The 72,089-nt window shown below is 40.6% G+C and overlaps 1 protein-coding gene across 2 annotated transcripts; it reads right to left on the bottom strand.

Annotated features, from left to right (window-relative positions):
* Positions 1 to 26,732: 26,732 nt before the first annotated feature.
* On the bottom strand, positions 26,733 to 51,949 carry pcgf5a (polycomb group ring finger 5a). 2 transcript variants are annotated; one of them, XR_005008559.1, is made up of 10 exons: positions 51,909 to 51,949; positions 47,887 to 48,145; positions 43,101 to 43,197; positions 42,957 to 43,012; positions 41,045 to 41,104; positions 40,774 to 40,925; positions 39,247 to 39,345; positions 34,790 to 34,879; positions 27,780 to 28,277; positions 26,733 to 27,485 (listed from the first exon to the last, which is right to left on the bottom strand). XR_005008559.1 is itself a non-coding variant. In XM_036593762.1 (9 exons), the coding sequence occupies exons 2-9, from the start codon at positions 47,996 to 47,998 to the stop codon at positions 28,230 to 28,232; spliced, it is 714 nt and encodes a 237-aa protein (XP_036449655.1). In that variant the 5' UTR covers positions 47,999 to 48,145; positions 51,909 to 51,949; the 3' UTR covers positions 26,733 to 28,229. The 2 variants fall into 2 exon arrangements, 1 of the variants encoding a protein (XP_036449655.1); XM_036593762.1 differs by having other exon boundaries at positions 26,733 to 28,277.
* Positions 51,950 to 72,089: the final 20,140 nt, after the last annotated feature.

The raw sequence follows: 72,089 nt of genomic DNA, 5'->3' as shown, positions 1-72,089 counted from the left end.
TCAAGGGGAATTTCACCAATTTTTAAATTTACAATTTTTCTGCTTGAATCAATCTTTAAAAGTGGTTTGATGTAAAATGCTGCATTGTAGCAACTCAGATTTACAGTAGTGGTTATAGGAACCAGACGTCTGAAGCATTTAATGCCTCTAAACTAGCGGTTCTCAAAAAGTTGAGGGGGGGGTGTGGGTGGGTGGTGAGGGGACATTAGGGGGCAAAAGAAATTTTTCAGGAATTGTTCATTTGCACATTTTAATGTACGATCACTGTTTATTTGCTGAATCTAACATATTGAGGGAAAAAATACATCATAAAATATGATATGATATGCTGATCAGGCATAATGTTATGCCTGATCGGTGTACACGCCAACTTAACAAGTTCTCTGTAGTGTCGTAGAACAGAGCCATGCCAGGTCAGCAATAGCTGCTTTGAAAGCTAGCAAAATGGACAAAGTTCTGGTAAGACGTGGTCCTCGTGAAATTAATGACCTGTGTTTATGAGGTGCATAATTCTGAGATAAGGTTTTGGCCTAAAACATTAGAACAAGGGGTGCACAACTTCAGTCCTGGAGGGCCAGTGTCCAGCACAGTTTGGTGCTGTACCTGCTGAAACACACTTAATTCAACTCATCATTAATTGGCAGGTTTAGTGGGTGTGTTTGAGTAGGGAATTCGCCAGTCTGTGCTGGACACCGGCCATCTAGGAGCAGATCTGTGCACCTCTGGACTGTTTTTATCTAAAATCCATTCGTCATAGAGAGATGCATACAGGGTGTTGTAATAGTACCAAGGACACATGTAGGTTCACTGGTCATTTTGAATAGTAAATAAAATGACTATATTTGTGATGTAGATGTTGCAACCACTGGGTCCTACAAGCACCACTATAAAGAAATCTGATTAAGGCCCAATCCCATTTCTTCTTTTTACCCCTACCCCTTGTTTTTGAGAGACACCCTAAGTGTTTGATTTCAAGTGGTTGAAATCTTGCCCTACAAAATGGGACAAACCTCAAATGAAAAAAAAAAAACAAAAACATCACTTCATTAACAGCTACTAGCGCTGCTCTGTAGGCGACCCGGCCCGTCTTCAGTGACAACAGAGGAGGGTAAAGTTCAGCTCCTCACTGCTGGGCTTTAGTTACATTTAGGGCATCATATGCCTCCAAAGAGAGGGGCAATTATTTATTATCACCCACCCCTAATTCTTCAGTGATATGAAGCTGAAGTCAGATATTCACCAGCTTCTTGTTCGAATTTTCCCGTTCCACCTTAAATGGTGCAGCAGCTACATTCTGGCATTTCAGGCATCAGAACTGCTGGACTATTTAATGTGGAACGGGAAAGTTAGCTAGCTAGCTACCGAGACATTAGCATATTATTAGCGAATTATGAAGAAAACAACCATAATACACTGAAACGACATTAAACTAAGATAATACAGTGATTATCGTAATTTTTTAACAGAGAAAATTCTCACATTTGTGTGTTTCTTTGGTCTCTTGTTCTCCATCTTGCTGATTTTTCTTTTTTTCTCATAACTCTCTGTTTGGAGTCTCTGAAAAACCTCTGTTTGGAGGGTCATGTAGCCCCAACACTTCACCCCACCCCTCTATCTCAGCAAGAATCAGGACACCCTACCCCTAGACGTGAACACGCAAAACAGAGGGCTAAGGGCTAAGTGGTAGGGGTGAGGGGTGAAATGGGATTGGGCCTTAGTTTCTCTACATTGAACCATCTCATATCTCACACCATGAACCATCATGAATTATACAGCAATTTTGAAAAAAAACAGTGCAATTCCCTTTTAATTAGGACCATGTGGAATTAAGGGAATTCTGATATTGTGCTATGATAAGTGGTTTAAATATCAAAAAAACTACTAAAATTACTGCTCCTGTAGAAAACACATCATTCTCAAATCATGGCAGAAATGTTTGTTGGGCCTAGGACGCTTGTTCAAGTCTGTCTGATGGTCATAGTAGTGCAGCTTTTGATAATGAGCCCAAAGGCTGCATTAACAGCTTTTAATGGCAAGCAAAAGAGTTATGTGTGTCACATTATTGGCACCGAATGTAAAGGCCCAGTGAGTGTGTGAGGTGACCTGCAGTCTGGCGTTGATGATGTCCATCTCATTTCGTCAAGCAGCAGGCAATCCAGGCATTTCTGTGGCACAGTAACCCACCAATCACACACTTATAGTGGCACACACACCACATAGTTTGCCTAATTTAACCCCACGCATCTGCCTACTCTTCTATTTGCTGCATAACAGTTGCACAATGCTTGTGTCCGTCCACTCATGCACTCAGTTCACCTCTTGGCCGAAGTGGCTGCAGAATCGTGCACTTGGGTGACTGACCATAACCTGATCCAAATGATATCTGATCTGGATCAGCTATCGTTTTTGACCAGTGGCAGAAATAACCAAGGACAAAGGGCAAAACTGCTCCAGTACTGAAAGGTTTTGCCCCTTTAAATTCAAATACAGAGGCAAAGATCCTCTAAATCAACAGCACAGATGAAACTTTGTTCAGAATTACGTAAAAAATGGACCATGTTATACGGTCACACACAAAAAGGTAAATACCCTTGTCAAATTACATGTTTTGTTGATTTTCGGTTTGAACAAAAGTTAACACACCCCCTACAGGGAAGAGTTTTGACATATTTCAGAAAAATAGTGCCATAACTTTTGCACAGGCCACATATTACTTTTATTCCCGCGTTCTTAAATTCAGCAAATAAACAGTAACTGTGCATTAAAGTGTTAGAACGAGCGTAAGTGTATTCTCAGTTGAAGAATCAACAGTCATTTGACTAAAGGAGCCCAGACTTTTGCATATGACTGTACAAAAAGTTGCAGTAAACAACAGCGTCTCAATCCACAAGCATTCCCTGCCACCAGTTCTGTTGTGTCTCCAATAGAAAGGGCATTGAAGTTATAAATCACAATTTAATTTATAATTTTTTTTGCTGCTGTCTAGTATTTGGAGCACACCTATGTTCCCAGGATCATATATTCCCTCAGCTCCTGATACGGCTCATCAGAGTGAAACATAAATCATCAAGACCTCTGCAAGAATGTTTTAAATGCTGCTATGCATTTTTCATGCAGATGATACTATTATCTATTGTTCTGTTACATCACCATAAGAGGCTCTTTCAAATTTACAGGACGCATTTGTGACGTTCAGCACAATCTTAGTTCTCTCTTGTTCTTAATGATCAAAAAACAAAATATATGTTATTTTTTAAAAACGTGATACAGAGATCATCTTTATACACTGCTGGGCAGACCAATAGAATTAGTGTCATGTTATAAATATTTGGGTTTTATATTAGACGATAACCTGTCTGTTAAATTGCATGTGGAACAATTGATAAAGTAGTTAAAGTTTTATTTTAGGAACAGTTTTTGCTTTACTGAACAAAAACTGGTTGAAGTTACTTTTTTACCTATTCTAGATTACGGTGATATATTTATAGGTGTACTTCAAAGACAGCACGGCACTCACAGGATTCTGTTTATCATTCAGTATTACGATTTATAACAGTGCTAGATATTCAACTCATCACTGTGAACTTTATGAAATGGTTGGATGGCCTCCACTTTCAGTGCGAAGACAAAAATTCATCTGATCATTTTTGTCTATAAAGCAATAATTGGTCAGCTTCCTTCATATTTGTCTGCTTTCATATCGACAAATAAGTCTCGATACAATTTATGTTCTACTAGTTTTAATTAAGCTGGATAGTACGGTCTGAACACGGCGAGGCAGCTTTAGGCACAGTGCTCCATCTGCATGGAATGATCTGCAGAAACATTTGAAATTGGAGCCGTTTATCTCCCTGAGTGAGTTTAAGATGATTGTTAAAGAACTGAATCATTCAGTTTGTTCTTGTTTTTAGTTTGGTTTTGACCCTGATTTGATTCTGTTGGCTGTGGTCGTGTTGTTTCTTTGTTGATTGTTTAGTGTGCTGCCTTCTTGGCCAGGTTTCACTTGTAAAAGAGATTTTTGATCTCAATGTGATCACCCTGGTTAAATAAAGGTAAAATAAATAAAGATAACCTTTCAAAGGCTTCCGAAGGTCAGGACTAGGGTCCTGGTTCATAAAAGTGGCCACTGAAAAGCAGATTTCACGATTTACCAATAGGAAAACTCGCCCTTAGCTAGGCTAGCTTTAGCCTATTAGCTAGCTAAGCGAACATTTGTAATGCAAACCCTTTTTTGAAATGTCAGAACTAGCAGACATAAACTTTGTATGCTCTGAGTAATTTGCTTCACGTGTTTTAGGCATAACTGGCCTTCTTTTCTGTTGTCCCTAGCTCTGTAGCTCTTACCTTGCTAAGTAGCAAACTAGCAATTTTTCTAATGCAAACAATTTTTCAATAGGAACTGCACTTGCTGTCAGCTAGGCTAGCCTTAGCCTCTTTAGCCAGCTAAGCAAACTTTGTAATGTAAACAGTGTTTTGGAAAAGCTAGCATAAATAAACTTTGTGAATGGTTTGCGTCGGCTAGTTTAAATATGCCACACTGCCCTTCTTTTGTTGTTGTTGCTTATTGTCTAGCCCTGACCTTGCTAACTAGCAAACTTTGTAATGTAACCAGTTTTTCAATAGAACTGTCTACCCGTCTGGAAAGAGCTACAAAGCCATTGCTGAGGCTCTGGGACTCCAGGGAACCACAGTGAGAGCCGTTATCCATAAATGGAGGAAACTTAAAACACTGGTGAACCTTATCAGGAGTGGCCTGTCTACCAAAATTTCACCAAGAGCGAAAGAACCTAGACAAAGAAAGAACCTAGACAAAGATCTAAATATCTGCAGGCCTCACTTGCCTCAGTTAAGGTCAATGTACATGATTCCACAGTAAGAAAGGACTTGCCCTTGGCTAGGCTAGCCTTAGCCTAATTAGCCAGCTAAGCAAATTTTGTCATGTGAACAGTTTTCGGAAAAGTCAGAGCTGGCATTCATACATATAATAATTCGCTTTACTTAATCAAGGAACTCTGCCCTTGTTTCTTGTTATTGCAGGTTGTACAGTCCTTAGCTTGCTAACTAGTGGATTAAAGTAAAAATGTACATTAGCAGATGTGTAAAACAGACGGACTGACTTGCTAAACCCCAGTTTAAACGTAGCAAATCAGACGTCACAGTATTCAGGTATAGTCTTGCAATGTTGTTAGCATAGTTCGTATTAAATCATGAGTAAAAATCCTGCTTCAAATCAAATCCTGCCTCAGAAGTTAGTCTTATTTTCATACTGAGGCAACATGCATGTGAAACATGGGGCCATAGTGCTGTGTCCTAGGTCAGTGTTTCTCAACCCCGGTCCAGGAGGCCCACTGTCCTGCTCTTTTTAGTGTTTTCCCTGCTCTTAACACACCTGTTCTAACTAATCAGCTCATTAGCAGCCCGATATTGAGCTAAAGTGACTGTGTTAAAGCAAGAAAAGCACAAAAATGTAGCAGCGGGCCTCCAAGACTAGGGTTGAACACTGTCCTGGACATTTCAATGAGCAAATAAAGGGCTCCAGCAATGTATAAGATGCCTCTGGACTGATTAAGTCATTTGAATACTTTGTGACTTGTCCCCATTTGTGTATAAAATGCTTATAAAATTTACTTGGTGAGGTCAAACACTGCCGTAGGAATTATCTCCTAATGGTTTTGACTAGGCTTGTGTGCATATTTGACTATATGGTTTGACCTGTGTTCAGTTCTGCACTGTAAAAGTGAACAGCACTGCAAGACAGTTGTTCACAAATCGGCTGATATTTGGAGTTACAAAATATTAAGACATTCTCCAGCACACAGAGAATGAATAGTCTTTCTGTAAGAGAGGGAAGGCAGCAATCGGTGAAGCCTGATGTAAACTCTAGCAACGGTGGCGTAAGCAAATAAAAGGGCAAAAGAACTCTGTCTCCCCCTGGTGGCAGGGACCACAACTCTTAGGCTCGGGATGCGTAGGATGGCCTTCTAATGGAGGAAATTCTTTCACTTTATTTTAATCCACAAAAGGGAAATGCCTCAGCCACTGGAGACACAGAGCTATGCTAGATAGAATTTATAGGTCTTGCTTTGGGAAGAGTCATTTCATGGAAAGGGTTTGAGTCTACAACATTTGACGCGATGAGTAAAGGACAAAAACCTGCATTTTTAAAGTTAAATATATTAATATATTTATATAAAAATATAATAATGTGTTAGTTCAAAGTTTCTCAGTAGCATTGTGTATGAAAAATGCACATTAAAAAGGTATGCTTCTATTTATAATTTTACTAGGGATATGGGCATTTTAACGTATGTATATAGACGTTAATCAAAGTTCCATCTCAGATATTACAAAATAAAAGCTGATTTAACATGAAGTCTTTGCTATGCTTAATTGTGTATCAGTTTCTGTTTATAAAGTATATCTATACAGATATTGTTTTAATAATATAAACAAAATGTATGTACTTCCTCCAGGGGATGCTGAGATCCATTCCTAAAACTTCAGCTTCAGTAGTTCATGGTGTTTTGGATCACTGTCCTGTTTAAGACACCGGCCTTTTTTCAGTTTCAGTTTCTTGACTGACACATTTTCTTGTAGAACTTGCTGATTTCATGTTTGTGAAAGCAACGCCGAGTAGAATGGTGCACTCCTGTGTCAGTTAAACCTGCAGATCCTTTGCTGTCATATGGGGGTTTTGCTTTGCCTTTCTGGATAGAATATGACCTTCTTCTTGGTCTTCTAAATCTCGTCTTCACTTCCACAGTTCCCCTTAACTGCCATTTTCTTACCAATGTTTCAGACACTGTATATTCAGAGCTGGAAGCATTTTGGTGCTTTGAAGGTATCCATTAGCTTCAATTTCAGATCCTCAGTCAGCTGCTTAGAAAAGGTTGTCGAGTGTTAGCAGAAGGTTTGATGGGTCAAAGAGTCTATTACATTCTGGAATTGTCATCATAAAGAACAGAGGTGGAATCATCAGATATTCAGAGAATTTTCCTACAATGGTCTTTGTGAGGTTCTGTTCATTGATTTTGATCTCAGGGGGTATTTTGGATACAAACTTGAAGACGTCTGCAAAGAAACTGCTTAAACAATATCAAACAATATCAAACACATTGAGTGGCTTTTGGAAAATGACAGTGTTTAAATAGTCGGTGTAAAATAAATGCCACTTGGTATGACATTTTGTTGCCTAATATAATGGACGTAATGCACTATAAGTATGGCACAGACGTCCAAATACTTTTTGCTCCCGAAGCCCCCATCTACAGTGCTGTGAAGAAGTATGTACCCCCACCCCAATTTCTTCTATTTTTTCATATTTCACACTTGAATGCTTCAGATCATCAAACTACATTTAATTTTAGACAAAGATAACACAAGCAAACATAAAATGCTGTTTTTAAATCATGATTTCTTTCATTGAAGGAAAAATGCTCCTCAGCCCTACCTTGCCCTGTGTGAAAAAGTAATTGCCCCATTAGCTACTAAATCAACCAGTTAACCAAATTTAATTGACTCTTGGGTTTAATTTCACGAGCCACACCCAGGCATGATGAGAGCCAGACCTGTTGAATCTAAACATCATTTAAATAGAACCTGTCTGGCAATGTGAAGCAGCTAGTAGGTCTCAAAAAGCAACACATGATGTCTAAAGAGATTCAAATACAGATGTGAAACAAAGTAATTAAAATGTCTACCTGTCTGGAAAGGGTTACAAAGCCATTGCTGAGGCTCTGGGACTCCAGGGAACCACAGTGAGAGCCGTAATCCACAAATGGAGGAAACTTAAAACACTGGTGAACCTTATCAGGAGTGGCCGGTCTACCAAAATTTCATCAGCGTATTGATGAATCATCCAGGAGGTCACAAAAGAACCTAGAAAAAGATCTAAAAAACTGCAGGCCTCACTTGCCACACTGGGCAAAAATGGCATCCATGGGAGAGTTGCAACGCGCAAACCACTGCTGACCAAAAAGAACACAAAGGCTCATCTTGCATTTGCAAAAAAAAAGAAAACATCTAGATGAACCCCATGACTTTTGGGATAATATTCTGTGGACTGATGAGTCAAAGATGGAACTTTTTGGAAAACATGGGGGCTGTTACATCTGGCGTAAAGCTAACACCGCATTCTACCATAAGAACATCATACACACTGATGATCTGGGGCTGCTTTGCTTCTGCAGGACCTGGATGACTTGGAACCATGAATTCTGCTCTCTATCAGAAAATCCTGAGGGAGAATGTCCGCCTGTCAGTTTGTGACCCAAAGCTCAAGTGCAGTTGGGTTATGCAGCAGGACGATGATCCGAAAGCACACAAGCAAATCAAACCACTTAATGGCTCAAAAGAAACAAAATGAAGGTTTTGGAGTGGCCGAGTCAAAGTCCTGACTTGAATCCCATTAAGATGCTGGGGCAAGACCTTAAACTGGCAGTTCATGCTCAAAAACCATCCAATGTAGCTGAATTAAAACAATTCTACAAAGAAAAGTGGGCCAAAATTCCTCCACAGTGATGTAAACGACTCATCGCAAGTTATTGCAAATGTTTGATTGCAGTTGTTACTGCCAAGGGTGGCACAACCAGTTATTAGGTTTGGGGGGCAATTACTTTTCACACCTTCAATAAATGAAATGATCATTTAAAAGCTGCATTTTGTGTTTACTCATTTTGTCTTTATCTTATATTAAAATTAGCTGTATGAAATATTTAAATGTGTCAAATAAGCAAAAATAGAAATCAAGTGAGGGACAAATATTTTACACAGCACTGTATCTGTCTGTCTCTCTGACTGTGCATCTGTCTGTCTGAATATCTTTCCATCTTAAAGCGCTGGTCTATTAGTGAATCGAAAGTGCAGATGTTAAAGGCTTTTAAAGCTCTTAGATTTCTCAGAAATGAAACAGATCAAAAGCTTTAAACCTCAAAGTGCTGCTTTTTCACATGTCTATCTCTCTAGAAAGTGAAGATGAACTCACTTAAGTATAGTGGAATCATATGAGGCCATTCCTGTAAGGTTATCATTTTGCTTTATATATTCTAGATTTAGATAGGGACATATTAACAGCACAATTCATAATTTTAGCATTTCATACTAATTGAGGTGATAGAAGCAACGGAAAACATCTAAACACGGAATAAAATCACTTTCACACCAGCAGAGCTCACACGTCCACTCCAGCAGGAGGCGCTCCAGGTACACAAATAATGCCTGATACTAGCCAGTCTAACTTGCACTATGGCCAAAAGTATGTGGACATCTGAACATCACACCTACATGGGCTTGTTGGACATCTTATTCCTAAACCATGGACATTAAGTTGCCCCCTCCTTTTACAGCTATAACACCCTCCACCCTCCTGGGTAGACTTTTCACAAGATTTTGGATGGAAATTTGGGGAATTTGTGCCCAATCAGTCAAAGGAGCTTTTGTGAGGTCAGGGCTCTGTGCAGGCCACTGGAGTTCCTCCACACCAAACTGGTCAAGCCATGTCTTTATGAACCTCGCTTTGTGCACTGTGGCTCAGTCATGCTGGACCAGAAAAGGACCTTCACAAAACTGTTGCTATAGTTGGAAACATACAGTTGTCTAAAATGTATTAGAATTCTGTAAAATTGCTTTCCTTTTGGCCAAATAATGTCCCAATTGACCATTTTTGGCCAAAATGTTGGCTTTTAAACTGTACTTTTAACTGTACTTTATGGAATTAAATATGTATATTGGCTAAATTTAGCATTAAGATTAAGTGACCCTTATTAGTCCCACAATGAGGTCATTGTGGGACTAATAATTATAAGCATTTAACCCATCCATGCAGTGAAACACCCACATACACACTTGTGAACACACACACACACACTAGGGGGCAGTGAGCACACTTGCCCGGAGCAGTGGGCAGCCCTATCCACAGCGCCTGGGGAGCAGTTGGGAGGTTAGGTGTCTTGATCAAGGGCACTTCAGTCATGTCCTGTTGGCTCAGGGGATCAAGCCAGCGACCTTCCGGTCACAGGGCTGGTTCCCTAACCTCCAGCCCACGACTGCCCCCAAAAAACAAACAGAGAGTTATGAAAAAAAAAAGAAAAACTGGCAAGATGGCTGCGCGAACGACCAAAGAAACCCACAAATGTGAGAATTTTCTCCATTAAAAATGACAATAATCACTGTATTATCTTAGTTTAATGTCGTTTCAGTGTATTATGGTTGTTTTCCTCATAACAAACATAAAAAAATCTCTAATAGCATGCTAATGTCTTGGTAGCTAGCTAGCTAACTTTCCCGTTCCACCTTAAATAGTCCAGCAGTTCTGACGGCTGAAGCGCCAAAATGTAACTGCTGCACGATTTAAGGTGGAACAGGAAAATTCGAACAAGAAGCTGGTGAATATCTGACTTCAGCTTCATATCACTGAAGAATTAGGGGTGGGTGATAATAAATCATTGCCCCCCTCTTTGAAGGCATATGATGCCCTAAATGTAACTAAAGCCCAGCAGTGAGGAGCTGAACTTTACCCTCCTCTGCTATCACTGCAGACGGGCCGGGTCGCCTACAGAGCAGCGCTAGTAGCTGTTAATGAAGTGATGTTGATTTTTTTTATTTTGTCCCATTTCGCAGGGCAAGATTTCAACCACTACCCCTTGTAACTCAGTTCCAAGGGGTTAGAGTGACACTCGAAAACAAGGGGTAGGGGTAAAAAGAAGAAATGGGATTGGGCCTAAGAGTGACCTCCAGTGGACCACAATCGCTGTAAATGAAAGAGAAGTTTTGTACATTTGAAGAAAATCAGGAACTTTGATTCATCATTAACCATTTAAATCTACACCAGCTGAATCACTCCAGCACCAAATCTGTAGGAAAGTCTACCTGTACCTTTTGAATCCTCCCAGTAGAGGGGGCTGTATTTCCATTGTACTTACAAAGGTGTCGGTCTCAACAGCTTTCAGAGGGATATGGATGTTTCATGCATTCACAAAATAACAAACCAACAGCAGATGTTCTGTGTTAAATGTGTGTGTAATCCTAAAGAAACATAACAGTGTCATTTCATTCAGTGTCAAAATTGTCACAGGAGTGGCCTGAGGAGCTGTATTTTCATTCCAAGTAAGCGATGAAATGCTTCTGTCAGAACAAAAACCTCGTATCTCCAAAATGGTAACTTTACAGGAGAAGCAAAAAACCTACTTTACTTTTAATGTGAGAATTTTTTCCAAGCCATTTTGAGCCGTTTCTTTTGGTCCATTCCTTATGAAATTTACGTACAATGTAAAGGGCAATTATTTTCAAATTATGCCAAAAACTGAAAAATGGAGATACGAGGTTTTGTCCCGACAGCGGTGTTTTATTAAGCAGGGATAAAAACAGAAATAAAAAAAGACATATATTAGAATAAAGTTCAAGAGGGCGGGAATAGAAGTATATCTATTTTCATATTTACATAAGCATATGAGACAGAAAAGCCCAAAATGTTGGGAAGCTGAAGAGCGGAGCCTGATTTTCTTTAAAATACTGTTTATTTGATGGTGACACTTTGGTGGTCTACCAAGTCTTGCATGATTGGTTGTTAGGGGTCTAATTTTCGGTTTTGGAAGGGGGTTGTCTTACGTCTAACCTCCTCAGACATTTTTATATTTAATTACAAAACGTACATTTTAACAGGAAATCAAACTTGTTCACTACAAGATATTTCTTCTCCACAGGCCCATGTTGACATACGACCCTCCATACCCTGCATACGTACACAGAGACACACAGGGCAGCTCAGACACTGTATTTAATAGTTTCCTCATGACTGTTCAACTGAGGTTACACATGACTGAGATGCTGGTCTGTCATCTTTGCAGCACCAGCAGCACAGAACTGCCCCCGGCACCTGTTACCGGCACGGCTAACCTTCATTCATCTCACCACAGACACAATCTGCCAGGTGTCGCAGTCTATATAGTTGGTGTGACCTTTGCCACAGTGGCGATGTCATCGCTCAGGCAGGACACGGCATGTTAAGATCTCATTCCCTAAGCTGACCTCGGTGCGTAGTGATGTCACCTCTTAATATGGACAGTTCGGTGAAAGAAAGGGTTCAGTGTACCGAGGGACATGATGTCATAGACCAGCAGGGCTGGCCGGAGCCCATGACTGGCATTCACCTTATGGGGAGAGATGAATGGATGATTGACATCAGCCTCCTATACAGCCATATATAGATCATCGCTGCTGTCAGAATCAGTGCCAGCGCTGCCGGAATACGTTTAGCTCCAATAACAGCCCAGTGACAGAGCTATAAATGCTAGAAGCCGTGAGTCAGCTAACAGGCCTTTGGGGAGGACTGATATAATTAGCCTATAGATGCTAACTGGCTAATAAACAGGCTACAAAAGGAATGATGCAAGACAGAGCAATAACGATTGCGCAATACTGGCTGACGGGGGAGTGAGAGATGAGACCACTCGTTTATTATCCTTTTGATTACGGTGCTGAGCCCAACCATTGTGCCACTGTTAATCCTGGCCATAAGCACTTCATTTGGGGTGATCTAACTGCCCAAGAGACACCACAGATATTCAACTAACTATAGCACTCCACTGAAAACAAGAGCCAAAGGTGGCTGAAGAAACTTGGCCTTCAGCACCATCAAAACACAACTGCTCCAAAGCAAACTGTCACAAATGCTGGCGGGGAATTCGTACTCTAAACTGAGCTACAGTTTCCTGGCAAACAGGAAGTAAAACCAGCCTGCTACTCATCATACTGACCTAATGTCAGCCAGTAGGGACCCTTAGAGCCATGCAGGGCTCCCCTATGTCGCATGTGCTAGGACGAGGGCTGTCCAAAGTACGGCCCCAAGGTCTAATGTGGCCCGCAGACAGATTTAAATTGGCCCGTGGCCTCTGTTTTAGAGTGTGCCATAAGTAGCCCGCCAGCCAATACATTGCAGTTTTTCCGTTCACCTGATGGTGGCAGTACTGAGAAATGATATTATAATGCACTGAACAGTGGGAATGAAGAAACAAAGAGCTTTCTTCTCTGACTAGATCTGCAGCTTAATAGGCCCTTTTCACATTCCTGCCTTTTTTCTGTTGTAAGTAGTTGTTGCAGGGCCCGAAACATACTTCACTCAAGGATGCGAACGCAGACACTTTGAGCTACGCAGACGGGGTTTCACGCTTAGTTGCATTAAAAAATGTATCACGATGCATTTCATAACGCGACGCAAGCGCGAGCTGCATTCTGAGCATTACAGCAGGGGGCGCTAAAACAACAGCCAAGCCTGACCAAGCGTTCTCGTACCACCAGCGTGCTTCTAAACTGCCATAGCAGACAAGCAGTTGAGTCTCACGCAAAGACGGCATAAAAATATGATTAATTATCTCATTTCCAATCCAAGTGAAGAGGGAAAGCAGCTCACTCTCCTCTACTGCCCACGTTTAGCTGTTGAGGCTGTTGGAATAACAGTAGATGCCTCTCTGATTGGTCCTCTAGCGCCCCCTTCAGTGCTGAGTGTTTTAATCTCCACAGCAACATAAGAACACAGGGTGAGTTTGCAGTGTGTTGGCCGAGCGATGTCCTTGCATAAAGTATGTTTCGAGCAAAAAACAAAAAAACAAACTTATCTCAGTTTCAGTGGTTTGTCTGCTGAATAAGTTTTTGCAATTAACAAACAAGCAATCTTTTTCATACGGAGTAAAAGAACCCCTGTGTCTGTATTTCAGCTCTGCTGACTAACGTTAACATGCAGTTTGTGCTGTAAAGTTGCTGCTGCAGCCGCTTTCAGAGGAACAGTTTTCATTTTCTCTCTCAAAAGCTGTCAGTATCTGAGAGAGTGAGTGCTCAGCGGGGAGCAGATGTTCGTTCACTGGAGCCGGTTGTCATAGAAAACATCTACAGTCGCGCTACGGACCATGACGGCCCAGTGCGCCCCCTGTCGGCATGTGTGAGTGTTTAGCTTTTTGCCAACTAGTTTATTGTTAGAATGACGAGCTGTAGAATGACCCAAATACATCCAAGTCAGCCCTCCCATTGGTCAGGGCTTCAAGAGCTGAACTGGAGGCCTAATGTGTCAGATTACCTACCAACATAATTAGGAACATTAAAGAAATTCCATTTTGATTTCCGATGGGAACAATTCTGTGAGAAAGAATGTCACTTCAGGTCTTCTGGAAGCCGTAGACACGCCACTGACTATGAGAAGCAGCCTAACCAGGTTTCAGTCAGTTGTCAGAGATGAAAAGCAGCAGAAGCGCTAAGCCAGAACTCTTCACTGAAAGACTCACTGGAAACTGCAAAGGTAAAAAGTAAGTTCACATCTTTTTCAAGCTTCAAATGTCCACATTTAATGTAAAAGGGCAAAAAGTTAATATGACTCGACATTAGCTTAGCGCTAACGTACTACCAGAGGGGCTCTAGCAGAGATCACCATTAATGTAGAGGTGTTTTAGTCCTTATTTTTACCTGAGTTTTGACATCTGTCCCAAACTGCTATCAGCTATCTGCTCTCTCACCTACTCTAACCACGAGTGTCCTTCATCTGACCACCTGCTTCTCCAAGCACGCTGCGGTCAGCTGATTTGGACGACACATAGCACAGAGAGCACTCTGCAGTAAGCTGCCATACCAAGCAACATCAGTGGTGGATGTTTAGCTGTTGACGTAGTGCTAGAAACTGGCGTGAGTGACATTTGTACCTGTATCTCCACATGAAACAGCACAGACCAGCATTTCATGCTGGTCTAAGCCGGTCTTTGGTCATCCAGTGCTGGTCTGGTTCTGGTTTAGCTGGTCACCCCAGCATGGTCATGCTGGTTCGACCGCCATACCAGCATCCAAAACACAACATATGCTGATTTTGCTGGTAACCAGTCATGCTGACATATGCTGGTTTTTCTAGCAGGGTTCTTCACTGTACAGATCAAAATACAGGAGGCAAGTTGAACAAGCGTTCTTAGGAGCAACGCTGTGAAAGAGCCACTTTAGGTTCCCTAAAGAACCTTTCAGTGAATGTTTCTTTAAAGGACCATTAGAAAAATTCGATGGATCTGTAACTGGGTCTTCAGTTTCAGGTGCTTCTTCAATAGGTTTGATATGAAACCAAACCTAATGTTACACATAATTAAAATAAAGACCAAGTTCCAAATAATCTCTTGTCTTTATAAGCCTAAAAGCTCGAGCAAAGTTCAAGAGATCTAGCCAGTGACATACAGTACTGTGCAAAAGTCTTTTTAAACCTCCAGTCAAAACAGCCAATACGGTTCAGGAGATACGTCTGTGGAGGTTAGATATAAGATAATCCATTTGCAAAATGAAGGGGACAGTCAAAAGAAAAATGAGTGACAAAAATAGTTTCCAAAACTTTAAGGATATATGGAGAGAAAAGAGAAAATACAGAGAAATTAAGACACTTTGCAAGACAGCAAACAGATTTTAAGAGGCTAAAACTACTGATAACCAATCATTCTGCAGATGTCATTTTAAATGGTCAACATTTACAGTACTGATTGATAAAAACATGAATTGTCATGTCAAATTTCTTAAACTGCAGATTTTAATCAATACTAATTTCTTTAGTTGTTCAAAATAATGTTTTCTTATGACTTTGTTGAGAAAACAATTAATCCTTTGTTGAACCTTAATATCAGCCAAACTATATACCTAGTTAGTATCCAAGCTTTTGTTATATAATCACTTTTCCAAAAAAAAAAGTGGGGAAAACGCAAATGAAAACAGAATCTGATCTGTAAATTCTATGACCTGTATTTAAAAGAAAATAGTACTAGATACATATTTAATTTTGGACCTTATTTTGGACAGTCATCCTAAAATTGATCCCAGCAACACATTTCATAAAAAAGTTGGGACAGGGCTTATTTAAAACTAAGAATGTTGTTAAATGTCCAAAACATCTAAAACAATTATGCTGATTATTATGTTGATGCAGTTATGCTTTGGGTAATAAGGGAAATATCAACGTAAGGCCAGGTCCTTTATGAGCAAGCATGGGTCGATGCTCGCCGATTTACGTCAGCAAATAGTCCAACAGTTTAAGAACACTGAGTGTTAAGGAGGACTCTTTGGAAGACCTGGTAGACACCAAAACTGTCCCCCATCAGATAAACAGCACTTAAAGCTTTCATCTCTGAGAGAGAGGAGAAAATCAAGCTGCTTCAGATCTGAAAACATCCACAGGTGTTTCTGTCCATCCTTCCACTGTGAGGAGACGACTCAGCACTGTGGGTCTGAAAGGACGTGTAGCTGTCAAGAAGTTGTTACTGAGTAAAGAACACTGACAAAAAGAAAATGTGCACTAGAACACCAAAACTGGACATCTGAGATGTGGACTAATGAGTCTTTGGATCAAGAGAAGCAAAAGATGGAACAAACTTCTAAGACTGAACTTTGGATGTGTGTAAAAATAGCAAGTCTCCTGAGAAGAATGGAAGCTGTAATAAAGGCAAATAGTGGACACAGTAAATACTGAAGATGTTTTATTTTGTTCAGACCACATGGTGGTGGTAGTATGAGGGAAGACTGATTGAGAGAGGGAGGAGAACTCTGAGAACCTGGGCTGGAGTTCTAGGCAGCTTCTGCCTGTAGCTAGAAGGCTGGACCCCCTCATAGCTGTATGAGGGACTGATGTAGGGATGTTGTGAACACTTCGTCATGACAACACAAGGTGAGGATGTGTGGCATTAGATTGGAAGAAGGAGGGCTTTCAGGCATGTTCCTCCCCCCAGACTTCAGTCATAACATAAGTACATTTATATTTAGTTGTCAATGCTGTCTGTATAATTTGCTGCTAGATAAGTTTTCTGCTTTTTTTTTCTTTAAGCTGGTAAAACTCATACTTAACAAATGAGAGTGGTCTCTGTTTTTGGCACAGTTGGACATCAGCTGATATACATTTTATCAGCTCCACTTACTATATAGGTGCACTTTGTAGTTCTACAGTTACAGACTGTAGTCCATCTGTTTCTCTGATACTTTGTTAGCCCCCTTTTACCCTGTTCTTCAGTGGTCAGGACCCCCATGGACCCTCACAGAGCAGGTACTATTTGGGTGGTGGATCATTCTCAGCACTGCAGTAACACTGACGTGGTGGTGTGTTAGTGTGTGTTGCGCTGGTCTGAGTGGATCAGACACAGCAGTGCTGCTGGAGTTTTTAAACACTTCAGTGTCACTGCTGGACTGAGAATCGTCCACCAACCAAAAATATCCAGCCAACAGCGTCCTGTGACCACTGATGAAGGACTAGAGGATGACCAACACAAACTGTGCAGCAGCAGATGAGCTATCGTCTCTGACTTTACGTCTACAAGGTGGACTGACAAGGTAGGAGTGTCTAATAGAGTGGACAGTGAGTGGACACAGTGTTTAAAAACCACCACGTCAGTGTTGCTGCAGTGCTGAGAATGATCCACCACCCAAATAGTACCTGCTCTGTGAGGGTCCATGGGGGTCCTGACCACTGAAGAACAGGGTAAAAGGGGGCTAACAAAGTATCAGAGAAACAGATGGACTACAGTCTGTAACTGTAGAACTACAAAGTGCACCTATATAGTAAGTGGAGCTGATAAAATGGACAATGAGCATGGAAACAAGGAGGTGGTCATAATGTTATGGCTGATCGGTGTAAAACCTGATTTCATTATAAGAGGTGATAAAATAAGAAAAACAAGAAAAATGTCTTTTTTTAGTGTAGTTATGCATATTGAACATATTCCAAAAAAGATGTATAAAATGTATATAATTATCTTTAGCCTGTTACCTTATTGAGACTGCTGGCCTATATAGCCTAGAGATGAGGCATTAGTTGATCTCACCACATTTTATGCATGATCATAACAGTAAACAGTAATTACTTACTTTGTACAGCGTAACACTCAATACTGTTGGTCAGGGTCGCACTTGTGTTTTCGCACTCCATATTTCTCTGATAAGCTCTGAAGTTGGACAGCTGTGGAGACAGAAAGACTAACCCAGACATAGCACACATGCCACAGTCCACTCCCACTCTGTGGGTTCATATGTGATTTCAGGGTGTTATTCTAATACAGTAGGAAAACCTCCTTCCTGGCCAGTTTCATGTCACTATTTGGGACTGTTTTTCCTCAAGAGCCCAACAGTCCTGCGGCTGCTGGTCTTTCTGAAAAAAAAATGTTTGTGAATATTAAAAAAAAACATTTTCAGCAAACAGATTTTAAGAGGCTGAACTACTGACAACCAATCATCTCTGCAGATGTCATTGTAAATGGTCAACATTTACAGTACTGATTGATAAAAGCATGAATTGTCATCTGTCAAATGTCTTAAACGGCAGAAGATTTTAATCAATACAAATTTCTTTAGTTGTTCAAAATAATGTTTTCTTATGACTTTGTTGAGAAATCAAATAATCCTTTGTTGAACCTTAATATCAGCCAAACTATATACCTAGTTAGTATCCAAGCTTTTGTGTTTTGCTTTTGTTATATAATCCCTTTTCCAAAAAAAAAAAGTGGGGAAAATGCAAATGAAAACAGAATCTGATCTGTAAATTCTATGACCTGTATTTAAAAGAAAATAATACTAGATACATATTTAATTTTGGACCTTATTTTGGACAGTCATCCTAAAATTGATCCCAGCAACACATTTAATAAAAAAAGTTGGGACAGGGCTTATTTAAAACTAAGAATGTTGTTAAATGTCCAAAACATCTAAAACAATTATGCTGATTATTACGCTAATGCAGTTATGCTTTGGGTAATAAGGGAAATATCAACGTAAGGCCAGGTCCTTTATGAGCAAGCATGGGTCGATGCTCGCCGATTTACGTCAGCAAATAGTCCAGCAGTTTAAGAACACTGAGTGTTAAGGAGGATTTTAGACATTTCACCATCCTCAGTGCGCATCATCACTCAGGGAATCTTGAGAAATCTCTGTGCATAAAGGAAGAGGCTATAAACTACAACTGAATGTCCACGACCTTCGATCCCTGAGATGACACTACATTAAGTACTGGCATGCTTCTGTGATTGACATCGCCACAAGAGATTGGAAATACTTTGACAAACCATCGTCAATAAATGCTGTTCACTGCTGCATCCACAAATGCAAGTGTAGACTGTACTATGCACAGCAAAAGCCATGTGTCATCAATGTCCAGAAACACCACCGACTTCTCTGGGCTCGAGCTCATCTGAAATGGACTGATCCTCACTGTAACTGTGCACAGGGGTCTCACAAGTCAGCCTTTCAGATTATTTATGGAATAACTGAACGTTATGTTCTCTGGGCAAGAGAAGTAAAGGACCGTCCAGATTTTCACCAGCGTAGTTCTAAAGTTCAAAAGCCAGGGTCATGGTATGGGGTGTGTGAGTGGGTAAGATGCACATCTGTGAAAGCACAATTAATACTGAAAGATACATATACATTTTGGAGTAACATATGCTGCTTTGTAGACGTTGTCCTTTTAAGGGTCTTCCATGTTTATTTTAAAATGACAACGGCAAGAAACATTTTGCACAGGCTGCAGCAGCATGGCTGCATAATCAGAGAGTGCAGGTGTTAGACTGACTTACCTGTCTCCTACTGAAAGTATGCGACGCATTATGAAGCGCAAAATGTAACACTGAAGGCCTCCATACGGCTGCGCAGCTGAAGACTTGTATAATCGAAAAATGGCAAAAAACGCTGCTTTCAAAACATGATCAGTTTGTGTCTACAGTCCCCCGATGATTACTAAGTGTTCTTAAAAGGAAAGATGATGTAACACAGGGGTAAACATGCTCCTGTCCCAATTTAAACATGTTGCAGGCACCAAATTTGGAGCGAGTATTTACTTACAAAAAGCAATTTCATACAGTAAAACATTGAATATTGTGTTTTTATACGGTTTACGATGCAATACAGGTCAAACAGAACTCTAGTGGGGCCTAATATGACTAACAAATGGCTCATTACATGTAAAGGTGTATGTATATGTGTACAGTGGCAGTATATGGAGAAAACTTTGGTCCTATTAAAAAAAAATTCAGCTAATCAAGAAGTGATGAACATTAGGCAAGAAAATCAATAAGAGCAAAACAGGGTCCCAGTTTATTTGGATAGTCCACTATTGTCCCCTATTGATTTTCTACAGATGTTCAAATTGTTAACAAACTGTCTGTTAAAACTCAGTTGATTCTAAACTGGGGTGGGGCTTAGGGTCAGGGTTTGGCCCAAGGCTAGGGCTAGGACTAGGGTTGGGTTTGGGTTTTGGGTTGAGGTTAAGGTTAGGGTTAGGATTAGAGCAGGTTTAGAGTTAAAGATAACTGTGGTCAATTAAGTAGATATTTAGTTGAATGTAGCTTCTAAGTAAATTAAGCCTCTACTGCACGTGTTATGAAATCAATTTAAAAAAAAATATTTGATTCACTTTTCTTGTAAAATTTTTTTAAATAATGTGTGCAGGGGGTATGGGGTATTGGGGTATGTTGCCTTGAGGAATGATATAGAGCCAAGTTCCCTGAAGTAGTGAGACCTGGCTTGTGACTGGTCAAATCCATTCCACTGTCACACAATGTTGCTTCTAAGCAACAAACATATTTCCGCAAATTCTCATAAAATATATATATATATATACTGAATGTAGAGCTGGGCGATATGGCCAAAAACGTTATCACAATAAACAAAATTCATATCGTTCGATATCGATACATATTGCGATAAATGTCAAATCATGATTTCTTTCACGTTTGAAGGCTGATTTTGCTCCTGGGGGGTTAACTGTGGTTTTAAACTATCACTTATGGTCCGATCATGACAAAACACTCGGCGAAACAGTGGAACCTTTCACTAATCTGTCATGGAAGAGTAGGAAAAGTTTTCTGACTGTTTTTATCAGCTGAACTGCACAGCTGCAATTTTTGTAATAGTCATGATTTAAGAAGGAAAACAGATTATTTTAGCTGTCTGGTGTCGAGCGCTCGGCTACCCCGCTACAAATGCTAAATAAGTGGCCAACAACAGTGCTAAACTCTTTAGTTTCTCAACAACGTCAACTCGGTTCGGGAGGTCACTGCTGTCACTCCTACCACATCCATGTCAGAGCAGATCACAGTATTCAGACACCAGCTAGACGACTGGTTTTTCTCTATGCTATCGTAGTAGTTTAAGGGTGAACCGCAGTATCTGACGCCGCTGTGTAAAAACATTATCTGCAGTGGTGAATCTCTCACACCAGTCACAGAGTCCTCCTTTCAGGTATGTTTAAACTGAAAGCGGTGATTTTGTGTCGTGTTTGATCTACAGTATCATCAATTCACCGTGTTGTGCCGAAGCGCTGCTTCAAGTTAGCCAGCAGCTAAAAACGCTAGCCTGGAAAGATAGCGCTCTCACTCCCGCTCTCCAATGCCTCACAGCTTCCTCATTTTACTTTCGTTTAAATCATGGCTGGTAATTTACATGAACTCACTTCTTTCTTTCACTTTCGTTTCTCGAGAATGCACGACTACTAAAATTAATGACGGTTTTGCTCTGTAACACGCGCTACAGACGTGATTTAACGCTGCTAAAGTTGTTAGGATGTTAGTAAAGAGGTGAGTTCACTGTAGGACAGTACAGTTACACCACTGACCTCGTCACTCACACTCGGTCACAGGAGAACAGATCACCATTCGCTCTGCTCAAACAGGGACTGTATAACTCTGCGTTTCAGCCGTTGCTAAGGTATATTTGGCGATCCTTTTTTTACTCGTGGCCCCCTCCTTCTCTAATCAAGTCGAAAAACTCGGAAGTGCGCCCTCTCCTGGCGACAGCAGAGTATTGTCGCTTTCCTTGCAGTAGAAAACGCCACCAGGGCTTCCGCTAAAACGTGGAAGTGTGAGAATGGTGTATTATATCGAAAATTTATCGAACCTGTCTTATTGCTCTATCAAGGAAAAGTTATATCGCGATACTTATCGTTATCGTTTTATCGCCCAGCCCTAACTGAATGGGAAAAAAAAGGTTTAAAGTGGCCGCTAAGAGACAGTATGACCAAGAACATGCTTTTTATTGACATACTAAAACTGCTCCTTTTATTATTAACCCTTTCATTGTCTTTAAATATGGATAATGTTATTGTAAAGTGAGGAAAACGAGTTTGTTGCCCTGAGGCAACATTGTGCAATAGAGGGTTAAGGATCTACAACGCATCTAAAGTGGACTATCTGAATAAAGTGTTAGCCAAAACAGATACAGCGACTTTGTTTCAAGAAAAGGAACACAAGTACAAGCTGTGCAACATTTTCCACTTTTTAATATTGATGATAATTAAATAGTAATTGTAGCATGTCACGTACAGCGTTAGAACGCTTTTCATGTACAGTTTTACTGTCTACGGGGGATGCATCTCAGACTAGCTCATTTACATTTAAAAATAGAATAATAAATAACTCTAAGCAGCATCTCTCGATTATGAAAAAACAACATCAAATCTTTTGATTATAGATTCAAATGTACACAAGTGCTTCGTTGAGATACAAAAATACATCGTCTTCTTCATCAGAGCTCAAAGACACTTCTAGCGTTCATTTGCACATGTTCTCCACTGGGCCTACAAACTACTCATCAAAGCCACTAGAAACATTCATACAATCAAAAAAGGAATTAAACAGAAATTCTCCTGCGGAGTTGACCCGGGTTATTGATGATACGGTGAGGGACTCTTTCATACACATTCAGGTTGGCTCCTGGGTTGAAAACCCACAGAGAAACCTCCGCATTAGACTGTTAAAGATACTGCAGGGGTATGAGTGCTGATACAGGCCTTGTTCTGCAGATCCAGGACGCGTTTCCCCAAACAGAACCGTTAACCATCAAAACCAATCAGTGGAAAAGGGCAACGTCCACCAGGACTGTCTGTAGCCATGCTGGGCCCACTACTCTCAAGCATCTGAGAGTAAGACTGATGACCTACAACCACATCCCACAGTCCACTAAATCAAATGTGTTACACTACAAAAGGCAACAACTGATTCATAATGACCACTTAAAGCCAGAGACCCTTGATAAATACAGTCGTATGCAAAACAAGAGGCTAAATTACATGTTTTGTTGATTTTCTAACTGTAAGTAAGTACATATCCTTTACAGAGAACACACAGTTCAATGCATAATTACTGTTTACTTACTAATATTAGCTACTGGAAAAAATTAAAAAAATCACATGTAAAATGTACAGTAACTTTTGCAGGGGCTACATTTTTTTCCTCAATATGTTAAAATTAGCAAAATAAACAGTAATTGTGCATTAAAATGAAACATAAAATGTGCCCTCTGCACATGTAATGGCATATTTATATGCTAAACAAATAAATAGAAATTGAACACTAAAATTTGCAGGGAAAAAATTGCATATTTAAGTTCAAAGCAACTTATTTTCACTTAGGAAATCAAAACTTATAATTTGACCTGGGATGTTCACACACCAATGCACATGGCCGAATCATAAACCTGTGTGTTTTATGACACTGGAAGACGTACTGCAATATAATAGCGATTGAGTATTTTCTCCATAATAATGATAATAATAATAATAATAATAATAATAATAATAAGTGATGCACTGAAATGACAATTCTCGACCAAAACTGAAACCCAAAATTCAGCAGAAAACCAAAAGTGTTATTTTATATATATATATAATTTGCTGTTTTATTTTTGCTTTCAAACTAATATAATATTACTGATGATGCTTTTAAAGAAGATAGTCATCATGTTGAGAAAGAGAACTGAAAGAAATGGACTAATTTAAGGACTAATTTAATGCTAAACAAAATTAAAAGTTGCAAAATTAAGAAGATATATTACTCACTACATCTAAAGCTAAATTCTAGAGCACCTCCACTGTCGAATCTCATTATTAATATGTAAAGCATATCGCTGCTGTCGGAAGAAAACCTCGTATCTCCAGGACAAAACCTACTCTATTTTTTAATGTGAGTCAATGGAACCAGAATTTTTCCCAAGTAATTTTGGGTCGTTTCTTTTGGTCCATTCTTCATTAAATTTACACACAATGTAAAGGGCAACAGGCATTTTCAAATTATGTCAAAAACTGAAAAACGACAAAAATGGAGATATGACGCCGTACTGAACGCAGCCGAAGCGGAACGTGTGGTAACACTTTCTATGAATGTCACCTTTATAAGCATCTATAAACACACTCATAACATGTTATAATGCATTCATAATGTACACCACCGTTAGCTTGGTATTTGTCTTTACGCTCTCCAAGCTGGGACTGAATTCTTTGGCACTGTTATAACATGTTATACTGTCAGTGCCAAAGAAGTCAGTCCCAGCTTGGAGAGCGTGAAGTAAAGACAAATACCAGGCTAACGGTGGTGAACATTACCTTTCCCACATTGGGTAAAACACTGATGCAGCTCTAGTTTAAACTCTGACATTTGAAGCCTGTAATGTGCTTTACTGTGAATGTTTTAGTGTTTCAGTAAATCCTTCAGTAAATACTTCAACTTGAAGCCTCACTCTGAACACTGGAGGAGGCTTTAGTACAGTACGCTTCACTTTACTTAGAGCGGACAAATACCACTTATGAGCTCTTATAATTTGTTATGATCAGTACTTATAATGTACTATGTTAACAATTCATAATGCATAATAAGCATGGCTATAACGTGTAATGCATTTTAATAAATATTTATAGCCATGTTTATAATGCATTATGAATGCATTATAACATGTGCTGCCATCAGTGTGAATGCATTATAACATGTTATGAATGTGTTTACAGATGCTTACAAAGGTGACATTCATTGAAAGTGTTACCAAGAAAACAAAGTGTTTTTAATCACTATTTCTCCTTTTCATTAGAATTCAAAACGTTTTTTCCCTTTCAAATGTGACTCAATGTGACTGGGGTGAAGATTTTCAGTGGTGGGAATTTCAGTGCATCCCTAATAATAATAACAATAACAATAACAACAACAACAATAATAATAATAATAATAATAATAATGACCATCATCATCATCTTTACTTTATCACAATAACAAAAACTGTTAGAGCAGTGAATTCAGCCTGGCATACAGACAGTTAATGGCTGCTTAAGAGGAAAAACAAAAAGTGACTGGCATTGATTCAAGACTCAGAGCACTCAGTGTAATGAAACTGAGCACTAACAAACTTTTTGGGAATGCTCCTCCAACTGATTTTGGCAGTTCTTTCAGTGTGATCTAAACCAGGCCTTACGATAAGATGTAATCTAATACAGTGAGGGGACATAATTAATTAGAGCTCATGATGCAGATCCACAGATGTAGCCTCATAAAACCACACGGCCTATAGATCTGCACAAACAGCAACATACATCAGTCGCAACTGCGTAACGTTAAGATGTTCCCAAACGTCATTAACAGATCACCTTTCTAATCATCCCTCAGCTAAACGAGCATAACGGACTTACTTTAGCAATTTAGTTTGTCCATATTATCAATCAAACTGTAAGGCTTTCTTTGACAGCTGTTAAGTTCTAGGAATTAGCCAGGTAAGTGTGAGGTACAAAATTCAAAGTACCAGGTATTTATTTTTGGGTAATATGATGGTAAGCTCCAGGACAATTTAACTAAACAATACTCAGATTCTCGATATTAAATAATTAAATATGTGGCACAGACTTCACAGTACAATGTAATTAAAAATGGTTATAAAACAATTACATAGTACTTTGGAGACTGTTGCCCACAATTACTCAGTTAATATGTAGAACCAGCTGGGCATTTCAGTGTAATTTATTTAGCATAAACTGTCTTGGAACTTATCAGTTTACCCAAATTAATTAGCTGGTACTTTGGAGTTCGTACCTCACACTTTCCTGGTTAATGATTTTGTCACTGAATTCACTAATCTATCATCATCGTCATAACAACAACAAAACCTCTCCAAAAATCTCCAAAATGGAAAGTATACAGAGGAAAAAGCTTTCTTACTTTTCATGTAATTTATGGTGACAAAAAAAGTTTTGAGGTGTTCTGACAATGATACAGACCAATCAGGCATGACATTATGACCACCTCCTGGTTTTTACGCTCACTGTCCATTTTATCAGCTCCACTTACTATATAGGTGCACTTTGCAGTTCTACAGTTACAGACTGTAATTGACCCTGTTCTTCAGTGGTCAGGACCCCCATGGACCCTCACAGAGCAGGTACTATTTGGGTGATGGATCATTCTCAGCACTGCAGTAACACTGACGTGGTGGTTATGTGTTAGTGTGTGTTGCGCTGGTCTGAGTGGATCAGACACAGCAGTACTGCTGGAGTTTTAAACACCTCAGTGTCACTGCTGGACTGAGAATAGTCCACCAACCAAAAATATCCAGCCAACAGCGTCCTGTGACCACTGATGAAGGACTACAGGATGACCAACACAAACTGTGCAGCAGCAGATGAGCTATCGTCTCTGACTTTACATCTACAAGGTGGACTGACAAGGTAGGAGTGTCTAATAGAGTGGACAGTGAGTGGACACAGTGTTTAAAAACTCCAGCAGCACTGCTGTGTCTGATCTACTTATACCAGCACAACACACACTAACACACCACCACCACATCAGTGTTACTGCAGTGCTGAGAATGATCCACCAGCCAAATAGTACCTGCTCTGTGAGGGTCCATGGCGGTCCTGACCACTGAAGAACAGGGTAACAAAGTATCAGAGAAACAGATGGACTACAGTCTATAACTGTAGAACTACAAAGTGCACCTATATAGTAAGTGGAGCTGATAAAATGGACAATGAGCGTAGAAACAAGGAGGTGGTCAGAATGTTATGCCTGATCGGTGTATAATACTATGCAAAAAGCAGTGCACTTCCATTTACTTAATTTCCAGTCAAAATGGCCATTAAGTACAAGTTATTCACGTTTCCTGTATATGAAAGAAAGCAGGTAAACTGATCAAACTTACATAGAGGTGCTCAACAACTAAATATAATATCAAATGGTTCAGTATTTAGTGTTTCCACACTTTGCCTTTTCTACAGCTTTCTTTCTTATTTTCAGTAGTCCTGCTTTCAGGTCCTCAAAGAAATCTGCAGGGAAATTTTTCCACACCTCCAAATGTTCAGTCTTAGAAGTTGGTTAGATTATCTGAAATAATCCTGATGAAACATTTTGACTTGTCGGTCCACAAAACCTCACTCCACAGAGGTCAGATGTCCAGGTTCAGTGTTATAATGTCCATTTCCTTCCTGCAGTGGATTATCTTATATTTACATTTCCTAAAAAAACACTCATTTGTACTTTAACAGCGGTTTTGACTGGAGATTAAATAAATGAGGGGTGGTCTCTGACTTCCATAACCTAAAACTACTCCATGCTTTGGCCTTCGATGCGACTGAAAAAGTTAGGTCGTTGCCCTTTTCGTGATTTTCTGGGACTTCTTTTCCACTGGATAAGACTGGGATGTAATTCGGGGCGCCTTCCATTCAAACCCATCTGAATAAGATCCATTAATATCTCAGGCGGCTGCCAAAAACACCATTACAGGAATCGGAGAGAGAGAGAGAGAGAGAGAAAGAGAGAGAAAAAACAAAGATGAGTGTGTGTGCAAGAATGTGTGTGCGCAAGAGAAAGATAAAGAACGAGGCAAAGGAAAAGAGAAAGAGGGGAGGGAGAAACAGAGAGAGAGAACGAGAGAAAAGAAAAAAAAAAGAAAGAAAACTGAGAAACAGCCTCTGCTGAATTCTCCTGATTCAATGCATCACGCCAATACAAATACTAACACTGGTACACTGGTATGCTGAAAATCAGTGAGCTCACCAGTTCTTCTGCTTAGACTCCACGTATTCGGGGGACCCTGCAAGACAACATTGCTTTCATCTGTCTTTTATCTTCGCTGAAGTGCATTTTTTTTTTAAGTGCTTTTTGTTATTCGTCCATCACAACCCTGTTTGTCCTCGGCAGCGAACTCCCAACAGGGCCATCTCGCGCTGATGTGTTGTCATGGAGACAGCAAGCAACAGAAGTCTTACTTAGAGAAGTAGCCATACATGTCGCTGAGGGGTGGAGCCAAGCCTGTCACTCCAAAACAAGCGAGGGACGAACCAGGAAGAGGTTGGGTGGGAGCAGAAGTGCAGCCAGTCAGGCTGGGTGGCTGTATTTCTGAGGAGGCACAACCATTCATTTAAGCAGGGTTTTTTTTGTGTCGTCTGTCCACTGTATGAGTTCGGTCAGCCTCAGACCAACGAGCGTGCCCTAACCGCTTTGGGTTTAGCCGAAGTCGATGCGGGGCCGGTACTCCAGAACCATGGGATACGGCTGAGGAGAGAGAAAAGAACAGTTTACAGAAACGGTCGTATGCAAAGGTTTGAACGGTTGCGGTCAATTTACATGTTTATAAAAACTTAAATATGTCATTTATATGTAACATTTTAGAGCATAATTTCTATTCATTAGCTGATACATAAATCATAACCATAAATCGCTGTTGTTTCAAGACATGCAGGCAAAATACATCGCTCTATTTAGACGTGCTGCTACTGCGAGTAACAATAGGCAGACCGTGGTCCGAGTCCAGACCCAGACACTGTCCTATGCAGACCTGGACCTTTAACCGATAAACTATGGAGAATTATTTAATTTCGACGGGGTGGTCCTGTTTTAATCAGCGTAACTTCTCTAGCCTTTACGGTAGCTTTAGCAGCCCAGGAGACTCAAAAACCAATCGCATGCGTTGTAAATATCACACGTGACGCTACTCAGCCAATCAGATCTGTGCATTACGTTGAGCACTGAGACTCGAGTGAGTGACGCACACAGAGGGGAGGGACGAGCCGAGAAACAGCAGTCGGAGAAGAAAGTGAGTCAGAGGGAAGTTATTTCAGATGGCGTGATCTAAAAATAGAAAACTGACAATAAATATTGTTGAAATGTTACTGAATTGTACTTTATTTGATTTGACATTCAGTTGTTGACTGTATAAGATGTTGATATACCTACTAGGCTACTCCAGTAAACAGTATATGGCACTGAATCATGATGCAAGTTAGACATTATGATGTTCTGGACCTTTGCTTGAGGAATTGAGGAACTGAACCTTACTGAATTTTAAATACCCCTGCGCTGGTGTTTTGCTTCATAAACAAAACTTTGTTGAAAACCAATACACTGAAGCTTGTGTGCTAAAAGTATCAGTTATTCGAGTGGCTTTTCTGTTTTTTGAATATTTGAATGATCAAATGTATTGAATATTATTGAATATCTGTCACATCCCTAATGTATATTACACTGTACCACTGTACATGAGATGTCACAGCTCTTGGGTATTTGGTTGTTTCCGATTGGACACAGGGGTTGGCAACATGCGGCTCCACAGCCACTTGTGGCTCTTTTACTGTCCTGTGGTCTCCAAGCAGAATTAGATTTGTAGGTAGTAATAAAATAATCCTCCTTTACAGTAAAATAAAGCTCTGCTGATCGTTCAACACAGTTTAACAATAAATGTTCTTAAGCTCTGGAGTTAATGTAGAACTGCTAATTCACCCTTTAACCCTGAAGACAGACTGCTAGTCACCATAGCAACGCAGATAACAGTCTCGCCTAGCTAATAGCTAACGACATTACAAAGAGAGTGATTTAAGATGAACATTGATTATTTGGAGACGAATGGGCTTATTTCTATTTATAATCACTCCAGCTGGTTTCCTGATTCGTTTAATCTGCAACAAGAAACTGTCAAACACTAAAAAGTCACGAGGGTGAAGTCAATGGTTCTAATTTTCCCATTACACCTTAAATGGTGCAGCAGCCTCTGCCACCTCAGGCACCATTTAAGGTGGAACGGGAAAATTCGAACAAGAATCGTGCGAATAAGAAGCTGCGTTCAGCCTCGTAAAAAGTTAATACGTTTTAACTTTTAAGTTAAAAGTTAAAAAACGTTGAGAGACATTTAACAGGAAACTATTCCACTTTTGTGGAAAAGTTTCCTGCCAGAGATGCGAGAAACGTGGCTACAGTTTGCATTTTTGTTTATATTATATTTTTTAGCCTACATCAGCACATACTGAGACATATTTACAGCCAAGATGGTAAAATGGACATCAAATGTGGCTTCCAAGTTGGTTTGATTTTTGTTGAAAGGACAAAATTCTTAACATTTGGGTTGCCGACCCCTGGTCTAACAAATCCAGAGGCAGTTCCCAAGCTCTGTGTTTTTAAGTTAAATTCGCCCACTTAAAACTTATGACAACAGTGCTGATGATAAAGACCATAATAAAAATTGCAGCTCTTTCAGCCCCATCATTAATTTTCAAAAATCTAAATTATGCACATCCCTAGTATTTTGTCCCAGTCGTGGAGCCCAAGTACTTTTGGATCCTCTGCTATTCTTTCCTGTCCCAACTTGCACTTGTAGTGTTGTGTGTGTCTATATGTGAGCAAGTATGTGTGTCTGTAACTGGAGATGTGTGAGTCATAGAGCTGTCAGTAGCTGTGAGCAGCTTCTGCTACTGCCACTCCCACCCATACTGACAGCTGTTCACACTCTTCAGGACTCTTACACACACACACACACACACACACACACACACACACACACACACAATTAAAAGGTTAAAAAGTGAACAGTTTTAAAGTGGTTTGGTGTGAAATGCTCCATTCTAGAACAGCAGAGTCCGAATGGTTCACAGTGGTGGTGATGGGAACCAGACGTCCTAAAAGTTCCCTCACAGAAAGTTATTACATGAAATGGTCATGAACATGCCGCCTGATGCCCGAGACACTGAGTGTGTGTACATGCACTCAACAATCTGATAATAATCGGATTTCTGCAGTTATCTGATTATTCAAGTGGTCAAGTAAACAGCACACTCTGACTTCTTAGATTGGAGTAAGGTCTAGAAATCTGATTAAGAAATCTGATAAAGAGGCTGGATTTTAGCTCAGTAATCAGATTTCTCAGTGCATGTGAACTCCTACTCTGATTTCTTTCAGATTTCTCAGTCTGCGCATGTGCGAAAACATACCGCGGTACCAGAAATAAGCAAGCAGCGTTGCCACAAGATGGCAGCAAAACACTTTCGGAGCGACGCTGAAACCAACTACACGCTTGAAAAAAATAAAGGATCTGAATATGTTTTTAATTAATATTGTTAATATTTTCAGGTAAGGTGGCGCGGCATGAAGTTTGGTTTTAGATCACGGTTACGTCACGTCTTTTTCTGATTACTCAAATGCATGTAAACGCGTTAATCAGATTGACAAAATCTGATTTTCTGCAGTTATCAGATTAGTGAGTGCATGAAAACACACTCATTGTTTTATGACAGTTCAGTGAGAAGGTTTTGGCCTAAAACATTTTCTTGGCAGAGATGTACACGCAGGACACTGCAAGGCAAAAGAGCCCCCCGACTTTTTTAGATTGCACAGGCGCAGCTCAAACAATTTACCCGTACAGTTTTGTTGCTATTTTGGAGGTATACGGTTGGACAAGGCTGTGATACAGGAAATATATTCTAATACAGTGTGCCCATAAAAACTGACCAATAATTCTGACGATTTAACTTTCATTTTCATTCTTTTTATACTTATCAATCAGATCACTGATCAATCTGATTGTAGAAAAAGACATTAAAAGTTGTTGCATTACAAAAAAAAGTTGTTGCATTACAGAGTTTACAAAATGCGAAGGCTCTGAACATGAGGTTTACTGCCTCTTGAGGCTGACATATACGCTAAAGTACCATTATCAACAGAACTCAGAGGTTCACTAGTGGTTTTGGACAGTAAATAAAATGGCTGTAAACAGGTACATCTGCACTGTAGACAACAGAACCCTTGGATCACCACCACTGTAAAAAAATTCTGAAAAGAAATCTACATTTCTCATCAAACCAATCATATTGGCTCGTTTACACCATCATCAAGGACTGAATTATGGACAAATTTAGAAAAAATTAAAATTAATTTTAAGACTCAGGAGGTGAAGACCAGAGGCATGGATTTCTTCTCTTTCTAACGTCTCTCATTACAGTTATTACTTTAAGAAACCCGGACTAGTAGGAGACGTGGCTTGAAATTTACACTCAGAAAGGCAGCCAATCTAAATTTGGCAACACTGTACTTGAACTCTGCTACAGAAGGTTGACAAAACCTTGACATAACTATGCAATAAACATGCCACGACAGATATCATTGCAGTGTATAAATCGAGGTATACATAATGAGTCCAAGTGAAGACCAACACTGGCTGTGTTTACATGCAAAGGCTTTTGCCAATCCGATTGAACATTCTGATTACAGATTAACACTGAGGTGTTTATATTCTTACTCTATTCAACAATCTGATAGAAAATCTTCGTTTACATGCTCACTACAAGTAATCCGACCCAAAATTACACGCATGCGTAGAGAACAATTTAGAGTAAACGTTACCATGACAACCAGCATCACATGAGTCCAGTCAGAGTGAGATGAGCAGCAGTGAGCAGTGCTTGTGTTTTTAACTGCTTTAAAATGATGTCAGACTCAGGAAAACGTCCTTCACATGTCCTTATTAAAGAAGGCCGAGAGGAAGACGTCGTGTTCTGAGACACATAAGCTGGACGTCCGTCCCACCGCCGTCTTTTAAAGATCAGGGCATGAACTTCGTCTCCTCTGCAGAACAGTTTCTGCTCCGCCATGTTGAACGGTATAAACTTTCACTATGACGCGACGAACATGATCAGAACGGACTGAAACTTTCCGATAGGGAATGTAATCAGATACAGGCGTTTACACAGATATTATTCTTCTATTTAACAGATTATTTACAGGATTACCCACCTCGATCAGTCGGATAGAAAATGTATTTCGAACGGCCTCAGTCGGACTAGACTATTCCGACTGAAGTGTTTACATGGACGTATTGTATTCCGATTGAGCTATTATTAACGGATTATTAGGCTGCATGTAAACGTGGCTACTTTGTGGTAGTCGAGTCCAAGTCAAGAGTGAGACCTGGAGCGGAGAGACTGAGATCAGATTTAGATTTACTCAGAATTTGAAAACAGAAAGGGGGTGGATAATATGATAATAATAAATAATATATATATATAATATATAATATACCTTTGCATTGCAACTTTTGGATGCAAATGATGGTGAGGTTATTCTCTGTCCCCTCTTTTCTAAAACTTCAGAATCACCCTCTAAATTCTACTGAATATAAACCAAACAGCACGTTTTCCATTAAGCAGTAGAACACAGAGGGAGTGTGTTATCGCAAATAACATCACAGCTGTGATTTGGTAGCTCGAATGTTCTTTTGCTTTTATACAACAGTTAAATATTAATAAAGTAATAAATTAATAAACTGGGCCGTGAACGCGGCGTTTAATGTTTTAATGTTCACAGTTCCTTCACCAAATTATAGTTCCTTAACGAGCAGCTTGTTGCTGCGTCAGAGTAACAAACTCCGCCCATTCGCTGCACAGTCGGCTGTGAGCCTCGCCTTCTGAAGTACAGACTGAGCCATAAAGCTGCCGCAATATCAAGTTTAGCTCAGTTTTGTCAGTTTTTGCCAGATCAGTATTAATGTTGTTTTGTTCCAGCCAGTCTGTAAAGCATCTTACAGCCCATTTAGTTTGGCGAATGGTGTTGGGTTCATTTCTGGCTGATTCCAGGTTGTTTAGCTGTTCTTCTGTCTCAGCTGCCGACTGAAAAGCTGCTCAGTGGTGATGACAGTTTGGGAATTTAGTGTCATCTCATCTTCAGAGTCTGACCAAATCAGCTGTCGGTCAGATGTGATCTTAAAAGTGTCCATTTTCTGTTTGTGGCAAAGTAAGAAGTAAAAACGTTCAAATGGCTTGAGCGTCTCCTACAGCTGTCAAAGTCGTTGCTTAGCAGCGGAGTGATACAGTGTTTGTGGAAAAACCCATAACAACACGGTCAGAACGCTTCTCAACCATTTAGTTTGCGTGGCCGAAACTAACTGTTGTATAATTTTTATTATTAATTAAAAACAGAGTAATAATAACATTCTGATCTGCTCTCCTGAGGCGTTTGAATGTTGGAAGTAATGAATATCAACAAACTAATAATACGCAGTCAAGCCATCACGGAAGGATCAATCAGATCCTCAGATAGAGGAGGAACAGATTTGATTTAAACAAGTTTTATTCTAGTTGAAAGTTTTGCTGATGTACAATAATGAAAGAAAAAAGTTCCGTTTCCAGTTACGTAAGATGGAGGCATCGCACTCGACTGGGCTCAAGAAAAAGTCCATTTCACCCCGAGACTGAGGTTAGCCCGAGTCCAGACGATGACAAGACCAAGACACAACCGAGTTTCAAGACCGAGAGCGGACTCAGGTACTACAACACTAGTGCGGCGCTTCTAGGTCAATGTGTAGTTGCCCTTAGCTGGCTGCAGTAGTCTGTGTTTGCTTCTTTGGACTGGACACAGACAAAATAAGAAATTCAGACCAATACGTAACACAGGCTTCACTTCCTTGTGGTGGAGTACAGAGTACAGACATCTGGAGGTTCTTATGAAAACGTAAAAAGTAAGAGAAAATCATTATTTTGTAAAAATTCATGACTTGATTGTCTGAAAATTCGGACTCATCTCTGCTTCCTTTGAACCCACTCTGAACGTGGGCACTTACTTTTACACTGCTGATTTCAAGTAATCACACACTCTCTCACCCTTTTTGCTTCAGCAACCGCATAAAAAAACACACACACCCAATGTAACTATGTAAGTGCCAAACGTCGACTGAAGAAAAACGATCCGAGCCTATGAAGTAGTGTATTGTCCACTGAAGCAGACCAGTGGGTGTAACACACACTCACGCTGTCTCCCCGCAGTCTCCAGCGGGTTCGGTAGATGAATTCCAGGGTGTGGTCCTTCCCCATGATTTCCCCATTACACAGAACGTCAAGCTGGAAGCACAAATACACATGAAAAACACACCTACTAGCAGGCAAATACGTTTACCTACGGTATAAATGCTTAAAAAGCTAAAGAAGTAACTTAGTGAAAGGAAAATGTAGAAGCTACAAACACTGAAATATTCAATACTGGCTTGAATGTGATGTACAGTGCTGTGAGAAAGTCAGAGACCACCCTTCATTTACATCATTTCTAGTCATAACAGCTGACTAGTAATGAAAGTTATAAAAGTTATTCATTTTTCAGCCCTGGGGGGGGAAATATACTTTCTTACATTTTTAACTCCTTGAGACCACCGGTGGTTCCAAAACGCACTTCGTCATATTCTTCATAACTTTCATATTTCATAAGCTACATTCTAAAGGTGGGGGTCGTATGAGAGCTGTAACTGTCTTCTTTCCAGTCAAATAGATGGTGATGTAATTTTAACTAATAAAAGAAGCTGAACTCAAGTTTTTTTTCTACTGAAAGTCGACCCATTTTTCCACAAATCTGGGCTATAAACTGTAAACAGATGGCGTCTCTTCAGTGATCTGCTCTGTAAACATTATTTTTATAAAATAATACAAAGAGCGTCTAAGATTTTTGGCTTTCAGCAGTAAATTGTAAGCATATAGCGATATGTGTGATCATAAAACACATGTTCTGTTAATTTGAGGGGAACTTTAACAAAAAAAATTAAATAAAAAATAAAATAAAAATTTATGTTTATTTCATGCAGATACTGAATAATTTGCCTTACGATTTGGTCATGTGAATTCAGATGGAAAAAACAAAATATACCCTGGAGAATAACACAAAATAACAGAGAAGTCTCATGAACTAAATATAATAACACAATTTTTAATATTCTCATTTTTACATTCTTTTTGAAAGACTTGCTTTAAGTTTTTTGAAGAAATCTGCAGGGATATTTTTCCACACTTCCAAAGCTCACACGTATTTCATGTGTGGATCGTATCTGGATATACTTTGGCTGGACCGATTCACACTTTTCAAGGAAGTGCCTCCCCAGAGATCCTCCTGAACTTTTTCTGCATAAAAAGCACATCAACACACACATGCTGTTTCAGCCTTACTGTTTTAGTTTTCCCACTGGTTACGATTAGGGCAACAAACAAACGACTAATTTGATAGTCGGATAATCTATCAATTATTGAAACGAATAATCGATTATTCGGATTATGAATCACTGAATTACCAAATAACTTATGTAGCTATCAGCTTTTAAATTTAGCTGAAGGTTGTTTTATGTGTTTACTAACAATAAAGACAATAAAGATTAATGTCATATTCAAAAATGCAATGTTTTAATGAGTTTTCCTGCTAATACAAAATATAAACAAAACAATTTTTTTTTGTCAAAATTTAAAATCAAGGATGTGCAAAGCAGCAGCAATAAAATATAACAAAACAAAATCAATTTTCTTTAATCAAGCAAATAAAAAAAATATTTAATTTAAAATTATAATTTAAACTGCAGTCTGTGCTCTGTGCATTCTGCTGTCTGTCTGAACTAAATTCTACAATCGCAGAATGGTATTTTTATTGAATCACATCTCTCCGTGCTCCTGTGAGAGTGTCGCTCTCCACTCCCCACTGTAGAGATGATGTGCTCTGATGGAGAGGAAGGGAAAGTGGAGAATGATTGTGGCAAACTTCTCTATGAACAGTTAAATTTGATATCATTTCAGCGGCACCTCTTCATCCAGCTGCCCTGCATGCGCGTAGAACTACCTCATAAAACTGTTCGCAAGTGGTGGCAAACGTCCGCGGAAAACAGAAAACTGTTTGCAACAGTTTGGAAATGCTCTAATATGTTCGCTAGATTTGACCGCACCGGTGGCCTCGATGCTAGGACGGCGATGCAGTGTGTAAAAGTGTAAACGTTATCTGGAAAGTGAACAGGGTCGCTGTGAATAAGGCTACGTTTACACAGCAGGTAAAAGTGGCCCAAATCCGATCTTTTTCCTCAAATGCGACACAGATGTGTGTCAGTGTGAACAGATAAAGACACTGAATCGGACATTTTCAATTCTGATTTGAGACGCTTTCATATGTGGTACTAAAATCCGATACGTATCCGATCTGCAGCAATGCGACTCAGTCTGAACAGCCAGATCGGAATTCATGCGACTTTTACGTCAGTCCAAGTCGACATTCGTCATAATTTCGCGCTGCTGAGACTCACAAACATTTAGTCTGATGTTTCTGAACCAAAACATTAGAAGAGACTCATCGCAGCCGCTCCGTGTTCGAAGAGATTTCGAACGAACCGGCCGAACGTGGCTGGAGGAGACAGAGGCTGCAGCGTCAGAGAACAGTTTAAAGAATCCGAGGACACGAACCAAAGAAGTGGCCGAATAACGCGCCCTTTTTACGGCGAACTTGAACTCATTCTGGGTGATGAGTCCAGCTGTCAACCACTGGAACTTCATACTCGCTCCTGTGATGCTGGCGAAGACGAAACTGAAAGCTGCCGGAGTGACTTGCGTTCACTGGCCGTCATGGCTGTTCACCTCTGGATGAGCCACGTGAAGCACTGTTCTTTTGCGCATGCCGGTCGGTTTAGGAGCTGATCTGTTCAGACTGATGTCGCATACAGATCACATTTAAAAGATAATGTGAACAGCCAAACAAAAAAATCGGATTTGGTGAGAAAATCAGATTTGGGCCGCAGATCGGATACGTATCGGATTTCAGTACCACGTATGAAAGCGTCTCATATCGGAATTGAAAATGTCAGATTCAGTGTGTTTATCTGTTCACACTGACGCACAGACACACATCTGTGTCGCATTTGCGGAAAAAGATCGGATTTGGGCCACTTTGACCTGCTGTGTAAACGTAGCCTAACAGTTACTTGCTTCTCTGTTCCAACTCCATTGGCAATTCAAGGGAACATGCATATCAAAATAGAAGATGTTACAGCTCAGCTCAGAACATGAAGTAAGACGGCGCAAATATCTTACCGAGATGAATCTTATTCATGCAGTGACCCGACGTGTTTCTTTTTCAGAGGCTCCCCTAGCCAGCTGAGGTCGGCTTAACAAACAGCACAACTGACAACCTTTTTTTCTGAGTTTGGCGCAAAATGCTCCCACTTTTTTTTTTTTGGTAATTTTTACCCCAATTTAGTCGTCTCCAATTCCACCCTCTAGTTACGACTCCCCCAATCACACGATACTACCAACGCTAGGAGGGCGAAGGCTAACACAGGCTTCTTCCGAGACCTGTGAAATCAGGTCTCGGAAGACGCATCTTTTCGAGCTGCCGCTCACGCAACGTCATTGGACAGCTGAACGCGCTCGGAGGAAAGCGCCAACCACCAGATCTGCTACGTCAGCTTACAGACGCCTGCGCTGACTAGCATCGCGTCGAGTGATGGGGGGAGAAGCCGGGGCCATCCCACCCACCCAGAGAGCGAGGCCAGCTGTGCTCTCTAGGACTCCGGGCCACGGATGGCTGTAGCATCACCAGGGATCGAACTCGCGAGCTCCTGATGCAGGGCCAACGCTTAGACGGTTCCACCACTCGGGAGCCCCAATGCTCCCACACTTTTAAGGATGTTGTTGTTGAGGCAGCCATCGTGCTTTTATCAAAACATTGCTAGTGAGCACGAGAAACACGCGTGATGACATCACCAACTAATCGACTACTAAATTAGTTGCCAATTAGTCGACTAAGCCGAGTAATCGTTGCACCCCTAGTTACGATACAAGTTGAGAAGCTTGGATTGGACACTTTCATTGGCCCAAAGTGAACAAGGCTCTTGCTCTGAGGAACTTTAATCACTGTTTATTCTCTCACCTGCTAGTCAGCTCACAGTAGACGCGCTTCTGCTCACGGAATTACAAATTTAGACTCCATGAATCCTGACTCCACATGATGTCCAGTGAGGTTCTACTGCAAAATTTGTCTTTTGCCTATTTTCCTCGATAGCTACACACCCTTTCAGACCCACAGCGCTGAGTCGTCTTCTCACAGTGGAAGGATGGACAGAAACACCTGTGGATGTTTTCAGATCTGAAGCAGCTTGATTTTCTCCTCTCTCTCAGAGATGAAAGCTTTAAGTGCTGTTTATCTGATGGGGGCAGTTTTGGTGTCTACCAGGTCTTGCATGGTTGTTAGCAGTCCAGTTTTAATCAATCAGTCTGATCAATCTATTCAGAAATATCTCCTGAAAAATGAATAACTTGTACCTAATGGTCGTTTTGAATGGAAATCAAATAAATGAAGGGAGGCCTCTGACCTTTGCACTGTATTTCTGACAAATCTGGACTTCTGAGGCCTAATTTAATGATATGAGCTGTGATGAACTGGTGAAGAAATAGGATAAAATAAATGAATTTCTTGCCTCATAAGAGCTTGGCAACTTCAGCTTAACACAGAGAAACTTCTTAATGGTGCCTACAGTGACACGGGTGGAGCATCGGATAAACTTCTTCATCAGACCCTGCAACAATACAAAAAGAGTCCATTGTTCACAGACAAGGTACAGGAATTTTAAAGAATAGTATCTGAGCATCACAATGGGAAAATATTTCATACTGTTCAGGCTGCACAGTGTGACAATATTCACAAGTGATGGAAATCAATAACGTAATTTGTGAACTACTCCCACCTCTCAGCATGTGCAATATTGAACATCTCCCAACTGCTTATGCAAGGCGTAGTGCCAGCAAACAGCAACAGGTTACGTTTCAGTGTGTGTGGTAGTTGTAGTCCAACAAACTCAGCTGTTTATAAACAGCAGGTTTTGCGACATACATAATACCCAAAAGTCGTTTCTTTTCAGTCTGTAATGTCAATTATTTTACTGTTCGTCTGCTGAAAAAAGCAAGTAAATGGAAGTATTTGGAAGCTGTTGCCATCTTTAGCCTAAATCCTTTTTAGAAGTAATTAACTACATTTTTAAAAAAAATCATACTTTAAATTACACTACATCTTTAAATAATAAAACATTTCGCTTCCCATTTAGAAAAGTTGTAACTGCAAACATCTGTGCACAGTTTGGGTTTCTCAGCAATGCACAAACAAAAATGCTACTTGCATATTAACGCTGAGTGTGTTTACATGCACTCAATTATCAGTTCATAATTGCATTTCTGCAGTTATCCGATTATTTAAAAGGTCAGGTGACCAGCACACTCTGATTTCTTAGATTGGAGTAAGGTCTAGAAATTTGATTAATAAAACCAATAAAGAGGCTGGATTTTAGCTCAGTAATCAGATTTTTCAGTGCATGTAAACTCTTACTCTGATTTCTTTCAGATTTCTCAGTCTGAGCATGTGCGAAAACAGACGGTGGTACCCGGAAATAATCGAGCAGCATCGCCGCGAGACGCAGCAAAACACTTTTGGAGCGACGCTGAAACGAACTACATATAGAATTAAATATTCTTCATCTTCTAGATGACGTATGTTCATATTTTCAGGTAAAGTGGTGCGACGTTCACTCATGAAGTTTGAGTTTTACATTATGTTTACGTCACGTCGTCTTCTGTGAGTTTATTGGCTGGTTGTTGAGCAGAAATCTGATTACTGTCTGACTCATGTAGACCTGGAGTTTCCCCATTACCTGATTACTCAAGCACATGCAAACGTGTTGATCGGAATACTGACAAAATCTGATTTTCTGCAGTTATCGGATTATTGAGTGCATGTATACGCGCTCAATGTTTTGTGGACGGATGAGACCAAAATAGACTGTTTTGGTTTAAATGAGAAGCTTTTCACGTTGTCAAGTGAAACTGGAATGTTTATCCCGAAAACATGTTGATGCCGGGTGTAAAAAGGCCCTAGGATCGAGTTCGAATAGCCGGTTTTTGAATAACCATCTCCCCCATTCCTGACCAAGACACAAACATATAAGCACACACACCTTTACTATGCTTTCTCCTGATTGGCCGTTGTTTCGCAGGCAGTCCAGGTATATGGCGATCTGTGGGTCACTCCTGTGGTAATCGCCGCCCCTTCCATCATCTTTCTCATCATCTTCTTCGCTGATCCGAGTCTTCTTGGGCCTGGGGCCTTCTGCATCGTATATAAACAGACTTTAATGAAGTGTGGGTGAGTGAACCAAATCCTAACACACACTTCAATCACTGTACACAGGACGTGTGAGAGAGTGTCCATTCATGTGCACTTCTTACCTTCCCCATTTGCTCTGGATTTATTCTTCCTCCAGAAATCAATTTCTTGCTGTTCCTCCTCTAGTCAGGAACAATGATGAACAAAAAAAACAACACATAAACCAAATTTATCACCAGCAAATTCTATGCCATATTATACATCCTCTATAGAACGATGAGCCAATACATTATGAGCACTTACAGATGAAGCGGATAATGGAAGTTATCTCATAACAACAGTGTAGAGCTGGGCGATATGGCCAAAAATGTTATTACGATAAAAAAAAATCATATCGTTCGATATCAATATATATCACGATACATGTCAAATCATTATTTGAAGGCTGATTTTTGCTCCTGAGTGGCTGCTTTAAACTATCCTTTATGGTCAGAACATGATAAACACTCACCAAACAGTGCAACATTTCACAAATCTGTCATGGGAGAGTGGGAGAAAGTTTCTGGTCAGCTGTTTTTATCAGCTGGAAAAGCACGGCCACAATTTTTGTTATATTTATAATTTAAGAAAGAAAACAGAATATTTTTAGCTGTGTGGTGGCGAGTGCTCGGCCAGTGCTAAACTGTTTAGTTTCTCAACAACATCAACTTAATACGAACAGCAAACATTATCTGGCTCGGTAGGTCAGGGATGGATCACACCGTCTTACTGCCGTCACTCCTACCACATCAATGTCAGAGCAGATCACAGTATTCAGACACCAGCTTGCAGAAGACTGGATTCTCTATTCTATCATAGCAGTTTGAGGGGTGAACCGCAGTATATCTGACGCTCGCTGTGTAAAAGTGTGAATCTCTCACACCAGACAAACAGAGTCCTCCTTTTAGGCATGTTTAAACTGAAATCAGTGCTTTTTTGTCTTGTTTGATCTACAGTAACATCAGTTCGCCGTGCTGTGTGAGTGACGGAGCTGCTTCAGGTTAGCCAGCTGCTAAACAGCTAGTCGCGTTCTCCCACTCTCCAATGCCTCACAGCTTCCTCAGTTTACTTTCGTTTAATTCAGTGCTGTAACGAACATGAACCACTTCTTTCTTTCACTTTTGCTGCTTGTGAATGCACTAATACTAAAATATGACTGAGCGCTGTAACAGTGCTGTAGTTGAGAGGAGCAGACGTGATTTAACACTGCTAAAGCTGGTTAGGATGTTAGGAAAGAGGTGAGTTCACTGTAGGTCAGTACAGTTACACCACTGACCTCGTCACTCACACTCGGTCACAGGAGAACAGATCGCCGGTCGCTCCGCTCAGACAGGGCATATATAACTCCACGTTTCAGCCGTCGCTAAAGAATATTTGGCGACTCATTTCACTTCTTGACCCCCCCCTCCCTCTCTAATCATGTCGAAAAACTCAGAAGTGTGCCCTCTCGTGGCGACAGCAGAGTAGTGTCACTTTCCTTGCAGTAGAAAACACCACCAGGGCTGTCGCTTGAACGTGGAGGTGAGAGAATACTCTATTATATCGAACATTTATCGAACATTTCTTATACTTATATCGAGGAAAGTTATATTGCGATACTTATCATTATCGTTTTATCACCCAGCCCTACAGCAGTGCATGTCAAGGCCTGGAATATATTAGATTAAGCAGACAGTCGGTTCTTGTCTTTGTGCCAGGCACCTTCAGAGATCTTGTAGAGTCCTGTTTTGGTGTCATGTAAATGACCAATAACAGAATGAGTCAAGTTAAGACTTTTTCATATACATGCTTTTTGTCATAAAGCAGCTTTGCTGAAAATCCAGGTCCAAGCCCCAAATGACCAAGCCAAAGGCAACAGGGATGAGGAAAAACACCCTAAGAGCATGAGGAAACCTTGAGAAGAGTCAAGACTCAAAAGAGGAAACCATCCTTCTCTGGTTAGACATACTGTTTTGGCTCATCGGTGTATAATATGCATATAATATGATAACTCACTCTCTCGAAGACCAGGCACCAACTTAAAGATGATTTCTTCCAACGTTTTATCCAACCTAAACATAGAACAGCAGCACGTGAAATGAAGAACCTGGGTGGGGCACCAATATATGGAGAGCAAAATTCGTATATGTTCATATATACCTCAGCATTTCTAAAGGGTTGGTTTCATGGACCTGAATGCCACATTCAGGACACTCGTTGCTCTCCTCAAAGTGCTGGACAATGCAGCTCTTACAGACTAGAGAGAGAAAGAGGGGAGATTAAGGGGTCAAATCTGAGTCAGTACTCAGACATGCAGAGAGCCTTTCATTCTCCAGCAAAATTCCTTTATACATCTGGCCTATTCAGCCTACAGCAGTTTAGCCCCACCCATTCACACTGAAGTTATAAGGAGTGTTTCAACCCAGGCTGCTTGCTGAATAGTAATGGCAGGTAGGAATAAGGCATAGTAGTGAAATCTCATAAACGGGACCCCTGATGGGCACTTTAAGCAAGTTCGGGATGGCAGGGAGGCGGAACCAAGGAAAACCCATGAGAAAGGATCTTGGACCTTGGAGTTGAGGCGGCTCAGAGCCAGGCTGGGCCCTTACACGTTACTGCAGTTCAAAATATATCCATTCAGCGGCCGCTATGTAATAATAATCAGGCTGAAGCCCAGCTGTTTGTGCACTTTACGTTCCTGTGAAAGAATCTGCAGTTGTGGCTCTTTTGTTCAAACATTTTATGAGTCACTTCTTTCACTTGTGCAGCATTTATAAGTTACACATCTGTGGGTAACGAATAATTAGCATGGCCAAGTGCGAAAAAAACGAAGCTGCTGAATAACAAACAGAGAACCAAATACCAACATAACAAACTAATACTTAGGTTAGCGCTGGACGATATGACCTAAAATCAATATCACGATTAACTGAATGTTTTACCTCGATTATGATTAATGAACAAATATTTTGTTTTGGTTTTTTTTGCCCTCATAGTTCACTGAAGGTTTGTACTGTAAATATGTTCTGCATATCTTAATGTAAATCATCTCAACAGCCAGATTGGAATTCACGCAGCTTTTATGTCAATCCAACTCGACATTCATCATTATTTCACGCTGCTGAGACTCAGAAACATTTGGGCTGATGTTTCTGTAAAAACAGTAGAAGAGACTCATCCAAAACCCTCCGTGTTTGAAGAGATTTCGAAAGAAATGTCCGAACGCGGCCGCAGGAGAACGAGGCTGCAGCGTCAAAGAACAGTTAAAAGTCTGAAAGTGAAGTTTAAAGAATCCGAGGACGCGAACCAAAGAAGCGACCGCGCCCTTTTTACGGCTCGAACACATTCTGGGTGATGAGCCCAGCTGTCAGTCAGTGAAGCTTCATGATGGCTCCTGTGATGCTGGAGAAGATGAAGCTGATCCTCCGGGAGCGACTGGCGTTCACTGGCAGCCGAGATTGTTTACCTCTGGATGAGCCGTGAAGCAGCGTGACGCTCTGTTCTTTTGAGCATGTGGGTCAGTTTAGGAGCTGATCTGTTCAGACTGATGTCTCATACAGATCACATTTAATAGATAATGTGAACAGACAAACAACAAAAATTTGGATTTGGTGAGAAAATCAGATTTGGGCCACTTTTGCCTGCTGTGTGAACACAGCCTTAGCTTCCATGTCGCAGAGCGGACGTGGCAGAGTCATGTGATACACGCGCGGTAGTACGTTTTTAAGGGGACAGTACATGAACACACAGAGTGGGGAAAAGAATGAACAGAATTTTAAAAAAATCGAAATAACCAACATCGGTTAGAAGTTCTGAATGTCGGATTTCGATTACTTTTGATTAATCGCCCAGGCCTAACTCAAGTATTCATATTATTCAGGCCTGCCCTACAGCCAAGACATATTTGTTGTCCTAAGTTTGCTAACAAGTACATGGAAGCTTATGACCACCAGCTTAGCATTATGCAAGCAAATAGACAAAAGTACACTACATAGCTAAAAACAGAAGTAGCATCTTCATCTTCAAGCCTAAAAACCACAGACTAGACGGCTTATTAGTATTGAGGGGTATCGGTATCAAAGCTGATATCAGCAGAAAATGCTGGTTCAGATATCAGAGTGCAAAAAAAAAAAAATCTGATCCAATCCTGCAGTAAATCTACCCTAAACTGCCACACATGACGTTGTTAGCGTTGTATTTTTTCTTGTGGTGTAGCAGAATTAGTCTGAGCACGATAGACTACTTTTAGTTGCTCAACTTTAGAGAAGTGCTTCAATTAAAAATCTCTCATTTTAAAGTGAAATCACTTTAAAAATGTATGTTGGCTCAGTACTGGTATTGACCGATACTCAAGGTTTCAATATCGATATCGGAAAAGATAAAGTGCTGTTGTGCCAACTTAAAGCCTTACTCTTAATATCTGTGATGAGCTATCTGCTGAGCGGGTCAGCATCAGACGAGAGGAAACCAAAATAAGCCACATTATTACATGGTTCAAAGGGGAACTTCACTGATTTTTACAATTTTTTGCATAATTCTGTCATTGCAGCATAAACAAATTAATTCAGAGTGGTTTGATGTAAAACAGTTTCCTGTAGAGAAAGTTACAAACTTCAATGTCTACAACACAGATATAGCCATTACGCAAAACCACTAACTGTAAATGTAAAGTTTGTGATGTAAATCAGTGGAAATCTGAAGGAAATCTGAAATCTGAAAAACTTTATCACAAAACTATCATAAAACAGTGTCTCGGGCATCAGGCAGTGAATTCAGAACCATTTCATGTAGTAACTTTCTGTGAGTTTAGCTTTTAGAGGCATTAAACTCTTCAGACGTCTGGTTCCTATCACCACCACTGTGAACAATTCTGACTCAGGTCAGTTTCTCTAGAACAGAGCGTTTCACACCAAACCACTCTGAATGACTCTGTTTACATCTGAACCATTTAAACACACAGAAATTTTGAAAAATTGGTGGAGTTTCCATTTAAATTTGCTACGTTTTCAGTGGATGTACTTCATATACACCGATCAGGCATAACATTATGAGCACCTCCTTGTTTCTATGCTCATTGTCCATTTTATCAGCTCCACTTACTATATAGGAGCACTTTGTAGTTCTACAGTTACAGACTGTAGTCCATCTGTTTCTCTGCATACTTTGTTAGCCCCCTTTTACCCTGTTCTTCAGTGGTCAGGACCCCCATGGACCCTCACAGAGCAGGTACTATTTGGGTTGTGGATCATTTAAACACCCCAGTATCACTGCTGGACTAAGAATAGTCCATTAACCAAAAATATCCAGCCAACAGCGTCCTGTGACCACCAATGAAGGACTGGAGGATGATTAGCTCAAACTGTACAGCAAGAGATGAGCTATCGTCTCTGGCCTTACATCCATACAGGGTGGACCAACAGTGCAGGTGCATCTAGAGTGGACAGTGAGTGGACACAGTGTTGAAAAACTCCAGCAACACTGCTGTGTCTGATCCACTCAGACCAGCACAACACACACTAACACACCACCACCACATCAGTGTTACTGCAGTGCTGAGAACGATCCACCAACCCTACAAAGTGCACCTATATAGTAAGTGGAGCTGATCAAATGGACAATGAGCGTAGAAACAAGGAGGTGGTCATAATGTTACGCCTGACTACGGAACCAGTGAGTAAACTTCTATAAACATAGGTGAAAAATAGAAAATTCTGTCTTTTTCTGACTGAGATGTAAAATTGATAGGATAAATTAATGTTAGCATGTTTGTTTCCTCTGTGGTACTAAAGGGTCACTGATAGCCGTAGCTTTTAAATGGCATTTGCTGATATTTTTAGCGTAACATTAGGTCATTTTTGAGTAAACAATAACATTGCATGTGTAATATTTATATGTGGCTAATGTTAGCCTAACAAGTGAGTTACATAGCTAACCTGGGCCAATGTTAGTTTCCCAAATAAATGGATTAACAAGCCTCCCTTTAGACCTCCACTTGAGCAAAAGTACAAAAGTATTTGCCTTCAAATGTACTTAAGTATCGAAAGTAAAAGTACTAAAAGATTAATTATGACTCTGATGTAATAAGACTCGCTTCATTAACTCATTTTAGGTGAAAATACTCCAGTGTCTCTCTTGGTAAACCAGTCTTTTAATAGAATGTCATTAATTAGTGACGCTGATGTCTATTAAAATGATCAAAAGCATTGATGATTGGTGCTTTTGCTTCGCACTTCTTTCGTTTTGACATGTTACATTTATATGCACACATAAACCAAAAGGAACGACAGATTTCTCATAATGTAGTGGAGTAAAAAGTGAGATATTTGACTTTGAAATGCAGTGGAGTGAAAGTAAAAAGTCACCCAAAATGGAAATACTTCAGTAAAGTACATCCATCCATCCATCATCTAAACCGCTTATACTTCTGGGTCGCGGTGGGGTGCTGGAGCCTATCCCAGCTGTCATTGGGCGGAAGGCAGGATACACCCTGGACAGGTCGCCAGTCCATCGCAGGGCAGACAGACAGACATACACATTCACACACACACCTAGGGGCAATTTAGCCTGTCCAATCGGCCTGACTGCATGTTTTTGGACTGTGGGAGGAAACCGGAGTACCCGGAGGAAACCCACACAGACACGGGGAGAACAGGCAAACTCCACACAGAAATGACCCTGGTCACCCGGCCGGGAATTCAACCCAGGCCCTTCTTGCTGTGAGGTGACAGCGCTACCCACTGCGCCACCGTGCCGCCTTCAGTAAAGTACAGATACACAAAAAGCTACTTAAGTACAGTAACGAATTACATTTACTTTATTACTGTCCACCACTGGCTAGAAGAGAGAGTCGATCACTAAATGACAGGCTGCAGTTAAGCCAGGCCAGTTCAGGGTTCGGTTCGGGGTGAAGGTTAAGCTTAACAGAGGGAGAAAAGGTGGACCTTACATGTGTGCAGGCATTCGGTGACGGCGGTGGGTTTGATCAAGTAGCCGTGGCACATGGAGCAGGTGATGTACCGGTTAAAGTCTCTGACCAGGTGCCTCCTCTGGGTCGCCATCTTCACTAGAAGGTCACGGAGGTCAGGGGTCAGAAACTAGGGCCCTACAGGATGGGCCTGCCGCAGTGATACTGTCCTCGCCTCAGCTCCGAGGCAGCTGATGGTCCAATGAAAATACATTCTTCTTCTCACTCTGACTGCAAGCCCCTGAAGAACAAACAACACCGTCAGTGAGGTTAAGGGGACATACTGGCCAAAATGAACAGTGTAACTGTTGCTTCATCTGTTATAAGCAGGCCTGCTTCGCCTCCTACAGTGGTGTCACAATAGTCTCTAGAGTGAGACTTTCCAGCTTAAAGACTGGGAAAATCCCCTTCTAATGATGTATCTAGAAGATGGGAGGAAAACTATAAGATTGAGGTTGTAATCTTGGGGACGGCCTGTTTTTTTTGCCCACTAACTGGCCAGACAGCTAACATTACTGATATGGCAAATATCATGTCCCTATGATTAGCCTTGACACCCACATTAACAGTCAGGATTTCTTTATCACTGTATGGGGGATTCCCAATGGTTGTATGAATGCATGCTGGGTAGTGTAATGACAGAACATTGATGGAAAACATAAAAAAGGGTAAACAATTGTGAATTATTTCAAACCAGTGGGGCTGAGGCATGCAGTGCTGTGCTACAGAATATTACATAACATGACTGTTGTCGTAAGAAAATCTTGTATCTCCAAAATGATAATTTTACAGGAGAAGGAGAAAACCTACTTTACTTTTAATGTAAGTCAATGGAACCAGACTTTTTTTTCAAGTCATTTTGGGCCGGTTTTTTTTGGTCCATTCTTCATTACATTTACACACAACGTAAAGGGCGACAGGCATTTTCAAATTGTGTCAAAAACTGAAAAACAATAAAAACCGAGATATGAGGTTTTCATCCGACAACAGCGAAATGCTAGTTTTAGGCTGGAATGCCCCTTTAAACCTTGACCAGAGGTCACTAATAGGCGGACCGCAGTCCGAGTCCGGACCCAGACGCTGTCCTATGCGGACCTGGACCTTTAACTGATAAACTATGGAGAATTATTTAATTTCGACAGGGTGGTCCTGTTTTAATCAGCGTACATTTTCTAGCCTTTACGGTAGCTTTAGCGGCCCGGGAGACTCACAGACCAATCGTATGCATTGTAAATGTCATGTGACGCTACTCAGCCAATCAGATCTGTGCATTACGATGAGCACTGAGACGTGAATGAGTGACGCACACAGGAGGGACGAGGCGAGAAACAGCAGTCGGAGAAGAAAGTGAGTCAGAGGGAAGTTATTTCACATGTCGTGATCTAAAAAGAGAAAACTGACCATAAATATTGTTGAAATATGACTGAACTGTACTTTATTTGATTTGACATTCAGTTGTCGACTGTATTAGATGTTGATATACCTACTAGGCTACTCCAGGAAACAGTATATGGCACTGAATCATAATGCAAGTTAGACATTATGATGTTCTGGACCTTTGCTTGAGGATATTTTCTTTAACTGGACCATGCTGAATTTTAATTAAATACCCCTGGCCTAGACCATTAAACAGACTCCAAGGCCATCATTTCCAAGTTACATTATATTTCCAAATAAAACACAAAGCGCACAATTATCACGGATCTCAAATGTCAGTTCTGTCAAGTCTCACTACTATCCTGCCTTGCTGTGCCGGAGGAATAGGTACTTTTTAAAAACTTTTTATTTTTTCATAGCGGTCGGCCTATAAATGAGAACTTGCTCGGAAAGTCCCTGTCAAGGGAAAAAGGGGGAAAACCTTGAGGGTGTGTCACTTCAAAAGTTCTCACTGGAGGGATGTTATTGTGAGTACCTTCCAGATGTTGTACACAAAACGGTTTTATGACTGTCTCCACCCACCCAAAACAATATCGAGTACCCAGCTCCAGAACATATAGGACAAACAGGCTCATACCTACACATACCTACCGAAACATGCTCAAAAACAAAAATCCTGGACGAACAACTCAAACAGAACACCTGGGAAGCAGCAGCTGTCGCTACATTAAAGGAAAACTCCACCAATTTTTCCAAAATCATGAATAATTCAGTCCTTGAGATGTAAACAGAGTGATTCAGAGTAGTTCGATGTGAAGTGGTACATTTTAGAGAAACTTACAGACTCATTTCTTTACAGTGGTGGTGATAGGAACCAGGGGTCGCCATGTCTGCAACACAAATATAGCCATTTTATTCACTATCCAAACAAACAGTGAACCTGCAGGCGTCTTCTGAGGCTTTATATGTAACGTTGATATGGAAAAATAAACATAACTGTGAAAAATAAGTTTTCTTTTGGGACTATGTTGCCTTACACTGCCCTGCATGCATCTCTCCACAACGAATGGATTAAAATAAATATATTTTAGGCCAAATCTTTATCACAAAATAACGGGTCAGACACCAGGCAGCACATATCAAACCACTTAACCTCTTATTCTCCAGGGTATATTTTGTTTTTTCCATCTAAATTTCCATGACCAAATCGTAAGGCTAATTATTCAGTAACTGCATGAAATTAATGTAAATTTTTATTTATTTATTTTTTGTAAAAGCTCCCCTCAAATTAACAGAACATGTTTGTTTATGATCACACATATTGCTCTATGCTTACAATTTACTGCTGAAAGCCAAAAATCTGAGACGCTCTTTGTATTATTTTATAAAAATAATTTCTACAGAGCAGATCACTGAAGAGACGCCATCTGTTTATAGTTTATAGCCCAGATTGGTGGAAAAATGGGTCGACTTTCAGTAGAAAAAAAAAATTGTGAGTTCAGCTTCTTTTATTATAAGGGTTTAAAATCACATCACCCATCTATTTGACTGGAAAGAAGACAGTTACAGCCTCATACGACCCCCACCTTTAGAATGTAGCTTATGAAATATGAAAGTTATGAAGAATATGACGGAGTGCGTTTTGGAACCACCGGTGGTCCCAAGGAGCTGTTAAGCAATAAATTTCCGCGAGGGAGCTTTTAGAGCTGGACGTCTGGTTCCTATCACCACCACTGTAAACAATTCTGACTCTGCAAGTTTCTCTAGAACAGAGCATTTCGCTCCAAACCACTCCGAATGGCTTTGTTTACATCTCAACGATTTAATTAAGTAGAATTTTTTGAAAAGTCGGTGGAGTTCCCCTTTAAGGCTGTTCATTTAGGCTGTGAATTTCAGTCTAGAAGTGCAGCTATTCGGCTTCAGGCTGGCAAGTTCATCAGCACAGTCTGAGTTTGTGGCCCTGCTGTAGAAGTGAAGAAGCGTCTCACTCGCTCCCTGTGACGTAATATGACAGCAGCAGAGAGAGGTATGCTACTTTACGTAATAGGCTGAAGGCGCGCAGCCCGCGAGGCGAAGATAAAAGGGGCTGAAATGTGGTTCGGCGAGGACAGCAGTCCAGCAGACACACCGCAGGTCAGCTGTTCACCTCGGTAAACACAGAAAACAGGCTTGTGTGTGACGAGGCTGAAGTTGCCTTCCTATTCGCCAGCTTCTCCTTCGAATTTCCCCGTTCCACCTTAAATGGTGCGGCGGTTACATCCAGGCGCCTGGCTCCAGAACGTAACTGCTGCACCATTTAAGGTGGAACGGGTGAAATTCGCGTCACCGACCACGTCTAGCTCGCTCCTCGCCTGTACCGAGAGTACCAGCGTCATGCTCCGCGTGACGTCATCGCCACGAAAATCACAACACATGGCAAGTTGGACTCGCCGGACTGTCTCGCGCGTTCCCTCGCGTTATTTTTTAACGAAACGTTACTCGTGCCCACCTAAAAGAAGCCCCGCCGGCTGCGCTAACGGCTGACGCCACAGCCACACATGACATAGATCCCCCCCCCCTCCCCAAAACTTTGCCCACACACGCTCACTCCTTCCCCGAGCCGCTGACGGGGAGGCGGCGCTACTCACCCGCACGCACACCGCCGTCTCCGTCTGCTCCGCCGCGCCCGTTCGGCGGCGGTGGACGAAGAGCTCGAGCCGCCGGAAAGTCGCGTCACGCGTGGCCCTCGCGGGGGGGGAAATAACGCAGCACGCGGGCGAGGAGCCTGAGCGCCGCCGCTGCTGCACTACTAAGCGAGAACACGGAACCAGCGCGCGCAGGCTGAGACAGCGAGCGCGAGGAGGGGAAGGGGGGGCGGGGCTCTCCAAGCACAAGGGGGCGGGGCTGTCGGCGCTTGTTTACGCGTCGCGGCGGGTTCAGAGCCAATCAGCAGCGGTCTTTTCTTTTCTTTTCTTTTCTGCTCTTTTCTTTTCTTTTCTGCTCTTTTCTGCTCTTTTCTTTTCTTTTCTGCTCTTTTCTTTTCTTTTCTGCTTCTTCTTATTCTTCCTCCCCATCTTCTTCTTCTTCTTGGTTACCAACTTCACCTGCATTTTGTTTGTTGTTTTCTTGAAATATTAACTTAATGACTAAATTTCTTGGAAATTTAATTAGTATGTCAAAATAATGACTTAATATCTTGAAATAATCATTACCTTTATCCAAATAATAACTAATTTTCTCAAAATATTGACTTTTATGTGGAAAAAATGAATTATTATGTCCATAATCTCCGTGATTTATCTCGTCAAAAAGCTTATGATTCCAAAATCATCATTATTATTACATTTTTTTTTACAATGAATTCAATAAAATTAGTCATTATTTCAAAATATTACATCAATATTTCAATACAACTAAACAAAAAAGGGTGATTATTTTTCAGCTACATGGCAGGAATGGGGTTCCATAACAACACACTGGACGAAATTAAAAGATTAAAACAACATGTCACAAATTATATGTATTGCTGCAAGTATCAATATTAAAAGCACTGATCTGCAAGCCCATATACCAACAAATCAAACTTTATTATTTATGTATTCATAATAATTATATGATTATTTATTTACAGTGAACAGTGCCTAAGACTGGAGAACAGTACAGAAAAAGGGAAACATTTAGATACCATGGAAAACTGAAATTTCATCACTTTTTTTAAAATAAAAGTTGAGAATGTAAACACTGTTAAAGTTTAAAATGTTCCATTCACTCCACAGTCCACACAGTCCATACAGTCCCATACCATCCATACAGAGACAGTGAAGGCAAAAACAGCCCATTTTCAAATCACAGTTTTTGTGATGTCACAAAAAAGATTAATTTAAGTATATCCACCTATTCGGCCTTCAGCAGTTTAGCTCCACCCATTCAATCTGAAGTTATAAGCACTGTTCATTTAAATATATCAGTCTTAAAGCCAGAGTGACAAACACAGTCTAGTTAGTTGTAAGAGATACACAGAGGTTGGAAAAGAGCTTTTACATTTAAGTTTGTGTTTTTTTTTTGTTTTGTTTTGTTTTTTAAATAGCCACACAAATGTCATGACTGGACCTCAGGGGAAAATGTAAAATGCATTTAAGATGCTATATTCAACAGACTTGTTACATTTTTGCTGAGGGAAATTTAACCATTAGGGGTCCAGAGTGAGGATAAAGGCTCTTTTTATTCGGATTTCTTAATCAGATTTCTAGAGCGGAGTATGGTTTTTACAAGATCATTTGAATAATCTAATAACTGCAGAAATCTGATTATGATCAGATTATTGAGTGCATGTATACACACTCACTGTTAAAGCTCTTTAAACACTCAGTTCCCAACATCTAGCACAACGATGTAAAACCTCTTGAACAAAAGCACTGATTCAGCAAATCAAACTCAAGAATGTAAATATGTTACTGCTCTTTGTCAATGGCTCACATGAACAACTGTCTATTATGAGTTTGTATTATTATTACCATTATAAGCATAAATAAATTAAGCTGAGAAAAAAGTGCCTGTATGCTAACAGCTCTTTTTTATTGGAACAGGTTCTTGAATTTAGCTGCACTTCATTTAATGCAATGTGAGCGTATTTCGTTCAGACAGCTTCAGTTTCAGTTTCGCTCTAAGCGGTACATTATTTCTGCATTCTGAGAAAACGTCTAGTCTAGACTTTTGAGAATATGAGATGTTTTTCCTGGAAATGTGTTTTAACAGCTGGAGAAGATTATGAAGATCCAGTAAAGCTGTATGAGGCATCTAGAAAAGATTTGTCTTGCAAAAGTACTTTGAGACAAAGATCAGGGGGATGATACAGATAAAATCTTAGCAATACTGCTGGACAATATGGACAAAATACTAGTATTGTGATTATATTGCTACATATTGTAATTGTGATTGTAATGCGCTTTGAAAAATACAACGCCATTTCCAAAAAAGTTGGGACGCTGTGCATAATGTACATAAAAACAAAATGCAATGATGTGCAAAACATTTAAACCCTATATTTAATTGAAAATAGTACAAAGACAACATATCAAATGTTGAAACTGAGAAATTTTGTTGTTTTTTGAAAAACAACACGTTCCAAAAAAGTTGGGATGGGGGCAACAAAAGGCTGGTAAGGTTGTGCAATGCAAAACACCTGGTGGTTGATTGGCAACAGGTCAGTAACATGATTGGGTTTAAAAGAGCATCTCAGAGAGGCGGAGTCTTTCAGAAGTAAAGATGAGGAGGGGTTCACCACTCTGTGAAAGACCGCACTATCAAACAGAGCAACAATTCAAGAATAACATTTCTCAACATAAAATAACTTCTGCTTTTCATCATCTACTGTACAAAATATCATTAAAAGATTCAGAGAATCTGGAGAAATCTCTGTATGTGAGGGTCAAGGCCAAAAACCAGTATTTGCTGGCCGTGATCTTTGGGCCCTCAGGCAGCACTGCATTAAAAACAGATATGATTCTGTAGTGGAAATCACTGCATGAGCTCAGAAACACTTCATCCACAAATGCAAGTTGAAATTCTAAAACACAAAGAAGAAACCAGATATAAACAGGATCTAGAAACACAGCCACCTTCTCTGGGCCCTAACTCTTTTAAAATGGACTGAGGGGAAGTGGAAAAGTGTCCTGTAGTCTGACGAATCAACATTTGAAATTCTTTTTGGAAATAATGTCCTCCGGGCTGAAGACCACTCAGCTTGTTATCAATGCACAATTCAAAAGCCAGTATTCATGATGGTATAGGGGGCATTAGAGCACATGGCTTGGGTGACGTGCACATCTGTGAAGGCACCATTAATGCTGAACGATATACACATGTTTTGGCAACATATGCTTCCATCCAGACAACGTCTTTTTCAGGGAAGTATTTGCTTATTTCAGCAAGACAATGCCAAACCAAATTCTGCACATATTACAACAGCATTGCTCCGTATTAAAAGAGTCTGGGTCCTAAACTGACCTGCCTACAGTCCAGATCTGTCTCGAAAACATTTGGCACATTATAAAATGAAAAATATGATAAAGGAGACCCCAAACTGATGAACAGCTGAAATCCTGTATCAAACAAGAATGGGAAACATTTCACTTTCAAAACTACAGCAGTGTCTCCTCAGTTCCCAAACGCTTATAGAGTTTGTTAACAGAAGAGGTGATGAAACACAGCGGTAAACATGCCCCCCTCCCTTTTTTGGAACATGTTAAATTCAAACTTTGGCTCAGACTCACCTCAGAGACTCGAGAGTCAACTTGGATTCATACCTTAGAGACTCGAGAGTCAACTCAGATTCGCACCTCAACCGAATTCATACCTCGGAGACTCAAGAGTCGACTCAGATTCATACCTCAGAGACTTGAGACTCTCTGATTCGCATCCCAGAGACTCAAAATTCAACTCAGACTGGCACCTCAGAGACACGAGACTTGACTCAGACCATCAGGTTAGAGTCTTGAGACTCAACTCAGATTCACATCCCACTGACTCGACACTCGGACTCACACCTCAGAGACCCGAGGCTCGGACTCAAGCTGTTCTTTACATAGACATAAATGACAGGGTAAAACACATCATACGAATACAGAATAAATGTTTCATCTGTCTTACAGTTTTTACGGTTGTCTTTCAAAGAGCAGGAAACTGCATTAAATTGGAACAAAGTAAAGTATATCTCGTTTAAGGAAGCTGGACCAGCTCCACTAATCATTTCTCTAAGTATGAAGAGAAACATTTGCCCTCTTTGCTTTAATGAGCTGTAGTTCACCTCACACAGAGACAGAGTTGTAGAATCTGAGTATTGAATAATGTAGATGCCTCCCACTGGGTTACGCTGTGCTGGATCATTAATGTGTGGACTCACACTCTGACCCATACATCCTCCATCCCAAAGGACTGATAGGCCTTTTACAACTTTAAATAAAACACTGCTTGTGCATTTATAACGTGGCTTATATACAAAGATCAGGCATAACATTCTGACCACCTCCTTGTTTCTGCGCTTATTGTCCATTTTATCAGCTCCACTTACTATATAGGTGCACTTTGTAGTTCTACAGTTACAGACTGTAGTCCATCTGTTTCTCTGATACTTTGTTACCCTGTTGTTCAGTGGTCAGGACCCCCATGGACCCTCACAGAGCAGGTACTATTTGGGTGGTGGATCGTTCTCAGCACTGCAGTAACACTGGCGTGGTGGTGGTGTGTTAGTGTGTGTTGTGCTGGTCTGAGTGGATCAGACACAGCAGTGCTGCTGGAGTTTTTAAACACCTCAGTGTCGCTGCTGGACTGAGAATAGTGCACCAACCAAAAATATCCAGCCAACAGCGTCCTGTGGGCAGCGACCTGTGACCACTGATGAAGGACTAGAGGATGACCAACACAAACTGCGCAGCAGCAGATGAGCTGTCGTCTCTGACTTTACATCTACAAGGTGGACTGACAAGGTAGGAGTGTCTAGTAGAGTGGACAGTGAGTGGACACAGTGTTTAAAAACTCCAGCAGCACTGCTGTGTCTGATCCACTCAGACCAGCACAACACACACTAACACACCACCACCACGCCAGTGTTACTGCAGTGCTGAGAATGATCCACCACCCAAATAGTACCTGCTCTGTGAGGTTTTCTTCCAACAACAGTGACATGCTGATGTATGGCTGAAACATATGCCCTATATTTGAAAATCACCAATTTCAAGATAAGTTGGCATATATGTCACATACATGTCCATATGAGATGAATTTAAGTTGGATATATAGGAAATCAGTTCTACTGTATTTCATATCATATAATTCTCTGCGCAAGACTCAAAACTCGGACCCGCATGAATGGACTTGTGAACATCTCTGTATCTTTGTGGATTCAATGAACTCTTTATTGCTGCAGCTCATTATTCCCACTAATGTGGAGCTTCAGAGCTCAGAAGGAAATCTTTCTCCTTTTGTTTACAACACAAGCTGCACTTACTGTAAAAGGCCTATTTCCTCATGGGGGTCTACTCATCTCTCCACACTGTCAGAACTGTCTTGTTTCCCTCAGGGACGTTTGGTCCCTGGAAACAGACCACGTGCATAATTTAAAGGGGAAATAAAGGTGAGTTTCTCCTCAAGAATGCTGGACGCCCTTCAGTCCAGCCTGACATCACCTGCTGTCAGTCTGTGATATTTATAGAGCCGCTGACCAAAGCAAAAATGAGGAGACAAAGAAGAAAATGAGAAACGTTATCGTCGCACCGCTGCATCCCTCTGTCGTTCATCAGTTGTACTATGAAAGGTATGTTGCCTATCAAGCGGTAATACGTGTAATAATAATAAATATGACCCGGTTTTAAATATTCTCACAGCTGTCCTCTCTAGTGAGATTCCATGAGATGAAGCAGAAGCAAAAAAACAGAAATGATCAGGAAAAAATGCTTATTTATTTTTATTGAAATGTATTGAGAACAAACAAACAAACAAACAAACAAATAAATGTTCTTTCTTACCATGGAAGAAATTAGATTAAAAAATTATTGAAAAAAAACTATATATATATTCTGTAGAAAAGAGGACATAAGTCGAAGTAAATGAGATTTAATTTATTATCTTTAAAATAATTTTAAAAAAATATTTATTTAAAACAATTCAGAGACAGAAATACAAATAAATATTAATATTCATATAAAAAAAAATCCAGTAAATATTTAAAGCTATATTAAGTTTTTAAACGCCTCAGTGTCGCTGCTGGGCTGAGAATAGTCCACCAACCAAAAATATCCAGCCAACAGCGTCCTGTGACCACTGATGAAGGACTAGAGGATGACCAACACAAACTGTGCAGCAGCAGATGAGCTATCGTCTCTGACTTTACATCTACAAGGTGGACTGACAACACAGGTGCGTCTAATAGAGTGGACAGTGAGTGGGACACAGTGTTTAAAAACTCCAGCAGCACTGCTGTGTCTGATCCACTCATACCAGCACAACACACACTAACACACCACCACCACGTCAGTGTTACTGCAGTGCTGAGAATGATCCACCACCCAAATAGTACCTGCTCTGTGAGGGTCCATGGGGGTCCTGACCACTGAAGAACAGGGTAAAAGGGGGCTAACAAAGTATCAGAGAAACAGATGGACTACAGTCTGTAACTGTAGAACTACAAAGTGCACCTATATAGTAAGTGGAGCTGATAAAATGGACAATTAGCAATTAACTAACTGAGTAAACAAATGAATAAAAAAAGAAATATTAGAGGATTTTTATTTATTTTTCTATAATTTTTCTTCCTTAGTTTTTCATTCCTTTCATCAGATGAATGGGTCATCACCTCAGGCTCAGGGGTCGAGCCTAATTATCACGCTCGCTCCACATCAGATCCACGTTTAAAGTGCAGCATTTACTCTGTGTGTAAGAAAAACAAGAGAACTGCAGCCCGAGAGGAGGTGACTGAATGAACTGGACGTCTGATGTACAGTACGCGCTCTCTCCCTGATAAAGCTAAGAATAGCTTCCTTTTGTGCGTTTGAGAGGAGAACATAAAGGAGGCCGCGCTTGTTATTTGTGTTGATGATATAGCGAAATGAATCTCGCGCTCTGACTCGAGGATGAAAAGAACAGAGAGAGCAGTCAAGCCTTCTTTAATTAGGGTGAAGTAGTTAAGCCATCATTAGTGTTTTATATTACGACGTGATTCATGGTTCTGCTGAGGCACAATTACAGCTATTGGATTCGGCCTAAATGCCAGCTGAGTAACTTTAACCTTTAGCTAAATTAAACCTTTTTTTAATCTCGCTCATTGTTTTCAAATAAAGCAGGCGGCTCTGCCAGAAAGTGGGATCTCGGGGTGACAAACGTTTCACTGTATGGCCGAATATAAAAGCTTATCAATCTGCCATTTTCAACCTCTCTCTCTCTCTCTCTCTCTCTCTCTCTCTCTCTGTCTCTCTCTATCTCACTCTCTCTCTCTCTCTCTCTCTCTCTGTCTCACTGTCTCTCTCTCTCTGTGTCTCTCTCTGTCTCTCTCTATGTCTCTCTCTCTCTCTCTCTGTCTCTCTCTCTCTCTCTGTCTCACTGTCTCTCTCTCTCTGTCTCTCTTTCTCTCTATATATATCTCTCTTTTTCCCCCTTTCTCTCTCTGTCTCTCTTTCTCTCTCTCTCTATCTCTTTCTCTCTCTCTTTCACTCTTTCTCTCTGTCTTTTTCTCTCTCTCTCTCTGTCTCTCTCTGTCTCTCTCTCTCTCTGTCTCTCTCTTTCTCCCTCTCTCTTTCAGCAAGTTCACCAGTTCAGCACAATCGCTACCGCCTTTACGAAGGCAGGAGTAACATGTATTCGACATCTGATTGATTTGGGGGAGGGAGAGTGGCGGTCAGCTGTGGTTTTAACGCGGCTCGTTGGTTTTAAATCAGACAGAGTGATTGGGGGTCTAATCAATACTCTTAAAGCTTCCTTGCCTCCGCCTCTGAAGGCTTTTGTGGCTGGTGCTCTGGCTGGTGGATTGGCCGAAATGCTATTTCCAGAGTTATTTGTCAGCCCCTCTGTTTCCGAACCTGGGATTACTGAGGGGCAACTTCTCTCTCTGAGTGGGTTACAGAAGTTGCCTTTCTCAACAGCTGGAAGGAAGGCTCTGTACCAGAGCTGTGTTAAATACTTGCACTTTCATGAGCTGAAGGAGAGATGTGACTCCAAATGGAGAGCCCATCTCTCTGTCCCTAAGGGTCTGCGGCCTTCAGGGAGGCTCTTGTACAAAAGCCCCTTGCCCAAGCGTTCAGGAGACCTCCAGTGGAGGATCCTTCACTGTGCTGTACCCACAAATGGGTTTGTGTCAAAATTTAACCCGGCTGTTCAACCACTCTGCATTTTCTGTAATAACCCCGATACTGTTTTTCATGCATTTTCCGACTGTCAAAGACTGATTCCTCTGTTCGAGCTCCTGGACAGGGCACTCAGAGGGCTGGTTCCTCTGTTCGAGCTCCTGGACAGGGCGCTCAGAGGGATGGTTCCTCTGTTCGAGCTCCTGGACAGGGCGCTCAGAGGGATGGTTCCTCTGTTTGTGCTCCTGGACAGGGCGCTCAGAGGGCTGATTCCTCTGTTCGAGCTCCTGGACAGGGCACTCAGAGGGCTGGTTCCTCTGTTCGTGCTCCTGGACAGGGCGCTCAGAGGGCTGATTCCTCTGTTCGAGCTCCTGGACAGGGCGCTCAGTGGGCTGATTCCTCTGTTTGTGCTCCTGGACAGGGCGCTCAGAGGGCTGATTCCTCTGTTTGTGCTCCTGGACAGGGCGCTCAGAGGGCTGTTTCCTCTGTTCGAGCTCCTGGACAGGGCGCTCAGAGGGACTGGTTCCTCTGTTCGAGCTCCTGGACAGGGCGCTCAGAGGGCTGGGGTTTCTGTTCAACCGGACTCTGTTTATCTTTGGCTGTAAATACTCTAAAGCTCAGTGTTATAAAGGTACCTTGGCTAATTTTTTAGTGGGACGAGCTGAGTTATCAGTGTGGAAGTCCTTCAGGTTGATGTCTGAAGGGCAGGAGGTGGATGTTCTGAAACTGTTTCGAGCTCTAATGGAATCGCGCATTAGAGCTGAATTTGTTTTTTACCAAAGTACTCAGAACATTTCCTGTTTTGAGAGAAAGTGGTGAGCTGGTGAAAGTATTGTATCTGTCAGTGATCTGGGTGTGATATCATTTCATTGGTGAATCTTTGTGGATGGGTGGATTTTTTTGGGGGATCCTCATTGTTATTAATATAACTATTAGGATGTAACATTCTTTAATTATTAATGCTTCAATAAAAGGGGGTTAAAAGTCAAAGTCTCTCTTTCACTCTTTCTCTCTCTCTGTCTCTCTCTTTCTCTCTCTCTCTTTCACTCTCTTTCTCTCTCTCTCTTTCTCTTTCTCTCTGTCTCTCTCTCTCTCTCTGTCTCTCTCTTTCTATCTCTCTCTCTGTATCTCTCTCTCTCTCTCTCTCTCTCTCTCTCTCTCTCTCTATCCCTCTGCAGAGACTCAGATGAGACTGCAGGCTTTTTTTGAAGAACAAGCAGAAGCAGTGAAGCCACCGTGTCACTCACTGATGCTCCAAAGCCTCAGGTAACGAACAGTTGGAGAGATACTGAAGCGAAATATGTGGCAAAATAGACTTTCAGCGATAGTTTGGCAGAAAATCAAATATACATATTTTCTTTCTTACCTCAGATGTAGTTGATCTGTCAAGACTTGCTGGTGTCTGAGGTTCTTTAGTTTCACTGAAGCTACGAGGCTGATGGAGCTAAGTGAGGAAAGCTAATGCAAACTATTTAGCCTCATGTAAACTGAAGGCCTTAATCACCCTGTTGCCTTAAAGCCCCAGGGAACCGAAATCCATGTTAGGTTAATATTGCTACTGTGGGGACAAAATATACAGAATATACACCGAACAGGCATAACATTATGACCACCTCCTTGTTTCTACGCTCATTGTCCATTTTATCAGCTCCACTTACTATATAGGTGCACTTTGTAGTTCTACAGTTATAGAACTCTGCATACTTTGTTAGCCCCCTTTTACCCTGTTCTTCAGTGGTCAGGACCCACATGGACCCCCACAGAGCAGGTACTATTTGGGTGGTGAATCATTCTCAGCACTGCAGTAACACTGACGTGGTGGTGGTGTGTTAGTGTGTGTTGCGCTGGTACGAGTGGATCAGACACAGCAGTGCTGCTGGAGTTTTTAAACACTGTGTCCACTCACTGTCCACTCTATTAGACACTCCTACCTTGTCAGTCCACCTTGTAGATGTAAAGTCAGAGACGATAGATCATCTGCTGCTGCACAGTTTGTGTTGGTCATCCTCTGGTCCTTCATCAGTGGCCACAGGATGCTGCCCACAGGACGCTGTTGGCTGGATATTTTTGGTTGGTGGACTATTCTCAGTCCAGCAGTGACACTGAGGTGTTTAAAAACTCCAGCAGCACTGCTGTGTCTGATCCACTCAGACCAGCACAACACACACTAACACACCACCACCACGTCAGTGTTACTGCAGTGCTGAGAATCATTCACCACCCAAATAGTACCTGCTCTGTGAGGGTCCTGATCATTGAAGAACAGGGTAAAAGGGGGCTAACAGAGTATTCAGAGAAACAGATGGACTACAGTCTGTAATTGTGTCGTTTGTGTCATTCTGTGCTGGGCTGTGAGGTAATTGGTCCAGTGTTACTGCCTACCTGAAAGTCTTGGCCAGAAGTGACCTGCCTGCTCTCCCAGCCGTTCAGTAGTGCTGAGTGCTGTTTTGGGGGGTGGGGGGAGGGTTGTGGAGGGGAAATGATTTTTCACTGAACTTTTCCTTTAAACATGTGCTGAAGTATTTATATATGTGTGCCAGATAGTCTAATAAAAGGCGTCTGGCTGACGTGCAGGTGTCTGTCTGTTTGTCTGCACTGTGTTTGTGTGCACATGTGTGATTTATACCACCTCAGCTGCTCCTGCAACAAAGCCCATAAGAAGCACTCTCAAGTCCAACTGTTCATACCAGCGTGTGTGCATGTGTGTGTGTATGTGTGTGTGTGTGTGTGTGTGTGTGTGTGTGTGTGTGTGCTTCTTTTCTGTGTCTAAGAGTCAAAACAGGAGCAGCCAACTTCACTCTGCTTCTTATCGCCAGACCACACTCCAAAAAAGTGGTATCTTTTGGCAGCAACTTAACTGTAGATGACATATCTAATATTTCTCACCAGGAGATTGTAATAAGCATATTATTACATTATTTAATATGTTTCTAGACCAGGGGTCGCAACCCAAATGGCAAAAGAGCCATTTTGTCCATTCAACACAAGTCAAACCACCTTGGGAGTCACAACATTTTATATCCATTTTACCATTTTGGCTGTAAATATGTCTCAGTATGTGCTGATCTGCTAATATAGACTAAAAAATATAATATAAATGAAAACACAGACTTACTTTGCTCTGCTTTAAGCTTTAGCTCAGCTGTAGCCGCTTTTCTCGCATCTCCAGCAGGAAAGTTTTCCGCAAAAGTAGAATAGTTTCTTGTAAAATGTCTCTCGACGGTCGACTTTTTATGAGGTTGAAGTCGCTTCTCATTCACGGCTCTTTTCCTGTTCCGCCTTAAATGGTACCTGAGATGCCAGAATGTAACTGCTGCACCATTTAAGGTGGAACGGGAAAATCCGAACAAGAAGCTGGCAAAAGAGATGCTGACTTCAGCTTCATGACTTTGTGTTTGACGGTTTCTTGTTGCAGATTAAACGTATCAGGAAACCAGCTGGAGTGATTATAAACGCAAATAAGTCCATTAGTCTCCAAATTATCGATGTCCATCTTAAATCTCTCTCTTTGCCGCTTCGTTGGCTACTAGCTAGGCCGACTGTCTGTGTTGCTATGGTGACCAGCAGTCCATGCACCAACCTTCAGTAAATTAACAGTTACAGGTTACATTAACTCCAGCATTTAAGACCATTTATTGTTAAACGGTGTTGAATGATCAGCAGAGCTTTACTTTACTGCAAAGGAGGTTTATTTTATTTTCCTGAAAATCTAAGTCTTTTTATATATAATGATCACATGAAGTGATCTTACTGTATTTTACTGTCGGATGTTTTACTTTGTGCAAGCATTATTTCTTAAAATGAGCAAAAATATGTAATAAGTAACATCATTTCACCTCATTAAATTACTTAAAGGAGTCTTCCAGCCTAAAACTAGCATTTAGTGTGTTATTTGTCGTGTTATGTAATATTCTGTAGTGCAGCATTGCATCTCAGAGCATCATCAGTTTGGTACAATTCACGATTTTGTGTCCTTTTTGCGTCTTCGTCCATCAATGTTCTCTCACTACAATACCCAGCATGCACTATGCAGATATGTCATGCAACTTTTGAGAATGAAGAAATTCACTGATGTAGTGGCAAATAAATATAGACATGATGTTTAACTTCCCAGCAGTAATATTAGCTTCCTAATTCATTAGCCAGCTTGGGGGATCCTCCCACCTCCAAGATACATCGTCAGGAGGGGAGTTCCTAGTCTGGAAAATGTCATTTTCAAGGCTGTTGACGGTACCAAGGTAGGATGTGAGTAGGCATGTTTGCTGCAAATGCAGCACTGGTTTCATTTTTCATTTTGGCTGAAGTGTCCCTTTAAAGGGGAATTCCACTGATTAAAAAACAATCTGTATAATTCAAGGTCAAGATGTAAACAAAGTCATTCAGAGTGGTTTGGTGTGAAATGCTCTGTTCTAGAGCAACTTCCCGAATCAGAATTGTTCACAGTGGTGGTGATAGGAACCAGACGTCTGAAGAGTTTAATGCCTCTAAAAGCTAATGTGTGGAAAGATATTATATAAAGTGGTTATGAATATGTTTCCTGGAGTCTGAGGCATTGTTTTACAATATTTTCTAGAAAAAGTTTTGGCTTAAAACATATTTGGGCACTATAAGGCAAAACAGTCCTGAAAAAAAAAAAAAATTTCACCACATTACAAACTTCCCCTCAGTCCATTTTAAATGAGCTTGAGCCCAGAGAAGGCGGCGGTGTTTCTGGATCCTGTTTGTATCTGGTTTCCTTTTTGTGTTTTAGAGTTTTAACTTGCATTTGTGGATGCAGCACCAAACTGTTTTCACAGACAGTGTTTTTCAGAAGTGTTTCTGAGCTCATGCAGTGATCACTACAGAATCATGTCTGTTTTTAATGTAGTGCTGCCTGAGGGCCCAAAGATCACCGCCAGCAAATACTGGTTTTTGGCCTTGTCCCTTACATACAGAGATTTCTCCAGATTCTCTGAATCTTTTAATGATATTTTGTACCGTAGATGATGAAAAGCAACGGTTCTTTGCTATTTTATGTTGAGAAACGTTGTTCTTGAATTGTTGCACTATTTGATCATGCAGTCTTTTCACTGAGCAGTCCTCATCTTTATTTCTGAAAGACTCCGCCTCTCTGAGATGCTCTTTTATACCCAATCATGTTACTGACCTGTTGCCAATCAACCACCAGGTGTTTTTTTTAGCATTATACCACTTTACTAGCCTTTTGTTGCTCCCGTCCCGACTTTTATGGAACATGTTGTGGGCGTTAAATTTGAAATGGGCATATATTTTTTTAAAAACAATAAAAATTTCAGTTTTGACATTTGATATGTTGTCTTTATACTATTTTCAATTAAATGTAGGGTTTAAATGATTTGCATATCATTGCATTTTGTTTTTATTTACATTTTTCACAGCTCCCACCTTTTTTGGAAATGGGGTTGTAGTGGGCAACGCTTGGATAGTAAATAAAATGGCTGTATTTGCGATCTAGGCATTGTGACCCCTGGTTTCCATCAACACCACTTTAAAGAAATCAGAAGTGTTCAGTCTCTCTACAATGAACCACTTCACTTCAAACCACTCTGAATGACTTTGTTTACATCTTCACCATTGAATTACGCAGAAAATATAGACAGAATTCCCCTTTGAAATGGTAGAAGTGTCTAGAAACAGGTTAAAAAATCAACAACTCAACAAATTATGATGAGAAATATTAGATATATTGCCCACATTTAAGATCCTCTCACTCGCCAAGATATTGTTTTGTACAGTGCATGCTGAACGGCAGCCAAGTCCAGCAGAGCCTTCTGAAGCCCAGCTCAAACCCAGATAATCTTTTCTGTCAGATCTGCCGTATCGTGCTTTATCACATGCCCAGAGCCTCACTATTAATTTCCTGTGATTTGAGGCCCGCTACGTGTCTCTGGGATAAACGGCAGGCAGGGAGTCGGACGCTGAGCCCAGATAGCGTTTAAAACTCTCCTCCACTTCCACTGAAGTGACTCCAGCTCAGGAAGCATCAGCCTCATTAAAACGCCATTACACAGCAGGACCGACTCTGCCTCAGAAAAAAAGCCTCCATTAAAAAAGACCTACAGGCTGTTCACAGCGTACAGGCACAAATAGAACACTTCACTGAGCATGTCTTTAGGTAATCTCAAAATAATCCCAACAAAAGGCTCACCTTAGTGCTATCTGACACTGTACTGTATGTGTGGTACACTTTTAAAAGAGTTACATAATCAGCAAAATGTATTAACATTTAAAAACATATCTTTTTAATTTAGCTTTCAGTTTAAATTCTACACCTTTATTTTACATAAATAAAATGTAATTTACATTTAAAAAGCTTTTGGTTTAAATTCTGCCTTTGTTTAAACCTTTATTTTACATGCATAATATATATATATATATATATATATATATATATATATATATATATATATATATAGATAGATATTTTAAATATTTACATTTTAAATTGATTTAAATTTAAATACAAAAATAAAGAAGTACAGTTTTTAAATCAAAATAAAAGAATACATTTACATGAAAACATGGCTTTGTAATTCAGCTTTCCGTTTAAATTCTAGACATTTATTTTATATGCACAAAAATGTATAAGAAATAAAATAAAAATATTAATTTACCTTTTAAGAACATTTTTACAATTCACTTTAAATTAAAATTGTACATACTTCAATTATACATACTTTACTACTGTCCAAAATTGATATTTACTTTCTGTATTCTAATAAAAAATAAATTTACATTAAAAACACATCTTTTTTATTTAGCTTTAAATTTTATATTTAAATTTTAACATTTTTTTTATATTTTATTTTACTTTACTACTAATTTTACCATCTGTGTTTCTGCTGTTCTATTTTTAAACATACTGTTTCTTTCCAAAGCACTTTGAGCTGCTACATTTTTGAAATTGGTCTATAAATAAACTTATTATACAATAAAATGTAATTAGTTAAAAAAAAGTAGTTATATTTTCAATGAAATGGACAGAAGTAGAGATGAAATTCAAGCTTCCTGGATTTTTTTTAGGTACATAACATCCAATAATCCATTTTTATAGATAACAGTGTCTCATATAGTTTCAGAAACAGCATAAGTAAGTCTATTTTAGAATTCTTTATCAACTAAACAAAGGTTTGAGGAAAGATTGTGGTGAATAAAGCATTTTTTGGACAATGCTGAATGATATACATTACCTTTTATTAAATATTAGCTATATTACCTCCAGTGCAAAGCAAAAGAAGCCTCAAACACTAGTCATATTTTGTCTGATCGTTTCCCATTGGGGTAGGAATAACTGTGTAAATTTGATTTTTGGCCAGACTTTCCCTTTAAGCTGCTACAAATGAAACAGTAAGGTTTCCTCACTGGCGGAGAGTCATCAGTTTGGCATGCAGCCTCATGCTGTTCTTCTACGCAGGTGCTTTTATGACAGGATGTCTGTGCACTGACGTGTAGTTACATTTAAGCGTGGGTATAATATAGCGTTTGTGTTGTCGGGCTAAAACAGGTAGTAGACCCCACACAGTTTGTGTGTCTATTTGGGGTGTGAAGACCACATACTATTCAGAGTTATAAGCCGTCCTAACACAGCAACAGAACGCACAAGACATATAGACACAGCTGTGGGACACAGATTCCTCGGGCTGGTGGCTCGGCATTCCCGAATCCCTGGAGAGTTCACAAATCCCTGCAGCATTCCAAAAGCCTTGCTGCCTTGTGAACAAGAGGCCATCTTTCATGTGCAGGATTTGGATCTGACACAATGGGCCTCCACTACCCATGTTACCCCATCTGTGTGACCCCCAGACCCTAGAGCATAGAGGCATTGCACAATTCAGTATTTACACAGATCAGTTTAAACCCTTAAATGGTCAGCAGGCCCAAAGTTTTATTACACACTTCTATAACCTAAGAATAGCTCAACCAGTTTGCACTGAAGTCCCTGTAGTTACTGAATAATAAGCATTGATATGTAATATGTCTGGGATTTTAAGGGCGTTGATGAAAGGCATTAGGCAAAGAAACGCCTGAAATTTTGCCCAAAACTCTAATAGAGCTTCAGAACTCTCCACCCAAATCTGACCCACGGCATCAAAACTGACTAAAGCCTGAAGACATTCTAGCTGAACCAAACTAGACTGTAGCTCAACAAATTTATGTCTGAACCCAAATGTAGCCCTACAAAATGTTGCCCTAGTCTGACTGTAGCTTGGCAAAAGTCTGTCTGATCCTGACTGTAGCCCGACAAATTCTGTCTGATCCCAAAATTCTGTCTGATCCCAACTGTAGCCCAAAAAAATTCTATCTGATCTCGACTGTACCAGGCCTGACATGTTTTTAACCTGACTGTAGATGACAAAGTTCTTTTTGAACCTGACTGTAGTCAATGAAATTCTTCTTGAACCTGATTGTAGTCGATAAGATACTTTTTGAGCTTGACTGTAGCTGACGAAATTATTTTTTAAACTGATTGTCAAGGACATTTTTTTTTACCTCACTGTAGCCAAAAAAATAATTCTTGAACCTCATTGTAGCTGAGAAAATTCTTCTTGAACCTGATTGTTGACGACAAAATTGGTTTTGGACCTGACTGTAGCTGATGAAACTGTTTTTGACTGAACCTGACTCTAGCCAGCAAAATTCTTCTTCAACCTGACTGTAGCTGAGAAAATTCCTCTTGAACCCGACTGTAGCTGAGAAAATTCTTTTTGAGCCCGACTCTAGCTAAGAATTTTTTGTTTAACCTGACTGTAGCTGAGAAAATTCTTTTTGAACCCAAATGTTGCTAACAAAATTAGTTTTGAACCTGACTGTAGCTAAAAAAATTTTTTTTTGAACTTAAATGTTGCTAAAATTTGTTTTGAACCAGATTGTAATTGAAAAATGGTTTTGAACCTGACTGTAGCCAGCAAAATTCTTCTTGAACCCAACTGTTGCTGGCAAAATTGTTTTTAAACCTGATTGTAGTGGAAATGAACCTGACTGTAGTTGACAAAATTCTTCTTGAACCTGACTGGATTCTTTTTGAACTCGACTGTAACTGACAAAATTCTTCTTGAACCTGACTGGATTCTTTTTGAACTCGACTGTAACTGACAAAATTCTTCTTGAACCTGACTGGATTCTTTTTGAACTCGACTGTAACTGACAAAATTCTCCTTGAATTTGAACCTAGCTGACAAAATTCTTCCTGAACCTGACTGTAACCAACACAATTCTTTTGGAACCTAATTGTAGCCAACAAAATCATTAAGAACTGACGAAAGAACTGTTAAAGATGGGAGGCTATAAAAACCCAAAAGTGACATTTAAACCCAAGACAAGGCCAACAAACATTTCACGCTCTTCACCCAACATACACTGGTTTTCATTTGCTCATTTATAGGTGTTTATTAGGTCAGTTTGAGTTTGATTAAAAAGTTTTGTTTAATTGATTAGGCTGGGCAGCGTCAGACTCTCGGTCCTCATGTAGACCAGAAGTTGCTCTTGTACTCTTTGCAAATAAAATACATCTAGTCTTACAGCATGTTCATCTGATCTCTCACAATTAAGAAAATATGTGTGTGTGTGGTGAGGGAGTGGTCGAGGGGTATTTTCGCGTGTTTATTCAAAACCCTTGTGGTCGTACGGTTATTTTTGACCGGTGCCAGCTTTCTGACCACCATAATAATAATCATCATCTCAGTCATAAATATTATCATCAGCTGCTGCCCAAACACACACACATACACACACACACACACACACACACACACACACACACACATACAGACTCATGCTGAGGAAGTCACTGGTGAAGGTCAGAGGGTTAACAGTGCTATGTGGTCTCTCAGTGGTCCAGTGACATATCCTCTAAACAACACTTTAATAAACCTTAGATTTACATATATTGCAAGAAGCCTTTGATTTTCAAGTACACCAATATACACTCCTTGTTTCTACGCTCATTGTCCATTTTATTAGCTCCACTTACTATATAGGTGCACTTTGGGTGGTGGATCATTCTCAGCACTGCAGTAACACTGACGTGGTGGTGGTGTGTTAGTGTGTGTTGTGCTGGTCTGAGTGGATCAGACACAGCAGTACTGCTGGAGTTTTTAAACACTGTGTTTAATCACTGTCCACTCTATTACACACTCCTACCTTGTCAGTCCACCCTGTAGATGTAAAGTCAGAGACGATAGCTCATCTGCTGCTGCACAGTTTGTGTTGGTCATCCTCTGGTCCTTCATCAGTGGTCACAGGACGCTGCCCACAGGATGCTGTTGGCTGGATATTTTTGGTTGGTGGACTATTCTCAGTCCAGCAGAGACACTGAGGTGTTTAAAAACTCCAGCAGCACTGCTGTGTCTGATCCACTCAGACCAGCACAACACACACTAACACACCACCACCACGTCAGTGTTACTGCAGTGCTGAGAATGATCCACCACCCAAATAGTACCTGCTCTGTGAGGGCCCATGGGGGTCCTGACCACTGAACAACAGGGTAAAAGGGGGCTAACAAAGTATGCAGAGAAACAGATGGACTACTGTCTGTAACTGTAGAACTACAAAGTGCACCTATATAGTAAGTGGAGCTGATAAAATGGACGATGAGCGTAGAAACAAGGAGGTGGTCACAAGAAAACCATGCTTCAGATTTTACATAAGTATTTTTTAAACCAGAGTACTTGTACTTTTGCTTAAGTAAGGGATTTGTGCAGTATGCAGAAATACTCCTTGGTATCTGGGGGTCCCTTGTTGACTGGCTACTTCAGCGTTGTCTAACTGCCAACTTGCTCGCGTTAGCGTCACTGGTGCTAGCTTCAACTGCACTAAAATGTTTGGTTTGACAGTTCCTCCTCTGGAAAGGCTCTTTTCTGCTTTGGTAACGCAGCCTTCCTCACATTCACTGAGGTCTTACACATCTCTAGCATCTTTGGTTTCAGAAATGGGGCATATTGTAAAGTTTTTAGAGGTTTTCTGAGCATAGTTACAGTTGCTAGGCTATGAAGGATCATCAGGGTGAACAAATTTGCTACAGCACCACCCTGAGGCGGACCAGTGCTGCATGGGTAGTTAGGAATATTAAAGACAGGAGCTCACCAATTGTGAAGTAATATAAACAATGACCCCCAGTTTGTATTTGAGGGGCTATTTTTCCCTAATGAACAGCACAACTTCATTATAAGTTTATTTTCAGGGACCCCCCAGATATTTGAGACATTCAGGAGGCCTCAGGATTTGGGACAGTCCTAGAGCCCCCTGTGTTTCACCCACCTCTGGTAATGGGCAACTGCAAATGACAAAGGAGGGCATCTAGTTAGGTAACACTGTTTTCCACATCCTGTATTACCAGAAAAGCTCAGTCCCAGTCATGAGCGCTAAGAGACAATTGGATCCAGATATTCTGGAACAGTGTGTTAGGTAATATGGGACAGTGTGTTAGATAATGTGGGACATGCATGTCATCTGCCCTGAAAGACAAAGCTATGCTTTCATTTAATTTCCTGGCCTAATTTGATTAGCCGACAATATTTCCTTCGCTCATTCAGAAGGAATGCTGTGGTAAGAATTTTCTACACATGATCTGAATTGAAGAGTCCATAAAGTCCTACTGTCTGGGGAGAAGCGTTCTAACCGTGCTGTTATTTCACCATAACATCACAGGTTTTTCACCAGCGTTGTACCACTGCGCTGAGACGCTGCTGCTAAGCAACAACTTTGACAGCTGTAGGAGACGCTCAAGCCATTTGAAATTTCTCACTTTGCGCACAAACAGAAAACGGACACTTTTAAGATCACATTTGACCGACAGCCGATTTGGTCAGACTCTGAAGACGAGACTACACTAAATTCCCAAACTGTCATCACCACTGAGCAGCTTTTCAGTCGGCAGCTGTGACAGAAGAACAGCTGAACAACCTGGAATCAGCCAGAAATGAACCCAATACCATTCGCCAAATGTGTAGTCTGATCTTCAGAGTCTGACCAAAAACT

Source organism: Colossoma macropomum, unplaced genomic scaffold (assembly GCF_904425465.1).
Source record: "Colossoma macropomum unplaced genomic scaffold, Colossoma_macropomum, whole genome shotgun sequence".
Classification (NCBI taxonomy): Eukaryota; Metazoa; Chordata; class Actinopteri; order Characiformes; family Serrasalmidae; genus Colossoma; species Colossoma macropomum.
Note: the sequence above shows the minus strand (reverse complement) of the source record. Positions and strands in the feature narration are given on the sequence as shown.

Coding starts and splice junctions, on each gene's coding strand:
- pcgf5a (XM_036593762.1), bottom strand. CDS start 47,998: ATGGCGACCCAGAGGAGGCACCTGGTCAGAGACTTTAACCGGTACATC. Junction 43,013..43,100: donor AACCCTTTAGAAATGCTGAG/GTATATATGAAC, acceptor TTCTATGTTTAG/GTTGGATAAAACGTTGGAAG. Junction 28,278..34,789: donor GGAGACTGCGGGGAGACAGC/GTGAGTGTGTGT, acceptor CTCTCTCCTCAG/CCGTATCCCATGGTTCTGGA.